This window comes from Podarcis raffonei, chromosome 9 (genome assembly GCF_027172205.1).
Source record: "Podarcis raffonei isolate rPodRaf1 chromosome 9, rPodRaf1.pri, whole genome shotgun sequence".
In the NCBI taxonomy this organism is placed as follows: Eukaryota; Metazoa; Chordata; class Lepidosauria; order Squamata; family Lacertidae; genus Podarcis; species Podarcis raffonei.
Genome location: NC_070610.1, coordinates 50,987,954 through 51,060,042, shown reverse-complemented (window position 1 = coordinate 51,060,042; position 72,089 = coordinate 50,987,954). Strand labels below are relative to the sequence as shown.

The 72,089-nt window shown below is 42.6% G+C and overlaps 1 protein-coding gene across 7 annotated transcripts; it reads right to left on the bottom strand.

Annotated features, from left to right (window-relative positions):
* Positions 1–26,644: 26,644 nt before the first annotated feature.
* On the bottom strand, positions 26,645–70,512 carry ANKRD50 (ankyrin repeat domain containing 50). 7 transcript variants are annotated; one of them, XM_053403451.1, is made up of 6 exons: positions 70,284–70,512; positions 67,142–68,411; positions 65,639–65,749; positions 47,667–47,896; positions 30,309–33,859; positions 26,645–29,554 (listed from the first exon to the last, which is right to left on the bottom strand). In XM_053403451.1, exons 2-5 carry the CDS (start codon positions 67,618–67,620, stop codon positions 30,312–30,314), a joined length of 4,368 nt encoding a protein of 1,455 aa, XP_053259426.1. In that variant the 5' UTR covers positions 67,621–68,411; positions 70,284–70,512; the 3' UTR covers positions 26,645–29,554; positions 30,309–30,311. The 7 variants fall into 7 exon arrangements, with proteins under 7 accessions (XP_053259426.1, XP_053259429.1, XP_053259430.1 ...); XM_053403454.1 differs by lacking the exon at positions 70,284–70,512 and adding an exon at positions 69,921–70,178; XM_053403455.1 differs by lacking the exon at positions 70,284–70,512 and adding an exon at positions 69,240–69,287.
* Positions 70,513–72,089: the final 1,577 nt, after the last annotated feature.

Genomic DNA, 72,089 nt, shown 5'->3' with positions numbered 1-72,089 from the left:
GCAACTAAAAAGCAGCTTTGGATGTGTGATCTGCCAAACGCTGATTGTGCATGCATAGAATCCCATTTCACATATCAAACCAGAGAAAGAGCTCTTTGGGAAATGGTGCTTGACTCCTAATATAGTAAATTATTAAAAGCTGGACAAATTGCATACCAAACCAGGAGTTAATAGTAATTACAAACGTCAACAATGTCACTATGTATAAATGCTGCGTATTGCCCATTATCATCCTGTGCTGGCCCAGCGTCAGCACCAGAACCCCGGACAGCTAGCTGCCAGAGCCACCTGCCTGTAAACTGGTTACCAGTATCTGTTCACAGATTGCCAGTGTTGCAGATATGCTTTCAAAGCTGTGAGCACAAACCTCTAGTTTGTTGGCCAAACTAGGCCCTGAATGGGTCTAAATCTCCCCCAAACGACATCCACTTGCCTCACACTGGATATCAGGAGCAATAGGGAATTTACAATGTTCCTTATGGTTCATTGCAGTGGTGGCTGGCACCCACTGGGATTGGCAGGTGTCAGGGAGCCAGCCAGCAATAAATTACATGGAGTACATGAACGTAACTCTTTGTTAGAAGAAATTAGTCCTGCTCAGAGGAGCCAGGCTTACTGAGCACAGTAGGTCTTGCCCCCGTGAGGCAGTTGTGGAGGCTGAAGATCCCTGCTCCCCACAGCTGCCTAAATCTGGCATTCTGCTGAACTCACAAACATGAGGAAGGAGGGATAATATCTAATAAACACATCCTCTCCTAGTATCTAGTCACATGGCAACATTCATTTGGGTCACCTGTCATGGCAGTGGCATTGGGTGACTTGTTATGTATTCAGTGGTCTGTGTTTTCCTGAGCTTAAGTCTGGACTAAGGGTTCTGAGCCCCTGTGATTTGATACATGATATCCAATCACAGAACATGTCAGGATTTGGGCCTCAGCCATTGGCCCTTAAACTCTGAGTCATGATTCGCAGCTTGGAAGTTTAGACAGCCAATCACTTTGGGAGTTGGAGTGGCCCAGGCCTTCAGAAATGTACATAAGCAGTTGCTTTGCCCCTGTTGCCCAGTTCTGTTAGTTCAATCAAGGTTCTTGCTGTTATTACTGTGTCTTGCCTCATGGGAACCCACCTACACTTCATGACTGATAGGTGAGAAGCCCCACCCACCTGTCAAACTGGCCCACATGAGTGGAGGAATTCCCTCCACCCACCTCTGCTTCCAGAAATGGGATCTATGTAAGAGGATGATGGTGCAATGCATTTGCTGGTAGACGGTGCTCTTTGTTGGTTTCCAATACAGAAGTAATGCAGGCAAGCTTCACTCTGCAGCCAGCTTCAATTTTCTGTTAATCAAGGAGATTCATGGGAAGCTCTGCCATCCAAATGGAATCCAAGTTTCATGTCATTTCAATCTGGAAGCAATCCATGGAAAGAATAGTCTGTCTGCTGAAACCTCTGCTTCAGACAGGTCAAGAGGAATTACATCACATTAACACCTTCAAGCGGAGACAGATCGGAAATGCCTTTTCTGCCTCAGAATCAGCTGCAATGAGATTCAAAGTTAAGAAAGCACTGACAGCATTTCACCCACTGTCAGTGGGAGAAGCCAGTGGCCAATACACCAGATGGGTGAGGCTTAAATGCTGCTCAGTTTCTCTGCAAACATCAGTACCTTGTGCTTAGGTACTCTGTCTAGCTTTATTCTTCCATACTGAACTACCAGGCCTCACAAGGAGCAAAGTGGGTGTGAGCTCCTTTTAAAATGCCAGAATGTTTGCCTGGTCCTGGTAAGGCACACTTTAGCTTACCATGATGTGCAAACCAGGACTGTGTGTTGGATTAAAGTCTAAGGTAAGGGGTTTTTTTTTTGGGGGGGGAATATTTATCTACTAATATCAACATTTAATTATTTACTTCTAACCCCAAACTGAACAGTATTCAATGAAGCTCTCCCTCCTCATCCCCGCTCTCCATATAATTTAGTTATTATTTTCTGAAGATAAATAATGAAGATAATAAGCTAAGACAAAACCAGAAAATAATCACAGTATGCACAGGCAGAAAAAAAATATATATATAAGGGTGTTGAAAACCAAGATATAATAAGCAGCAAAATAACCTGTTACAATAGCAAAGAATAAAAGCACTTTTAAAAGCAGCAGTGGCAGGTAATTTAAAATAGCAAAGTTTTAAAGCAACAATTTAAAGGCGAACAAAAAGAATTTGAGTGGGTGCCAAAAAAATAATCAAATTTTATGCCAGTCAGGCATCTCTGAGGAAGGCATTCCATAGATGAGGGACCACTACTGTGAAACATCCATTAAAATAGTACAGCATCTCTTTAAGGATAACTCGTATCTGTGCTGAGTGCGCCGAGGAGCAATGAACCCATAGTATTCTGAAGAGAAAAACTCTTATTTTAAAGATAGAATTGTAAGGATTTTGATGCACCAAAGAGTTGTGATCAGGATAAGAATCTGCCAGGTGCAACTATAGTACTTGACATTCTTTCCTAACTTTATCTGATCTGCAACAGCTATTGCTGAGGTGGTGTGGTGGAACCTAAAAAGGTAGAGGTAAAGGGACCCCTGACCATTAGGTCCAGTCGTGGCTGACTCTGGGGTTGCGGCGCTCATCTCACTTTATTGGCCGAGGGAGCCGGCGTACAGCTTCCGGGTCATGTGGCCAGCATGACTAAGCCGCTTTTGGCGAACCAGAGCAGTGCACGGAAACGGCGTTTACCTTCCCGCCAGAGCGGTACCTATTTATCTACTTGCACTTTGACGTGCTTTTGAACTGCTAGGTTGGCAGGAGCAGGGACCGAGCAACGGGAGCTCATCCCGTTACGGGGATTCGAACTGCCAACCTTCTGATCGGCAAGTCCTAGGCTCTGTGGTTTAACCCACAGTGCCATCCACATCCCGTGTGGTGGAACCTACCTCCTGATAAATGAATTGCTGCTGCGTACCAAGAATGAGAAGGCAAGGAGCAATGCAGAGCCAATCTTTCCACCTTGCCTTCTCCTTCCTGGTCTCCAGCAGCAACTCAGCTGTTGGGAGATCAGGTGGGCGCTTCTGCCCCACCATACTTCCTACTGCTATTTATGGACTCAGCTACATTAGTAAAGAAAAAGCATTTTATATGCGTTATAACAGTGTGACACCAGGTGGCGCTGTGGCATTCCGTCTTTTGCCAACGTGATTTCCCACTCTGAGGTTTGCAATGTGTTTTCCTGAAACATTTTTTTGATGTGTCTAGATTCAGCCTAAATGTCATGGTGTCACAAGATGTCTCAGGAATAACCAAGGGAAGCTCAGCTTTGTGTTCATTTTCACACTCTTCTCTTTCTTGAATTGGTTCAAATAAAATGTGTCTCTTTTCAACTTTCCTTTCCCTCTGTTATTTGCTGGAATTTTGCCTTCTTAAGGAACAGTGCCAGTTATATACTATTTTTTATTATCTCTTTGGAGATGAGTTTTATCACAGGACTGCTGGATCAGCAGTTCCTATCCCTTGTGACTGATTGTAGAGTGTGCATTTCCTGCTGTGGCTTGTGTGTAACACAACTGTAACGTTTCATCTTAAATGTGTGCATATATTTTTTTTAAAGAAAAAATCGTTTTGAAATCTCAAAGCCTTTGAAAATGGATTTTGCGGCGGAGGGCTTTAGGCAAGCCAGTTGTGTGAAACTCAGCAGCAAAACAGTCTTGCCTTTGTACTGAAATATAACTGAGAAATTTCACACTGTCAAATGTGGTTTGCATTTCATTTTCTACCCAGTTCTAGAGTAAGATGTTTTATTTGCAGCTTCAGTTACAGCATGTTGGACCGAGTTACTATTCTCAGGTTTTCTGGCTTAGACACTGCACTCTTGCCACTGCGATATACTCACAGCTATGTCAAAGTGTGAAGTAAACATAATTCAACCTCTGACCTCAGCCTTCCCACCTAATGAGATTGTTCAGTTTTTCCCCAGCGAAAGATGCTCTGGGGTGTTTAGATCAGATGACTTGGCCTGCTGCAGCTACGTTAAGCTGTACATCTATGTGTATAAATGCCTATTCCTACTTACGGAGGGGTAAATCTGAAAATGTTTGTTTCCTCTCAGTTTCTTATTTTTCCAGTCTTAACTTCAGTTCTCCACATTGCCACATAAGTATGCATTTTTAACATTAAAAAAAAGTCCTAGAGAAAATATTTTAGTGCCATTCTCTCCTAATATGCATATTATTGTATATAATTATGCCTAGTATACTTTTTAAAAAATCCTAACATTGTATGATATTTCCACCAATAAATACATTTTAATGCACCCTTTAATCTAGCATACGAATTTTTATACCCATTACCGTGGCTGGGTTGCAGATGTGGAGAAATGTGAATTTTGAAGGATGTCTGCATTTTATGTATGGTGGTGAGGATAACGCAAATCAGGCAGAAGTGTGTTGATGTGGCTCGCCACTGGTTCCCCCTTTCTGCCCCTTCAGCCTCAAGAGCAATAGCAACAACATCTCTCCACATCTTCTGCCTCCCCAGCCTCTGAGGCAGGAGCCATAGAAGCAGTGGGCATGTTTAAGGGAGGGCAATTCAATGCAGGAGAGGCCAAGCTAGTGAAAACAGGAACTGAGCAGAACAACTAACCGTCTCTGAAGTGTTGGTGCATTTTTGAGGGGATATTTATTGAGAACATTTGAGAGCACCATAGGAAGTACGGGCAAGCACATGGTGCCCACAGGTGCTGCATTGATGACCTCTGCTCTGAGGCTTACATTCTGGTTCAGAAGGAACATAACACCCTACCACACAATGCATAAGAACATAGGAATGGAGGAAGTTTCTCCATAAAGAGTTCAGTATTGTCATCATTTCCTAATACGAGTTCTCCAGTTCTCTTATCCCTGCCTTGAGATGGTGGGGATTCAACTTTCCAAGATGTCTGGCCCACCTTCCTGGTTAACTTTCCTGGAACACAAAGATTATGCAAGCCTCAGCCATGCCCAGACCTTCACATTGTCATATGCTTATTCTAGAGTACTTAGACCAGGGGTCAGCAAACTATTTCAGCAGAGGCCTGGTCCACTGTCCCTCAGACCTTGTGGGGGGCCGGACTATATTTTGGGGGAAATGATGAACAAATTCCTATGCCCCACAAATAAACCAGAGATGCATTTTAAATAAAAGCACACATTCTACTCATGTGAAAATACCAGTCAGGCCCCACAAATAACCCAGAGATGCATTTTAAATAAAAGGACACATTATACTCCTGTAAAAACACGCTGATTCCCAGACTGTCTGCAGGTCAGATTTAGAAGGTGATTGGGCTGGATCCAGCCCCCAGGCCTTAGTTTGCCTACCCATGATTTAGACACAGGGCATTTAACTTACCTGCACAGCATTTGCTTCCTAACACAGTTGATTTGATGAAGGGCCAAGGGCCATTATTGGTTTCTGGTCCAGAGGTTGCTAGATTTGTACTGGACCTGAAAATGGAAATAATAAATTTTCAAGTGCCCAATGCAATAGGATTTGAGCATCAGAGAACCTGCATTTACGACTTTAATCTACTTTCGTAAATGTACCATCAAATCAGGTTGTAGTTCAAACATGGATTCTTCTTGACACAAAAACCACACTAGCTCTTCTGCGACATTTGGACAAAACCAGTGTGGTTCAAATTTATGGCTTCAGACAGCAAAGCCATAATTGATCAAACATTCTCGGGCGCAAGTGGGTGGTCTGAGGAAATGTGATCAATCATAAAATCGGGTGAAAATGTAATAAGCACCCTGTGACTCAAGCTGCAAATGTAATTTGACTCTCCATCTTTAAATACAAAACTGCAGAAGTGACCAGTAATTGGAATTGTGTGATAAATGGTGTATGGTGGAAAGGAAAATGTTAGCGCTTCTAGTGTCAAAATGTCCCAATGCACTTTTTCCCCATGGAGTCACTCAAGCCCTAAATAGGTCAACAGAGCACAGCTGAGAAACTGAAAGGTCAGAACAGTAAAGGAGCTTGTATCAATTTGATTCCCATCTGAATGATCAGCTTGACCTACAGAATTGGATTTGGGGATTGCACAGCAACTTGTTAAGTTGCAAATAGTGTCTGTGTAATGATTTCCGGATTGTACAAATCACTGGTTATATGCCACACCGATACTTCTGCTGTTCTGAAGTTGCTTTGGAATTCTTCGTGTATATATCATCTAGCTGGCCTTTAATGACCATCGACACTTTTCAAAATAAATGACAATGAACTTTTCCTTGATTTGTTAGCCCCGTAAAGTTGGAGCTAAAGGGATTTTGCTCCCGAGAACAGTGGTGCAGTTGGGTAATTTTAGATGCTGGGATTAATGGTTTTAGAGAGGGCCATCTTTAGAAGGCAAAGTGTGTATTGCTTTTCTTGCTTCAAAATGAGAAAAAGCAGCTCATTCTGCCTAGTTGGATCCTGGATCTCTGCATATCTGCAGTGCATGGGACTGGGAGACTAGAAAAAGTTACCTTCTTTCATAACTAAACAATCTCCCCTTGCAAATCAGATTTCCATGCCTTTCTTTGTGGCACCTCCTAGTTTCTGATACACTGACTGGTTTCAGTTCTAAATGTGGTCTGTAAAATCAATGGTCAGATCCATTGTTCCTCCCTCTCTTCCCATCTTGCATGCCTGATCTTGGCAATTCAGCTTGACTTGGAAATATTTTTTGCTTCAAACAAAAATTAGATAGATAGATAGATGATAGATAGATAGATAGATAGATGATAGATAGATAGATATAGATAGATAGATAGATAGATAGATAGATAGATAGATAGATAGATAGTGTTGCATGCCCCCCCAATGTCTGAGTGGTGCAAGAAGATTCCAGGGGTTCCTGGAGCTTATCCAGGGTTTGTGATTCCTTTTGGAAATGAGGCACAGTGGAGACTGTAGTGTCTTAATGATATATGGTTTATTTATACATATATACAACCTGAGCCGACAATGGAGGGGTTCACAGTGTCAGCACCTCAAATATGTCTTGTTTCTCCCATAGCCTCAGCCTTGGATTCAAACAGAAATTAAACATGGCTCTCAAACATTGCTCTGACTCTCTCTTGAGCTTGCTCCTTTATTTCTAGGTCATATCACTATAGTCTCAGCTCCCAACACCGGCTTTGTCCTTCTAACTAACTATAAGCAGCCCTACTCATTTGCCATCTCACACAGAGCCCCTTTCCTTTGTTTTCCTTAATGGCCCTTCACCCAGGCTATCACCTCAACACAGGAAGCTAGCTTGACATATATTTTAACACTTACTGAATCCATGGGTTAGAAGGATCTCACATACAGCCTACTTCCTTCCCCGCCCAACTCATAACTCTCTCTCTCTCTGTATTTCTCCTGGCTCTGGCAATTAATTAATCCTGTAAGATGTATTACTAACATTTCGTGATGTTACGCCAGGAAAAACAGCCATATTTTGGTGTCTTTCTACTGGGTTCAGATATGAGTTCATAGTTGGAATCTATTCTTTAAGCCAATACAAATTCTGTTGTTATTAATCTGACTCCAAACTCTAAGTCATTGCTGACATACAAGCTTCTTGATAAGTGGTTGATTAATTTTGAACTTGCCTAAAATAGAAATTGAAACCATGTATGTCTGAGTGAGTGAGAGTGTGTGTTTGCACGCGTGCATGCAAACCTAGCATGATCTAACCTAAGACTGCATAACAACACATCTAATCTATTGGTTTATTACAAGCTGCAGACTGGGCTTTTTCCCCCAGCACTCGCAGCAAAATCTTTTTCTCTTTCCCCTCTCTGCCTTCTTACTTAAGTTAGCCTAATGGTTTGATGAACTCAAAAGATTTCTTACTACTTTAAGTTATTTTGGTTGGACCTATTGAAAATATTAGAGGTATTCAAACACTGAATCCATGAAGGAAAACAGAATTGCATCTTCTGATCATGATGCAGTCCCAAACAATGATATGTCCGCTGGTGATGTCTCCAGATGCCAATGTTTTTATATTATTATTATTATTATTATTATTATTATTCACCTTTCCTTCCACTCTCTGGTCTGCTGCTATGGCCTTTATCAGCTTTAGTCCCTAGCCTGTCAATTACCCTACTTCCATCCCTTCCCTTCCCTTTTGGCAGTAACCAGATCTATCCTTCCCCATGAAGGTAGGTGTAGACTTTCATGGTGGCAGAAAGACCCTGGTGGAATCTACACACACTTTAAAAAAAAGCTGTTAAAATGCTTTTTTAAAAAACGTTTTGAAAATACATTGAATTTGGCACAGCTCACTGTCTCCATCTAGTATACATCTATTTGTATATTGCACTTTACAACACATTTAAAATGTTTTATATGCAGCTGTGTAGCTGAGTCCCCTGTCTTCCAGGGTCTGTGAATGAACAGAATAGAGGGAGGAGGAGAGAAAGAAAGAGAGCAGTGGAAGTTTATCTCAGTGGGGAGACGCAATCTACATACAACACCAGGTTTCCTCAAACTCGGCCCTCCAGATGTTTTTGGCCTACAACTCCCATGATCTCTAGCTAGCAGGACCAGTGGTCAGGGATGATGGGAATTGCAGTCTCAAAACATCTGGAGGGCGAGTTTGAAGAAGCCTGCACTACACCACTGCTATGGAGAACAGGATGATGGAGTGAAAGAAAGAGGTGCCAGCAATTCAACATGTTAGCAAGCATGAATTGCTGCCTTAGTTTTTCTTGTAAATAGCTCCCCGGAGGATAAAAGAGGCACACACCAAAATATTATTCAGTCCGCCACCACACCTGTAATAAGTTCAATATTTCAACAGTACAAAAGTCTACTAAGAGATGAAACCAAAAAGTTCCCTTTAAATTTTAATCTCCCGTATGTGCTGTAGCTGTGAATCAAAGGCTGGACAGGGAAAGGAATCCTGTTAGAGGAAAGTGCCAGTGAAAACAGCTGAGCACTAGAGCCATTTCATTATAGGGCAGCTCTTGGCTTCTGCCTCTGTTGCTTTGTGGGCAATTTGGTTAGGGCAAATAAACAAATCACACTTAAGCCATGGCTAGGGAAGTGCCTGTGTTTGCATAGCATCTGACTAAGGCATAAGCTAAGAGCATTAAGCCAACAACAGCTTATTTTCACTAACAAGCCATAGTTAAAACAACATAGCCAAGGCACTGGGTTGGGTGTCATACCTAACACTAAACCATGGTTTATTAACCAAGATTTATTGGAACCATTATTTAAACTGATGGGTAAACCAGTTCAGTGGCTGTGTCATTCAAGACTTTTTAAACATGAGGTCATTTTGCTTATTTTATCTCTTGCACATCATATGGAAAAAACAAACAAAACGGGGGGGGGGGGGAGCATGTTATTTTAACTATAGCATCATATGTCATTTAGAATTGGGCTTAGTGTCATGAACTAGGAGGAAGAGGATTCTAGTGATACTGGGCTAGGTTGTGGATGGGGAAGGAGATAATAGTTCAGGAAGTACTCATGGAGTGATGGAGAATGGTAAGAGGATAGGGGTCAGTGCATGAGAACCAGAGCTGCAGGACTCATCACCACGAACACGGCAGGCTCTGAGACGTAGAGAGCTGTGGGTAGGGTGCTTTAGGAGGCTGAGACAGGCAAGGGCCCACTGCCCAGCTCCCTAGCTGGCCAGGTGGGGCTTGCTGCATCTGGGAGGAGGTGTATGATTCCTCAGCTGGAGTAAGCTTAGAACAGGTGAGGGTCACCTGCCTCATCAAGCCCAGATGCTGCAACCAGCAGGCAAGGGATACAAGGGAAGCAGAGCTGAGGTGCTGGGTTTCTTGGATGTTCCAGGGACTGTGCTTCAGGATTAAACTCGTGCAAGGCTGACCTCCAGGTGTCCTGACCCCTGGATTGGCTGTAGAGGTGGGAACCTGGCCTGACTGGACTTTGGACTCATTTGCTGTGTACTAGCATCTGCCTTGGCATTGCACACTCCAGCAGATACCAAACAGGTACCCAGTGGCTCAGAACCCCTAGCTTTCTTTTCTCATTCAAAAGATAAGACTTCCAACTTAAGTTTCCATTCAGGTAGCTGATCGGGTCTGAGATATGAACAGTGCAGACTACCTAATAGATTTATTAGGAAGTGGTATCGTAACGCAATCGTTTTGGAAAAGTTCAGCACGGATGAGCTCTTGAGGAAATCAAGCTCCATCTCAGTTGATACATAAATACATCAGCGGTGCATGTTGGTAAATTCTCTTATTTGAGTTACGGCCATAAAGGGCCACATCACCTTCTAACAGCCATTCTAGGAATGGGAATATAGAGCATAAGTTACTGCTCTGTGTCAAATCTAAGTCTCAGAATGGTTTATCCAGGAAGTGGGGAGATGCTAAGGAGCCTTTATAAATAACAATATAAGAATGCCTCACATCCCAAGAGCAGCTGAAATGCAACATTTTTGCTGAGTTACTTGCGGTGCAGTAAAAGTGGTGTAATTTATGATAATCTGAACATTTTATTCCCCCCTGCAGTGCCACCTAAGGTTATGACAACCTTATATATTATACTAGGTTAGGTGTTGCTTTCATCTTTGGCAAGGCAAGATCTGCCCTGATCTTAAGGTGTCCTGTTTTACAGATGGCAGTCCCCTCTTTGAAAGAGTCCTCTCTTTGAAGGGCTGTCTAATATAAGCACAGTTTTGAGATAGGACCATAGGAATGGGAGATTGGAGGCTTTGATGGTTGCCTATCAAAAGTTAGTCCCTGGACAACAGATAGAGCAGGCAGACAGGTCACCTGGTCGCAGTCTCCTCTATGAAGGTGAAGCACATCATATTTCTATTTAAATCCTATTTCTATATTGCCCTTCATCTGAAGATCACAGATGGTTTACAATACAAAAACACAAAACGATAAATACAGAAGTGAATATAGAAAAGCTTTTCTCATTTGCTTGTGTGTTCATCAGCCTGTATGTGTGTACGTATGACTTTTCATGGCAGAACATTTGAACTTATGAAAAGCATTATTATCAGAGCTCAACAAACCTGGATGAAAGCAACATCCTCAGGCCAGAAAAGTCCTGTGTATTAACCCTATACGTGTGAAATAGTCTGTGACTACCTGGTGGAATAAGAAATGTAGATTCAATGAAGTCTTTCACTAAACTTATTGTGGAATAGTCGCCATGGCTAACCAAATGTACAAATGAGTACATATAAGCCTATAATTAGGATTATACACATACTTGCAGTATCTGGGTCCGTGTATTATATACAGTATAGGAAAAATATTTTTAACAAAAAAAGTTATTTAAAAGCTCACAACAATAGCGGCTGTCTCCAGAGCTTTGTTTACTGCATACAGGCCAACTTCTAGCTATTCAACATTCCCATCATGAGGATGACGCTTTATTCAGCGCCATCACTACTTTACTGAGTATTACAGACAAAAGATAAGGTTTTTGCTGAAAAAGGCAGGAAGGGAAGCAATGAGGAAGGAAAAGTTAAGAATGAATTTCAGTAACCTAGGCTGCATTCAGATGTAGGGATTATTGTGTTCCTTTTGCTGGTCATAATACTAGCAGTTCTGCCCCAATTTCTAGAAGAAGAAGAAGAAGGAGAAGAAGAGTTTGGATTTGATATCCCGCCTTTCACTCCCTTTAAGGAGTCTCAAAGCGGCTAACATTATCCTTCCCCTTCCTCCCCCACAACAAACACTCTGTGAGGAGAGTGAGGCTGAGAGACTTCAGAGAAGTGTGACTGGCCCAAGATCACCCAGCAGCTGCATGTGGAGGAGCGGAGACGCGAACCCGGTTCCCCAGATTACGAGACTGCTGCTCTTAACCACTACACCACACTGGCTCTCATTGTTCTTTTTACACAGCAATGTTCCACAATGGTGGCTTTTTGATCAATATGCTACCATGTCGCACTAAATTTCCTTCCCACCCGTGGCTGTCGTGTGACCCAACAAGAAAGAGCTCTGTACACGTCACCGCTCAACCCACCTTACCACACATGAGTCACTGCTTGTTATACCAAAATAGGGTTTAAATTACCTTGATAATTATTCTAGCTGGCACAGGAACCATCTGTGTCAAGTATGTCTTGTTTATACAGCAGAATAAGATTTGGAAAGATGTTCTGAATCCTTAAACCAAAAGCCTTGCCAAATGCTGAGCCTAGTCTGTTTATCGCAGACTTTCAAAACATTTGCAGCAAGAAAAGAAAGTAATCGCTGTCGGGAAGCAGTGCTTATTTAAAAGACACCATTAAAAACTGTTCAGTGAAAGGTGAAAGGAAATTAATTATAGCAGTGGCTTATCTCACAGTGACTGCAAGCCTGGAGAATTTTCTCTAGGAGTGACATTTTAAATCCAGGACATTTGATAAAACAAGAGAATCCTATGCCCTTCCTCTGTTCCCTCTCCTACAGATAGTTCTTCTTTCCCCTAAGGATTATGGGATGACTTGTGTGAACTGTTAAAGGAGTTAATTAAAGACAGTTGGATGAACTGCAGTTTTTTTAAAAAAAACCTTTTGTAAAAACAACACACACACAACCCCCAACCCCAACCCATTAAAAGTAATTTAGCACAGGAAACCAATTCCTGCCGCTGGGATTCCATCTTAATCATTAACATGGCACCCTTATAAAAGCTACAGGATAACAAGAGTCTTCAGAGACATATACCATAGTTAAAATCCTGCAGATGGTTGAAGGGCAGAAAATCCAAAGCAATCCCAACCCCTGAGCAAGAATTAACCTTACCCTCACCTGTGTGAGCTTTAATTTTTTTTTGCACATTCCTGATAGCTAGTACAGGTAACACATTGCAGAAAAGCCTTAAAGGATAATTATACAATTATACATTCATAAGTAGCATCATCAAACAGGTTTCTACTTCACTCTTTTACTGGCTCCCCTGGCTCTCCCATTTGTAAAAAAAAGGACAATTTCTAAAAGCTGAATGTTTTGCTTATTAACTTCCCATAATCACTTCCTTGGCAGCAAAAAAACTAATTTCTACAGGACGTTCATTTCCTGAATCCATCTCTACCGCTCTCTAGAAAACCACTTGTCACAAATTGGGGGGTTAATCATTGTGCACATCATGTATATATGCCATGTGTCCATTCTCCAATGATTGTAATGACTAATGATGAGATTCAGTACAGTTTCCATTTTGCAAACAGAAAATCAACATTGAATTCAAACTTAGGAAACCCCCCCCAATCCAAACCCCAACACTGATCCCATGAGTCTTTCAGATCGTTTTATACATGAAGCAGCACCTCTGAAGTTTATTGCTTGGAGAGTCATTAGAGGCACTTGTTTTATTTGCTCTGTCTCTGTATTAACAGCTGATGTCTGCATCTGAAATCACAGCCAGGATGCTAAAATAGAAAGAGCAGAGTAAGATGCAATGTATCTGGAGCACCGGGGCTGCTACAAAGGCAAGATGGCATGAGCAGAGGAGGTGTGTTCCTTGGTCTCATTGCTTCCCCTCTCTACCTCCAAAAGCATTCAACGGCCATGGGGGTTGAAGAGTGAAGATCTTTTCAAGATTTTGAGTGCCAAAAATCCACAGACCTTCAGCATAGTAACTGAGCATGGGAATACTGTATCAAATTGATATATAAAAAAACACAGAACCCTCTTTATGTGCGCAACCACAGTGGCAAGGATTTTAATAGCAAAAAAGTTGGAAAGGTGATGTAATCCCCACAAAAACTGATTGGCAAGCAAAGATGATAGAATATTCAGAACTTGCAAGGGTAACTGGGAGAATAAGAGGAAATACTAACCAGAAATTTAGTAAAGATTGGACAACGTTCAAAGAGTATCTTAAAAAGTACTGTACTAACAAATCTCCTGACAGATTTGGATTGAATATTGAAGTTTAAGGAAATTATAAAGAATCTGCCTCCCCGTAATTAACTGAAAAGAATAATAAAAATGAAGTGCATTTAGACTAGTAAGGTACAAAAAGCACAATGAGGTGAAATGGAAGTTAAAGAGTATGTAATGTCAAATGAGGTGTTGTTAGTCAGTGTTTATGGTCTGTTTATGTTGTTTTTTGTTTTGTTTACATTCTATGTAAATTGCTTTGTATTAAAGAATCTTTTTTTAAAAAACAACAACAACTGGGCACCTGAAACCTCCCTGAGCATGCAATGGCACATGTGAGAAGGGGAAACAGGGAGACTTGCTCTTAATTCCAGAGCTCTCAGTTGAGAAATATGTTTGAGAATGCTATAAAGGTTTCCATCTAAGCAGTACTGGGGTGGGGGGAGACATTGTTTATCTTGTGCCCTCTTATCTCTGCAGACACTCATATAATTCTATTGCTATCACCAAGACTCTTTATCAAGAAAAAGATGAAGGCAACAGACAACAGAAACTGGTTAGTATGGTCTGTTTTCAGAAAAGCTTCTGGTTGGCTGCAGGCTACATTAAGCTGTTGAGTTTTTCTCCCCTTATGGCACCCTTCAGCCCATGTGGAGACAGTAGAGAGAAATGTGGTAGCATCTCATTTTTACATTTAGATGCAAAAATCATCCCCTCCACTGAACATGGCCCAAAGAACACACAGCTGCAGTGCGGGAAACACAGATCCGGAGCAGGAAATGTAGAAAAACCTAACTTTAATCTCTATACTAGATCATAACTGTAATTCAGGGTCACAAGGCTGAAATATAGTCGACATAGTCTGCTAAAACTTCAGGGGCAATGCAGAGTGTTCCACTAAGTGTTTTGCAAACTGCCTGCCTGTGTGTCCAAACCTGTGCATAGGAAGGGGAGATGAGGAAATAGAAGGAAACCACACATGGGTGCTGTGCTTGAGGTTGAGGTAGAACTGGACTGATCCCTTAGAATTTAAGGGTCTATTCCATGTGGTTGCCATCCAATGTCTCCTGCTTTGACGACTCAACAGTATTTCACCCAGCTGATTTGATGAATCACAGCAAGCCACTGGGACGGAAACAAAGATTCAAATTTCACCAGCAATCTCACCACTCAAATTGTGAATGTGACGCTTTGAATTTCAAACTTAAATTTACATTCAGAATGTGAAATGCCTCCAAATAACGGAGTTCTGTGCATGCTAGTTATCAAATACAGTGGTACCTTGGGTTAAGAACTTCATTCATTCTGGAGGTCCGTTTTTAACCTGAAACTGTTCTTAACCTGAGGTACCACTTTAGCTAATGGGGCCTCCCACTGCCACCGTGCCGCCGGAGCACGATTTCTGTTCTCATCCTGAAGCAAAGTTCTTAACCCAAGGTACTATGTCTGGGTTAGCAGAGTCTGTAACCTGAAGCTTATGTAACCTGAAGCATCTGTAACCCGGGGTACCACAGTACAGTGAAACACTGGATACTATTGCATTCCAACAACCATGTTAATGCCATTGCATGTCAACTAGCAGTGGCTTGTGATGGGGATGGAAGAGTAGGAGCCGTGGCATCCTCCTGGAAGTGATCAGAATTATCAGGATGAGGTCAGGCAATGATAGCAAGGTCAGAGTAGCTTTGGGATGGCAGTGGTAACCAACCTAGAACTCCTCAGACAGACCTCACCAACCTTGTACTGCTTCACACTGTCCCATCTCTTTCCTGACGAACACACCTAAATAAAACTTCAACCAGCAAAGATGATTGAAGGTTTACCTAACAAGTAAACTAAACTACAACTCTCGTTTAGTGCTGAACCAAAGTAGCCATACAAAGTGCATGAAAAGCTTTCCTTTTCTGAGAACTCCTCCCCTCCTCCACACACAGACTGTAACAGCTGCTTACTATTCTAAGCAGCAATCAATAGTATTACCCGGGGTTTGTTTTCAAGAAAAATAATCTCTGCCTTTACTGCAAACATGACTTTGAGCAGATCTCTCAGGATTAAACTGGCATTTTGAAAGGTGTGCATGCATTGGTTTGGCTCCTCCAAAACAACATAATCACAGGGGGAATGTTGCCAAAAGTTGATAACTAGCTATCCTCCAAAAGAACACAGAGAGAACCATAGTACACACCTGTCTTCAGAGATACAGTAAAAAAGAGCTAGTTCAAAGTCACTCTTTCTCAGTGCTTGCTGTGTTATTTGATCATGTGACTAAGTATTTTTGCCCAAGGCCAAGTACATGATTGAACCCTGCTGGATCAGAGCAAAAGCCCAGCTAGTCTGGCATCCTGTTTTCACCCTGGTCGATGACATGCCTATGAAAATCTCCTAAGCACAAGAACACTCATCTCACACCTGGACCCAGTAATTAGTTCAATTTTCATTTGTCACTAAGGCCTAGAACTTCATCTCTTGCAACCACTGTTTCCTCCAATTCTTCAGACTCTCTTCCTGAGAAACTTAATTCAGGTGCAGGGATCTGTCTTACGCAGCAGAAAAATAGATGCAAAGAATGAACACAAATGTATGAAGTTACTTTACCCTGAGTCAGAACATGGGAACATTAACTCTTACTGGCAACAACTCCCCAAGTTGTTCTTTCCCCAACAAGCAGGGTTCTTTCCCATCACCTGCTACTTGTGATTTTTAACTGGAAATGCTAAGGGTTCAATCCAAGACATACTACATGAAAAACACGTGCAGCTGTGCTAATGAGCTGTTGCTTTTCTGGGATTCTTCATGAGGTTGTTGTGAGGATGAAATGGGGGGACGGACGGACAGCAACAACCATGTATGCCACCTTCAGCTCCTTGAAGGAAAGGTGGGCTATGAATGCAATAAATAAAGGTAAAGGTAGAAGTATGTTGTATTCCAGGCTTTGTCAGCTTGGTCTCTTCAGATATACCCAACCAGGTATTGGGGAACCTGTGGCCCTCCTGATGATGTTGGACTTCAACTCTTATCAGCCTAAGCTAGCATGGCCAAGGGCCAGAAACTATGAGAGTTGTAGGGCATCAGTATCAGGAAAGGCCACAGGTTCCCTGCCCTAGTTCTAGACAAGGGGTCCCCAACCTGTGGCCCATGGGCCGGAATCATCCCATGGAGGCTGTTTAACCGGCCCACGAGCTGCCCCCGAACTAAGCTGCCCCCTCGGCGAGTCCCCACGCGCTGCGCTAAACCGACACAGCGTGGCGCATGGACTCTCTTCTGTGGCTCCGGAAATTGCTTCTGCACAGGCACGATTTTCAGCGTCTGGCATTCACAGAAGCGATTTCTGGCGCTGCAGACATACACAGATGCGATTTCCGGTATCGCACTGCACCGGTCTGGCCCACGGAGGATCTCCGTGGGAGTGATCCAGCCCATGCCGGGTTGGTGACCCCTGTTCTAGACTATTCCAATTACAGCACAGGTGCAACATGATAGACTAGGCAGGGTGATCAGAGCTTTCTTTTTCTGCTATTTCATGGATCAAATGCCCCCATCCCATTAGATTTTTTTTTGTTGGGGAGCAGGAATATGAAAGAAAAAAGAAATACCTGTTGCACTGGTTTGTTTCCCTCATGGAGCTAACGGCAACTTTGTCAGGGAAACTCCATAACTATTATCAGGAAAATGGTGTGGGGGAAAAGTTCAGTGCTTCCGTTGTAACATGTAGTTTGGCCCTATCATCCTGTAGTTCAAAATCATGGCCTCTTATCCAGTCTTGCCCTTATGATACCTTTCGTAATCCTTCAATGCACCCTACTTCACAGGGCTACCCTATTCAGGAAATAAGGCCCACTGACTTCCTCATAGGAAAGTGAGTATATGATTGCAGCCTAAATCTTTTCCATTTCTGACTTGGTGGATGATTTCTTATATGAAAGAACTAAATTGTGTCACAAGAACATCAAGGGGCTCACATCATCTGGCAAGTTCTGTGCCCCATAATCATTTCCAAAGCTCAGGCAGCTTGGAATAAAATGGAAACATTAAAAGCGATCAAAGGAGATTATGTGGACTAGAGAGAGCTTTTGTGGCAAAATGGGAGCTCAGAAAATGAAGAATATCATAAATCTTGCAGACAATCCCCCCTCCATCCTGTATGTATGGTGGAAAGAACTCCCTTGTTCCATTTGCATCTGCACACCGGTTTCCATTTAGAATTGTACCTAGAAGTCAATTTCCCACACTGTGAAGGCTGGTGTTGCATATCAGGTAATTGAAAATAAACATGAAGTGAATGAAGCAGAACTTACATTTACCCCAATTTGTCCCTCCACACTATCATTGCTTGGCTCCGTTGAAAGGGAATGATAGCTATGGAACATGCAAGCAGCAAATAACAGTTAAGGAATGTTTAGAAACAGTATATGAAACAAAGCAGAAAACACCCTGATGCAGCCACAGCCAGGGTGGCCACTTGTGCAGCACCAAAAAGGAAGAGAGGCATCACCCCGAAAGGGACAAAAAGGGCACATATCTGTAGAAGATCCTATATGATGAATATACAGATCCTATATAATGAGTATGGGACGCGGGTGGCGCTGTGGGTTAAACCACAGAGCCTAGGACTTGCCAATCAGAGGGTTGGCGGTTTGAATCCCTGCTACGGGGTAAGCTCCCGTTGCTCGGTCCCTGCTCCTGCCAACCTAGCAGTTCAAAAGCATGTCAAAGTGCAAGTAGATAAATAGATACCGCTCTGGCGGGAAGGTAAACGGCGTTTCCATGCGCTGGTCTGGTTCGCCAGAAGCGGCTTAGTCATGCTGGCCACATGACCCGGAAGCTGTACGCCGGCTCCCTCGGCCACTGAAGCGAGATGAGCACCTCAACCCCAGAGTCGGCCACGACTGAACCTAATGGTCAGGGGTCCCTTTATCTTTACCTATATGGTGAGTATAGCTGCAGATTTAAGGGGAAGGAATGGGCACCATTGAAATATAAATTATACAGTATTGTTTTATTGGTTGTTGTTAAGTTTTAATATTGTGGGCACCACTTTGGTATTCGTTTTTGTACATGAAAAGCAGTACATAAATATTTTAATGAAATAGTGGTAATTAATCAATTAATTTGTATTGCCATCATAAAGAAGGCTAATCAGTCTCCTCTCCAGATGTGAGCTTTGGATGAGTAGCATCAAGACTCCTGCTCTCTCTTTTAAGGATTATTTAAGCCAGACTTGGAGCAGACAGCTCTTCAAATTGAGGATGAAAAATAGGGCAGTGCATGCTGCCTCTGATCCGATTTGGTGGCCTTGTATCATGATGCAATTGTGGGGTGGGGGAAGACATGCATATTTTTCTTCGCCCTCCTGGCTGCATGTTTAAAGCAGGAAAGGGGGAATGAGGGGGCACACACAGGCACATCTTCTCCCCTCTCTCCCTGCCACCAAACTGCCCTTGGGGTAGGTAGCCCAGTTTTGACTCAGGAATGGCTCAACCCAATCTGGCCGAATCCTGGGTCAATGCGAATTCACCTGATTCAGATTTGGCTGGATCTGCTGCACAGCTCTTGTAGAACCCATTGACCATCCTACTCACAGATGGAATATTATGCACACTTCAGGTTATTTATGGGGAAAGGGCCAATATATGCTTCACCTTTCAACAGCCATTAGCTGCCTGAATCCTTCCCATTATCTTCCCATAATTAAGCTTCCTTGTTGCAATGATACAAGCATTGATTGCTAGTGGTACTCAGATTGTATGGTTAGTTTTCATGCCAGCACTGCACTGGCACTGAAGTCACTGTGATGAAATGTAAAACACATCATCTGGGTGGCCCATACCACGGAGGGTGATTGGTTAGGGTGAATGGAACACTGCCCCACTAACTTCAGTCAGCTGATCTGCCTGCCTTCTCACATGCTACCAGTTCAGTGGATGGCACTTACTGACAGCTGCTTCCTCTTTAGTCTCAGTGTTGCCTTTGTCAAACTCAGCAGGGAGCAGCAGACCAAGTGGGTTCTGCCTGTCATTGTCTCTGGCTCCACTTCCTGTTGGCCATCCTTCCTTCTACCCTGTCAGTTTCTGCTGGGCCCTTGCCGTTGGTATTTCTAAGCGCATGATGAATGTCACTGTCTGGTTCATGGGCGATCGAAGTCCCAGCAAGGGACGTCAGGACCAGGGACAAGATGGCAGGGTGGGAGCAGGAATGGGAGTCCAGAAGCCGGGAGTCAGGAAGCCAAGAGTCCGAGGGTCAGAGAGCTGGGAGTCAGAAGCCAAGGGTCCGAGGGTCAGGAAGCAAGGAGTCACAAAGTCAAGGGTCGAAGGAGCAAGGCAGGGAACGTGTTGCTGTGGCAAAGAGCTGAAGGGAAATGCTGACCTTATATCCCTTCCCAGCTCTTGCCACCAGGTGCTGTGAGTTACCAATTCGCCTCACCTGTGAGGCCCCGCCTTGCCTCTTCAGAACAAACTTAGGAAGGCCCCATTCCTGGTCACAGGGCCTGGCTCCTGCATGCACACATGACAATGAAAATGAGGAGCCTAAACACAGTAAAGTGCGGTATCTCCCACTAGCCCCATGCAGCAAAGGTAGTAAATTACGCCAAGAAGGAAATAGTATTTGGGTGTGGGGATGAACCTCAATAATATGTATTGTAACTCTTTGCAGCAACGCCTTCCATCTCTACTTGATGAGTAGTGTATAGAATTATTTTTCCTTTAGTTGGGGAATATCTTTGCTGCGAGTTAATAAGGTAGAAAGCCAGTGCGGTATAGTTGTTAGAGCTTTAGACTAGGGCCTAGAGATAGCCTCAGCCATCTATAAAACTCACTAGGTGACCTTGGGACAGTCACTGTCTGATCTACCTCATAGGGTTGGTGTGGGAATTAAACAAGAAGGGGGAGAACCATGTATGCCACCTCTCCTTGGAGGAAAAGTTGGGCTATCAATGCAGTTTCATGGAAATATTATTTGGTGCTACCATTACAACTAAAACAATCCTGTTCTCTTAGGAACCTAATAAACTGCACTTCTAAAGAAGTTCAGGTGGACAAGTGAGGAGGAGAAGAAGAAAGCAGTGTAAGTGCAGTGCAAAGGTTAAAAAAAAATCCAATTACTGCAGGAATAAAGAGGCAGTAGAGAAGAAGCAATGTGATCCAGTCATTAAAGATCTAAAAGGCTGCATAGTAAAAAAGAAAGAAAGAAAGAAAAGTAAATTGGATTTGGATGCACTTTTTATTGATTTTGTTTTGCTGAAGTCATCCTGCAGAGCTTGGCTTCAGTTGGGGAAGAAAAGCAGAAAACAAAACATTTTTACTGGTTTTACTTGGGCAAGTACTTACCTGGAAGAGTGTTATGCTCTGAAAGCAGCCTGACCAGCCATTTCTTGAACATGTGAGGGAATTATTTACCTTTAGATGCAGTTGCAGCTGAAGTACACAAAGAAAAAGAAAGGTCAAGCCTATGTGGTAATAAAGTGTGAAATACTAGCAAATTGCAGAACATATTGCAAGATATTAAAATCCATTGACAAACTTGGATCTCGCATACATCTGAGACATATGCGTCCGTTACCTGCCTTTTACCTATACTTACAAAAGAATTTTACATATGGAATTCAAGAGTTTGTCACTCCTTTTTACGGCACTACAATGATATGTTCCACGTGTTTATTTATTGATACAATTCGTATCCTCCTCATCTTTCAAATATTGGTGACCACTGACCTGCATTATCCCATTTTAGTTTCATTAAGACAGTTAAGGCTGAGAGTGTGTGACTGACAGAATATCACCCAACAGGCTTCATGGTTGAGTTGAGATTTGAGCTCTGATTTCCCCAGCCAGGTCCATCACATGAGTCATTCTATCACACTGACTCTTGGTGTCCAAGTTTTAGTCTCAATCTGTGGTTTCTACTTTTCATTTGTATATCAGAACTATGATTTAACCACACACAGCCTCATTAGCCCCACTGAAATCAGGTACTATTACTACTGCTATTAAGAATGATGTATTTCAAGTATAGATCACCCTTTATTTAAAATCACAGAACAGCTTACAGGCATATGTCAATATTTGGGTCATTTCCCACTTGGACTTATGGGATATGGTTCTTGTTTGGATAAATTTATATCCATTTTAAAACACAAGACTCCAAAAATACCTTTTCCCATGCAGGTCATAACGGCTGTGAACTATCTCCAGTATCAGAAGTTGTATGGCTCTGAATACCAGTTACTGAGAAGCATGAGTGGAGTGACAGCTCATATATATTCTCTTAAATTGTCAGCAAAATCGGAAGATGTGAGTGAGGAGACATCTGTTGGTAGAAACATTAAGAGGTCCTATTTCCCTCCATGGTAGCTCCAAAGAGTTCTTGAGATTAGTTATATTGGTATAAATCATAAAGTCCCACCACACATTGTGAAAAAGTTCTGGATCTTCTAAACCTCTGGAAACTTTTGTGGGCAGTCCTTCTTGAAATTTGAAACAAAAAAAAAGAACAAGTTAAAGAATGAATAAATGGGCAAAAAAACCACGCCCATCCCAATTGCTTATAATATGCGGATGGAACAGTGGGAACATTTCTAAGAAAAGGGTTAAAATACACATTGTACTATGATTTAAAATAGAATTTTTACAAAATGATTTCTCTTTGATACCTAACTCCTGAGAAGATATTTAGAATGTACAAAAATGTTCCAAATGCTTTGTTGGAAGTGTCAGGAGCATGAAGGAACATTTTATCATGTCTGGTGGATGTGTAAAAAAGCTAAAAGATTGGCTACAAATACATCCTCAGATACAGAGGATTTTGAAAGTTAATGTTCAACTGAAACCAGAACTGTTCCTGCTGAGACTTATGGATATACAGTTTAAAAGATTATGGGACTTTTTCAATATATGATTACAGCACAAAGATGAAAAGATTCATCATTACCTACCATGGACGGTTGTTAAAATTATTCGACTTAGCTGAGATGGTGAAGTTGATGTGTTTAATCAGAGAAAAATCATTGTCAACTTTTACTAAAGATTGGAGGCTGCTTAGAGACCTTTTGTATGAAAAAGAAAATGAACATAATATTTGGGTTTGAGGACTGAAGATAATATTGGTTTATAGAAAGTGGACTTGTGGGTGTTATCCTGGAGTGGATGTGTTGAATAAATTTTTACATATGGCTGACAGATGAAGAATGGGAAGTTCTCCTCCTTCTTTTGTCTTCATCTGCTCCCCTCTTTCTGCTCTGTGTTATTATTTAGTTTTTTGGCCTTGATAAAAAAGATATCTGATAATTATTATTATTATTATTATTATTATTATTATTATTATTATTTATTTTTTAACCAGCCCATCTGGCTGGCTTCCAACAAGGATTAAAAATACATCAAAATATCACACATTAAAAACTTCCCTGAACAGGGCTGCCTTCATTTGTCTTCTAAATGTCAGGTAGTTGTTTATCTCTTTGACATCTGATGGGAGGGTGTTCTACAGAGCGGGCGCCACTACTGAGAAGGCCCTCTGCCTGGTTCCCTGTAGCTTTTCTTCTCGCAGTGAGGGAACCGCCAGAAGGCCCTTGGCATTGGACCTCAGTGTCCCGGCAGAACGATGGGGAATCTTTGCATTCCCCCCAAACTTTAGTAACATTGACTTTGAACATTTCCCAACTACAGTTCTGCTGTAATATGTCTTCCAGAGGAATTCATAACTATGCAAGGCAGGTTAATGCAACCATTTCTCCACCACTTTTCACCTTTTGCTATCACATTATGTATTTGTCATCTACAGCAATTTCCATTTTTAATGAGTACCACTTCTGGAAAGGGCAGATAGTGAACTGAATTTTAAAATATTGTGACTATGACAAGGAGTGAACCTTCCAGGCTACCTGGATTAGCCTGGATTTCTTGGTGGTGGTAGTTTTCAATAACCCTCACAACAGATCACTGGATTAGCTATTTAATTTTCTTCTCTCCATATATAAGCAAAACATTTTAAGGGCACACACCATTTCCCAGCAAATTGTTCTGTTCTGCCAAGTCTCTGCAAGATTGAGTATGCATTTAGATGAATAATTTACAAGTCACCTCAATCAATATAAAAAAATTAAGTGCAGAGTACTCAAGTCCCCACAAGCAAAACTACCTCATCAAGGAAAATTATTAGCACACCTCTAGAGTCTACCATATATATATTGATTATTTAATTATGTAAATAAGGCACAGCACACAAGTGAAGTTTAAAAATTAATCAGAGCTGGAAGGAAATCCAACCCAATCTAATTTGGCTCCTTATCCCAGAACATCACACATCACACATCAACCAATGTGCATTTCATAGAATGACATAACCCTTCACAGGTAAGTGCAAATATGGTAGCTCACAGAGCTGCACATTTAAATGTGTCATGGTACAACAAAAATCATGTAGCTAGGGCTAGCTAGTTACTCAAAAGGATTTGTGCAGCACCTTGGACAACAGGCTAGTTACGTTACCCGCTGCCATTTAGGATATACAGTCGTACCTTGGTTTTCGAACAGCTTAGTTTTGAAACGTTTTGGCTCCCGAATGCTGCAAACCCATAAGTGACTGTTTCGATTGGTGAACTATTTTTGGAAGCTGAACATCCGACGGGGTTTCCAATTGGCTGCAGGAGCTTCCTGCAGCCAATCAGAAGCTGAGCTTTGGTTTCCAAACATTTGGAAGTTGAATGGACTTCTAGAATGGATTCCGTTCGACCTCCAAGATACGACTGTAGAAGTCTGACTGTGCTTTCTTGTGATTCAAAATCAGAAACTACTGATACTCAAAACATCTGTATGAACAACTGTGGGTTGTTTGGCATTTTTGCTTAAACATTCCATTTGAAATCAGCTCCATTTTCAAACCCATCAACACTTTCCTCCTTAGATGCCATTTGCCTTTGCTTAGATTGGGCTCCTACCAATAACTCATTTTCAGGTTTTTGTTTTTTGTTTTGTTAACTCTGGGCAGGGGGAACTGAGGATGAAAGCCATATTTGGTATAAAAACCCCCAGATTTTGTATCATGCATCTGACACATATTAATTCAATACAATTTTACTTCAGTTTTGGAGCACACTTGTAAACATATTGGGACTTGTGTTTGGTAAATGTGCTGAAATCTCTGCCTTAAGGCAAGTTCTCTATGAATCCAGCACAGAGTTAGTTCAGTAATTTTTAATAATCACTTTTGGTCTTATAACTCATTTTGGATACTGACAGGCCCTTGGGTCGTTAGAGGAATCTCCATAACACAACAATCATGCAAAATAAACTATGGAATTTCTCTTGAAACATGCAAAATAATTCAATGCAAGTCCTGAAAATAACTATACAATATTACACTATACAATCTCTATCACATATATACCCAAAAACCTATTATCATCTCAGATGACAATAGATATATAAATATGCTATCAATGGGCACCAGCTTTGATTTGAACCAGTGCAATGCAGATCATTATAACATGTTTATAATGACAGATAAAATCTTCACAGAATTTCTATAAAACTTCTCAGAAGATAATAAAAACATTGGCAGACGTGTAGGATTTTTCTACTGTGTATCCAGTTTCTGGCATTGGAACTCTCTCCAGCATTGCAAAGTTGGAATCTGTAACCATTTCAAGCTTTCACTACTGTTGTTCATAAGGACTTTGAAAAGCTTCGCATAATTCACTCTCCCAACTAGTCCCAAATGCAATTCACAAGTCAAGCTGTCCTAATACACATAATAAAAGATGCTTATAAGAGACAAAGAGATATTTACAAGGTTTGAGCATACTACACTAATATGGGCCCGACTGCACTGGCTGCCAATTAGCTTGTGGGCCCAATTCAAAGTGCTGGTTTTGACCTATAAAGCCTTAAATGGCTCAGGATTGCAATACCTCAAGAACTGCCTCTCTCCATATGAGCAAACCCAGACCTTGTGATCACCACCCAAGGTCTTTCTTCATGTGCCTCCTTCACTTGAGTCCCTGAGGGTGGCAACACAACAACGGGCCTTGTCTGTAGTGGCTTTCCATTTGTGGAATGCTCTCCTCAGGGAGGTTGGCCTGGGGCCTTCAATATATATTTTTAGGCACCAAGCAAAAACAGTCCCCTTCAACCAGATCTTGGGCTGATTAATATTCTAGGTAAAGGTAAAGGGGACCCCTGACCATTAGGTCCAGTCGTGACCAACTCTAGGGTTGCACCGCTCATCTCGCTTTATTGGCCGAGGGAGCCGGCGTACAGCTTCCGGGTCATGTGGCCAGCATGACTAAGGCGCTTCTGGCGAACTAGAGCAGCACACGGAAACGGCGTTTACTTTCCCGTCGGAGCAGTACCTATTTATCTACTTGCACTTTGACATGCTTTCGAACTGCTGGGTTGGCAGGAGCAGGGACCGAGCAACGTGAGCCCACCCAGTCGCGGGGATTCGAACCGCCGACCTTCTGATTGGCAAGTCCTAGGCTCTGTGGTTTAACCCACAGCGCCACCCGCATCCCTTCGATTAATATTCTATTAATATTATAGAATAGAATAAATATAGAATATTAATATTCTACAGCTTTTTAAATGTGTCTGCAGAAAGGGGGAGTTATTGTTTTACTGTTTTAATTATTTACTTTTATCCTGTATTTTGTTCTGTGAACCACCCTGAGATCTTGTGATGAAGGGCTGCATATAAATCTAATAAATTGTAACAAGATACCACATTGTGTGTCCACATCCCTAACAGAATCCTATTTCCAAGCATGTTGGTACCTTTGTACCTAATATCGTTTTGCAGAGGATGAAAAAGGAGCAAGCAAATTGAAAACAAATGTCTGCTTGAAAAGCAAATATATTTATTATGCACTTTCATATACATAAGGATTTTTGCTTAATATAATACAAGAAATAAAATAAAAATTTTACAATGTGAAATTCAATGTACATTATAGGCTATTTACAATCCAATCCAGAAAAAAGTCTTAACTGTGCACCATGTTATTTGAAGAGTTTCAATGGAGGATAACGAGCATGAACAGACATTTGCATAGCAGCATAGTTGACAAGAGAAAATGATGCTTTAAGTAAAAACAAAGCCATTTCCCAATACTGATCATGACAAGGGTATCACTATAGTGTAAGATGCTAAGGTTTCAACAGGTAAATTTGCCATTCAATTCCCTTTTCAGGTGACTTCCCTGGCACACATATGGTTCAGATATTAATGCTCATCAGTCTTTTCCCTAGTCTCCAATTATGAATTGTGACACTTTCTTTAGTTTCCTCTAGGGATGATTTTGGATAATATAGGGAAAAGAAAGGTGAAAGCAGAACCAGAGATACAGAGATTTGTGAAACGAGAGAAAAAGTAAGAAGTCTTGAATTCTGCTGCATTATAGCTGATCAGCCCTGCCAAGTCATGGCTTAGCAGAACTGAGCCACACACATCAATTCACAATTGCAAAGAAGACAGACCTGCCAATAATTCAGGGTGATTAATTTTACCTTTTTTTGAGAGAGAGGCCACAAAAGCCAATATATTTTTTAAAAATCATACATTAAAGCAATGCGGAACAATCTCACACTCTTGTCAAATGGATATTTTTAAACAGAGAAACACATGCTGCATTCCTAAGCGTTTCTGAAAATGTGCAGGAACTTTTATTTTAATTATCTGAAAGGTAGCACTTTTCAGCTGACCTTCCTATAGCTGGTGTCTGTGTTTGGGCATGTTACCACCACCAGCTCTTTTAGAGACATTAAGATTATAGTCTGCTGAAAATCATGAAGACTTCTGCAATGCGTAGCCTTCTTGTGAAAATGGCCAGAAATATCACCATCTAGTCACAAGGTACATACTGTAATTTAAAAACACACAAATAAACAAATAAATATAATCTCAGCGACAGCCGAGATCCAGAGAGAAAGGCAGCCTTTAGGGATGTCTTTCTACAGATCAATACATCTAACATGAAAGAAGAGCTATATTCTTGTGCAGTGTTGAAAATATCCAGTACTTAAGTTCAGAGCAAGTTGGGAAGTAATGATTTGACACTCTTACCCAGCAACATTTTTACCTCCGTACTTAGGTCAAGAATGGGGAACCTTTGGCTCTCCAGATATTAAGACTGCAGCTCCCATCATTCCTGATCAAGATAGGCCTGATGGAGTGGGAGAGATAAAAATCTGGCCTGCCAGACGCTAACGATTCCCCACTCCTGTTTTACATGTAGAAGGGTCCATATCGAATCCCTTGCACTTTTAGATAACGCAGGGATAGAGAAACTGGGCTCCCCTTTGTTCTTGGACTACCACACCATTGGCCATGCTGACTGGGAATGATGGGAACGGGATGTCTGAAGGACCAGAGGCTCCTCACCCCTGAGTTAAAGGATCTCTGTTACAGGGCTGGGAACATACAGTGCTGGACTTAAGGGACCTAAGACCTGACTCCACCTGGAGCTATTTCATATGCTCATAAGCAAAACCAGATAAGTCACTTTGGGTTGCCCTGGGCAAGAGAAAGCAGCTAACGAATTTAAATAGTTACCATCATTTAAGTGGGTAGTATGAAAACTGGCCTTGATGCTGAAGAACTGTTCCTTCATAAACCACCTTCAAAACAAGTAGCAGAGAAAGGACCCAATAAATTGCACTGTCGTACTCCACCCCAGGCTGAAGGTAAGTACTGAAGTTAGCCAATACCATCACAAGAGTTGCTTTCCTTATGAGAAACATCTGAACAACACAGAAAACCAACTGTACATTACAGCAATGCAAATGTGATTTTACGTGTACAGAAGAGTAGCTTGTGTTTTGAGCCAGTTTACATATTCAAAATCTGCCCCACGTTACATGTTTGCTGTGGCTTCTGTTGCTTTACGCTCCCACGAGCAGATACAGAATGCAATGCATAAACCAGATTCTCCACAGCCTCAGACACTGATGTCTGAGACTGCAGTTGTGATTTCTGAGCTACCACAGGTGGTGTCGCCTGCTGCTGTGGCTGTTATCTGGGGATGGGCCAATTCACATTACCTATTCTCCATGCAAAGAGTACTCTCTGAGGACAGATGAGGTCTTTTATGTGGATTTTGATCATGGTGGACCCTGCAGCAAAACAACAAAAAGTCTAATGGCACCTAAAGTCCTACACCAAAAGTACGCCGCAACACTTCTAGAAGTGGGTTCAAATAATTAACGGGAACTCTAGCTTGGGTCAATGGAGGAGGGGTTCCCTTAGTCTTTGAGGTGACATTGAACATTCATTGTCTGTTTGACTGTGTGCAGAGTTTCTTTTGCACATGAATGTAAAATAAATACAGAAAGCATTGCTGTTTGTCACAAAGTCCACTGTGGCACATTTACACTGATAAAGCCTTCTGGAACAGAGAACTCAAATTTCTAGCTCTTAACAACTTTTCAGCTGTGTGAGTGGAAATACAACGTATCTTGTTCTGCTACTGAGGAAGAAAAGAAAGTGCTTATTCTGTGTAGTAAGTACAAAGTACACAAAATAATTTTTTTCTGAAGCACAGAAGGTTACATTTAAGAAGGCAGCCTTATTTTTTTCTTTAGGCACATTACAGTAATCAAGGTAACTGTACTGCAGTGATCACATTCGTAATTTTCAATGTGGTTCGACAAGCAAGACATGCTTTGATTCCAGCCCGGGTGACAAAACATTCCAGGCAGAAACTCTTCATTTTATTCATGGTGTCATGGAGCTGCCTTGAAAACAAAAAGAAAACAAAACATAAAATTGTTGCATTCTAAGTAGATCATCTCAAAACTATGAATAAGCTGCTGTATGTGGCAATCTATCTGATGCAGTCGTGATCACTGAAAATCTTGTACCTTAAATTTGCTTATGCATTTTCTTTTGCAGGGACCAAGTTTGAAATGATAACACACACAGGGTCAGATAGCATGTTATTATGCTGCTTCCATAAACAGCACCATGCCAAGCAGTACAGCTTCAATAACAATGGTAGCTTGGCCATTCAATATGAGAGAAAATTCATTTTCTTAAAATATATGTGAAGCATATGCATCAAATAACTCATGTTGTTGTTGTTGTTGCTAATAATAATAATAATAATAATAATAATAATAATAATAATAATAATTTAAATGCACACATAGCATCCAGAAATTGGTCAGAGGTGGCTGACAGATTGGTGTGCCAGACAGTTATCAGTCAGTGCTTTTGAGCAGAAACTGAGCTACACGACCCCACACTCTTATTGGTGGGAGTTGTGCAGAGGCATTGGAGAGAAGACTATTGTTATCAATGTGGATGCAATATGATGAGACTTACATGGGACGCCTCTGGCCTGTTAACACCATGAGCATGTAAGGTACTGATCTGGCTGCCCCCTGCCTCCAATCCTCTTGCACAATGGTCATTGGTAAGGACATGAAGTCTTCTCCCCCTTAGCTTCTGATGCCTATTTGCATTGCCACCCTGCTGAAAGTGCCTCACCTCTTACAATGGTGTTTCCTTCTTATAGTTGAAGCTTGGGTCATTCCCCTCAATTTGAAGTTTTAAGGCTTGCTTAAGGCTCAGCTCCGTCTCTGCAGAAGGATAGCCTTCCAAAACCTCCTGATGCCCTCGGTCCTGTACTGTTCGTGGGACAGAAACTCTGCCAAGAAAAACCTGATTGCTCTGAAGGTGGTAGTTTGGATTAGTCATTATTCCATTTCTCTTTTTCTGCTCCCCACTTTGTTGGTGGATCAGGAACTGCTGTTGAGACCGGCAAACTTCCTGATGGGCTGGAGGGACTAAAATTTTACACTGAGTGTCACTAGGCATTGATTTAAGGGGCACGCCGGCCCCACATTTGGCAACAGGTATCCTTTTATCAAACTGAGTCATTTCATATTCAAGGACTTTTGGTTGAGAGGAGGTGCTCTGTTTCACCTTTTTCCCAGCAGACCCGGATTTGTTGGAATTCTCAGTTTTCCCCGTTTTGCTGGCTTTTGTGGATTTCAAGCTGGGCTTCACCTGGCTCCATTCAAATTCGCTGTTTGGCGAACTATGATTCTGACTTAAGGAATGAGTTGTAGAGGAAGGAGAAACAATAGACTGCCTACTTCTACTGCGGGGTAACGAATGCTGCTGTATTTGTTCCGTAAAGGACATACTGTGGAAGCTGTCGATCGGTACTGTCTGGGCAGTTGCTGTAGATGAAGTTGTGCGTAGAGAAGAGTTTTTTGAGCTTTTTAATGAATTATTGGATAAGGAGGACTTCTGCCGATCAACTGTCGAATCGGGAGATTCAGAAGGAGAACTAAAGGCATGAGCTGGCCCATTAGACAAGCCACGCAAAGCAGGCTGCGTATCTCCCCCACCAGTGCTCCCCGAACTATTGGATTTTATGGTTAAGGATTGCATCTTTGAAGATGCCGACTGCAAAGGTTTTTGTTCCATTGTATGGACCGGAGAAGGAGTGCAGCCATTTAGAGTAGAAGCACCATATTTTTCCAGTAATTTAATTATCTGCGTGTGTCCATTTTTTGCAGCTACGCGCATAGCTGTGCGCCCAAATTGATCCGCATGATTTGGATCAGCACCGTGCTCCAGTAATATCTGCACAACATCGATGTGCCCTTCTTGGGCTGCAATGCAGAGTGCAGTAGCACCCTGATTGCACGTATGGTCCACTAGGGCCCCACGCTCTATCAAAAGCTGAACTACTTTGACATGGCCCTGCCATGCTGCAGACTGCAAAGCTGAGCGTTTCTCATTGTCTGCGGCATTCACATCAGCATGGTACGTTATCAGCATCTGTACCATCTCCACATGGCCCTGCCAGCAGGAAACATGGAGCGCTGTCCTTCCTTCAGCATCACTGGCTTCGACATTTGCACCATTTTCTAAAAAATACTCAGCCATTGTTAGCTGGTTTTCTAGAGCCAAGATATAAAGCGTTGGCCGGCCATCAGCATCTTTGTAATTCACATCAGCTCCGTGACTGAAAAGTAGCTCAACAATGTCTCTATGGCCTTCTAAAGCAGCAACACGGAGAGCGTTTCTCCCATCATAGCCCCTGTGATCAATGTTAGATTTGTTCTCCAGCAAGGTCTGCACACAATCATAGTGACCTTCCTGGGCAGCCAATATGAAGGCTATGCGCCCGTCATTATCAATTTCATTTGTTCGAGCACCTTGTTCTATAAGTGCTTCACATATCAACCTGTGTCCTTCAAAAGCTGCCATGTGCAAAGGTGTCCATCCTGCATCATCCCTATGATTCTCATCCAGCCCTCTATCCAGCAGAGTCCGTACTACTTCAACATTGCCTTGTGCAGAGGCTATACTAAGAACCGTCCGTCCTTCACTATCAATGCTATCCACAGCTGCCCCCCAAAACAAAAGAGTATTTACAACTGATGCATGGCCCATGGAAGCTGCAGCAAGAAGAGGAGTGCGGCCATTGTTGTCCGTATGGTCTACATCTGCTCCACCTTCCAGAAGCAAGTCCACAACATCTACATGTCCTTCGTAGGCTGCCACTAGCAGTGGGGTCATGCCATCTTTGTCACAATGGTCCACCTCAGCACCCCGGTCAATTAAAAGGCTCACAACTGAAGCATGTCCTTTACTGGCAGGTACACAAAGAGCAGCAACAGAGAGGGCAGTCCTTCCATCCACATCCTCATGGTTTACTTCTGCTCCGTGGTCCAACAGATGCTCCACAATCTCTTTATGCCCCATGTATGCTGCTGCAATTAAAGCAGTTCTACCTTCATTATCCGCTTTGTTGACCTCAGCCCCATGTTGCAACAGATTCAGCACGATATCTTCATGGCCTCCCCAAGCTGCTGCTCTCAAGGCTGTCCGACTGTCAGCGTCTGCACAGTCTACTTTTACTCCAGCATAGAGGAGTGCAGAAACCACCTCGGTATGCCCGCCCCAAGCTGCCGATCGCAGGGCTGTCCACCCATCATGGTCCGTGTGATTTATGTTAGCACCGCACCCAATCAAACAGTTGACAACTTTGGTGTGGCCCTGCCGAGCAGCTAGAGTAAGTGCGGTCTGCCCATGCGTGTCTTCAATCTCTAAATCTGCTCCTCTGGAAACTAGCAGATTGACTACATCAAGATTGCCACTATATGCAGCGTTAGCCAAGAGTGTTCTACCATTCGAGTCACACTGGTTTACCGAAGCACCATTATCCAATAGAGTCCGAATAGAATCTTCTCTTTCCAAAGCCTGCCGTACAATGCAAGATGTCCGATCGTCCTCACTGTTGACATGAGCACCAGCTTTTACCAGCAACTGTAAAACTTCTTGTTCTTTGGGGATCAACGTTGACAAAGAGTCTTTGACAGGCGTACCATTCCAGATCATCCACAAAGCCAGTTCAGAGGTTTCCAGTTGCAAGTTGGAATCAATTAGGTGCAAAGCAAATTCTTGAGCCTCCAGAGGTGATAAATCCTTGGCTCGACAGGTGTAACTCATTGCAAGCATTCTGTGCCCTTCTGCTGCGTTGCACAAATATTTTTGTGTACAGTGCTTTACATCCAACAGCCATTCTGCAAAGCTGTAGTGAAAAAGAATCTTTGTGTTTCCGAGACCATCGACAAGAACTTTCGACAGAACATCTAGCTTACGCTGGAAGTCCTCCATAGATAATGCCATGTTTTTGGTCCATACTGCATGGAACAATTCAACTGTAGTTAGTGGCCTGCAAGCAGCAAGGATTACATTCAGAATAGGTTGGACCTTTGCAAACTGTTTTCTCACAAAAAGTCTTTGACAAAGCCAAAGATAGAGGCCGTTGAGTGTCCCAGGGATATCGCGGATTTCTCGTAACATGATAAAGTTTTCCACTACTCCATCTAGGACACGCTCAAGATACAGAAAACATCCACTGCTCTTAATGTGAAGCTGATTCAACATTTCTGCAGTTTCTTTTGTGAGATGTTGTCTCAGTGCTTCTTCTTGATCTAAGCGATGAAGAATATACTGTTGGACATCTTTCACGATGTAAGCCTTTCGGAGATCATCAAGGCTTATCTTTCGAAAGCCTATAAGAAAAAAGGAAAGAGGGGAGGAAAGTAAGTTTTTCTGAAATTTAGTTGCAAACAAGCTTATAATCGCTCATTGTATTTTTGTTGTTCTCAAGACGGTAGAAATGCTATTCTCCTTAAAAAGTGAAAGGGAGATGCCATTGAAAAGGTCTACCTAGTCACAATAATGTAGTACACATATGTGCCACCTACATGTTGCTGAACCATCACTCCCATCAGCCTCTACAAGCATGGACAATGACCAGGAAATGATGCGAATTGTAGTTCACCAATATCTGGAGGGCAAAAGATTTCCCGTATCTGATGTAGCAGAAGGACAGAATATGGTGTTTGATTTGAAGATATGAGCTCAGTGTTGCTGTTTGCCCTTGGAAATAGTGTCTGGTTTTGGCATTCCTCCAAGAACCTTTTTTTCCCCCCAGACTTAGAAAACATTACACAGTCTGCACGTACTTTTCTGGAACCAGTTCCAGAATGAAAGTAACAGCAAAGTTTCAAGTGGATGAATTTAAGACTGCTTTTATATAGCTATTGCAACCTCAGCTCTCTTTTTGCAATCAACTAACTTCAGCTGTTCTGGTTAGTAATTTGCATACTGTTCCTGAGAGTCACCTAATCGTTAACGATCTGTGGGTTTCAACTTACGATGGTCAATAAGGCCAAATTATATTGTGGGTGAAAGCTGTTAAATGATCAACAGTCCACCCCAGTTTAAACCATGTATCCAGGGGGCTATAATAGTTAGGTTGCAATTGTTTTGAGTCATGTTTATTGTGTTTACAGCACTCTGGGATCAAAGTGCTCCACTTTCCAATAAACCTTCTTTTGGGGTATAATGGGATGAAGGAATCCAGCTGGAATGCTCAAGTCCTATGGGCAAGAGTGCTGCAGTAATACTAAGGGACACGAGAGATTTTTACAGCTGTTGTGCTGACTGCTGGAATTTACAGTGTCCAAACACAGCAGAGGTCCAAGGCTGGGTGGATTCACAAACATGCAGCAAACAAGTTATGAAAGGATAATTTGATTCTGGATAGAAACAGGCAATCACTCCAAAATTTTGGGAGAGATTATCAGCCACATGTGTCCACTGTCAGCTGCTTTCTGATAAGCACTTGCTACCTGATAACCACAGTTTGTGCATTTGGTCAAAGGTTGGGGAATGTCTGGAGCACAGGCCAATATGGGCCTGGCAGCCTCCCCAGTTTGGGTAAGCCATGACCATCTACCCTACATGTGACTTCACACATTCACACAAGTAAGAGAGGGGCTTGCCCAAAGCCTAAATCTGTAGCCTAATCTTCCCCTGACTGTGCAACACAAACAGACTCCAGCTTTTATTCTGTTAACTGTGATCATGCCAGAAGTGAAATGCAATTAAGCATTTGATTTTGAAAATGAAGATGCACAACACAGGCTACTTATGCAATTTTAATGGAACTAAAGTAGCACTTCGGCATAGCAGAACCATGCTATCACGACAACATTCCAGGAGAAGTCACCGAATCTAGGAGTTGAAAGGGTGTCCTCTGAAGATTTATCATTTCTCCCAAGCCCTTTAGTGTTCAATACTCCAAGGACAAGATCATAAATCTAATACCTTACATTAATCATCTAAAGACAAGATAATTTGCTAACCTATTTTATGTTGTTGGCTACTGGAAATCCTTAACAATGTGTGAACAAGCAAAGTGACAGAATGGGCACGTACGATTCATAAGACATTTTTCACGGCATGGAATAGCAAACAGCCGCTCCATCACTAAATACTTCTGGGGAAGCATGAGAACTCTCTAAGATAAATATTCACCAACTGTTTGCCAAGGCCTAATCTGTATACAGGGACGCGGGTGGCGCTGTAGGTAAAACCTCAGCGCCTAGGACCTGCCGATCGCATGGTCGGCGGTTCGAATCCCCGCGGCGGGGTGCGCTCCCGTCGTTCGGTCCCAGCGCCTGCCAACCTAGCAGTTTGAAAGCACCTCCGGGTGCAAGTAGATAAATAGGGACCGCTTACCAGCGGGAAGGTAAATGGCGTTCCGTGTGCTGCGCTGGCTCGCCAGATGCAGCTTGTCACACTGTCCACGTGACCCGGAAGTGTCTGCAGACAGCGCTGGCTCTCGGCCTATAGAGTGAGATGAGCGCACAACCCTAGAGTCTGGCAAGACTGGCCCGTACGGGCAGGGGTACCTTTACCTTTACCTAATCTGTATACAGCAGGGATGGAGATGCAGGTCTCAGACTCCTGGGATACTCCTGAGGCCACATCCCTCTTCTAGGCTACACACCCCTAACCAGCCTTCTCCACACTCTCCTCCAGAGTTTCTGCCTGTCTAGAAAATGTCACTGAACTGTGAAAACACTTCTTGCTTGGCAGGAATGTAGTTTATTGTACAAAGTTAAGAGTCACAACTTTTGTTTCTTTTTCTTTTCAGTAATACAGTCGTACCTTGGAAATTGAGCAGAATCCGTTCCAGAAGTCTTTTCGACTTCCAAAACATTCGAAAACCAAAGAGCGGCCTCCTGAAGCTGCGGAAGCCCTGTTGAATCTTCAGCTTCCAAAAATAGTTTGCAGACCAGATCAGTCACTTCTGGGTTTGCAACGTTCGGGAGCCAAAACGTTCGGGAACTAAGCTGTTCAACTTTCAAGGTACAACTGTACATACATGTCACTTTGTTTATGACAGCTAACGGACAGCAAAACCAGAAGACAATAAGGTAACAAGCAGGAGTTGCTGGATGTGTGTGTGTGTATATATTCCAATCCCTTATTTGAACTTCACCATCCACGCTAAACTAGCTAGCCACCAGTTTTCCACTGTGATTCAGCAACAGTCAGCACTGGCATTATCCCTATATGGTTTGGCACTCAGATCTAGTATACCTGGAAGACGGAAAATGTGTCCACCTGGAAGCATCCTGAAAATGTATCTTAACATATTGAAATAAAATTGCCTGGTATACACATGCAAAGGCTCACAGTCTCTCTACTACGCCCAGCCACACCTAGCTGTTCTCATGTCACTCAACCCAGTTGATAGCCAGGCAGATTTGAACTCTGAATCAATCTTGCATTTTGTTGAATGTATCTAGACGCTAAACAAGTCTAAACAAAATTATGTAAGATTCCTTGCCAACTGCTTCTGACTAACTCATAAAACACACACACTTATATTAGGCTTGCATGGACAATAAAGATAAAATATTATAGGAAAACTCATTATGTTGCAAAGCCTGTCTCACGAATTCTTGAACTCAGCAAGTCAGGAACAGCAGAGACAACTTACAATCTCACGACAGAACTTCTGCATTGTTTAGATTTTTCCTACAGCACATCATCTTTTCCCCAACAGGAGCTCAAAAATCCATTTCCTTGATTTATTAAATTTGCTTCCAGCTCTGTAAACAAATCCATACCAAATTTAGCTTCTGGCATCTCACAGGGGTCTTGGGTCATTTTAAGAAGTATATGGGCAGTATGCATTCTATGAAGAACAAAATACCTCCTTTGGTCTTTAATCTAACAAAAATGCTTTACCAGTGAAAACAAAACAGGAGCCTTGTGGCACCTTGAAGGCACACAAATTTATAGCAGCATAAGCTTTTGAGGACATGATAAATCTGTGTGTCTTCAATGCGCCACAAAGCTGTTTTCCTTTTTACAACAGACTAACAAGGCTGCTTTTGGGAACTACAATGCTGAATTTTATTATCTTGGATCTGTTTGCCTCTTAATCCTATGCATTATGGAAAATTCCAAACAACCCTTGTTCATATTTCTTCTTCACTCAATGCATCTTAAATATGTAATCTAAATGATGAGGCAATATTCCAGTGCCTTAAGTATGAATAATTTACATTGCCAAGCTAAGCTGATCTAAGTAGAATTAGACATTTATAATAACATTTTATGCATACCTACTCATAAGGAACTAATCTCTCAGCAGTGAAATATTAATCAGAAAACCAAAGCCCCTCCTTACACAAGGCCATTTGAGTGAGGACTGAAGTTAAAACAGCCTGTGCACAGAGGACATTCACAGAAGCAGAATACGAGAGAAGTTGCCAGAACAGGGTTAACTAAGTTTTTGAATTGTGTACAGAGGCTGACATTTATACCTGGCACAAAACAATTAGAATGCAATTCCTTTGAAATATAGTGAACTTCCCAGCCTGCTATAACTTCTAAAAACCCATTCAAATGCATTTTTTGAATACAGTGGTACCTCTGGATATGAATGGGATCCGTTCTGGAGCCCAGTTCGCACCCAGAAGCAAACGTAACTAGCAAGGCACATCTGCGTGTGCATGCGTGTGCCACTTTTCACCGCTTCTGCGCATGATGTCATTTTGAGCGTCTGCGCATGCGCAAGCGGCGAAACCCGGAAGTAATGCGCTCCATTACTTCCGGGTTGCCGCGGAGCGCAACGCAAACGCACTCAACCCGAAGCGCATTCAACCCGAGGTATGACTGTATAGAAAATGGCTGCTTGGAATGCATTTATTTGTAAAGTTTCATCGGAGGCAACATTTCATTGGATGAGGCATCCATGCAGCTTGTTCACCAGAGAAGATTGACGTTCTATCTGTTTGGAGGGTGCTAAAGGGACTTATCATAGACCAGTGTTATATTTTATATACACTGGTTGGAGAATTTGTCATTTAAGGTATTATGAGTGAGCTTCACAACTCAAAGCAGCCAGGCTGCCACTTTCAAAAACAAGCATCCTGTTTTAAAGCCCTTGTTACTAAAATCTTCATGTGTTCTTCATGTGAAACAGAGTTTATCCAACTGGAGCTTGCATTTCAGCAAAACATTGTAAATCCAAGTATCTCTATCTATATATTTACAATACATGCCTACTCTGAAAAAAAGGTCCATGGGCAGAGCAATGCAAAGAGCATAAACCTCTTCCTCTGCACATCAATACTTCGATTCTAGAGGTAGAATGCAGAAGCCTATGGAAGTAAGTTTCGGGAACTCTCTTCCCTCCACCAACCTGAGTACACAAGGAACCTGGTGGACCAGACTAAAAGCCCATCAAACCAGCAACCTGTTCTCACAGTGGTCAGCCAGATTCCTGCAAGCAGGACATGAGTGCAACAGCACTCCCCCAATTTGTGATTCCCATAAGCTGGCATTTAAAAGCATATCAACTGACACAGCAGGTAATACATAGCTGTTATGGCTAGTAGCCACTGATAGCCTGACCCACTGAGGGTTCTCTATATGTACATTTAGTGGCATTCTGATCAAAACAGCTGCAAACAGAATGAAGGCTACTCCAGTACACAAATGCTCAGTGCAACTTAAGGCCACACAGTTTAAGATATCAGTGACCCACAACTAATATACCTCTAAAATAGATACTATGCAAGGAGAACAGAGTGCGGTGCCATCGTTCAATGGCGGAGCATGTGTGCTTTGTGTAAAATGTCCCAGGATCCATGTCTGGCACTTCCAGGTAATGTGAAAAGTTTCAGCCTACAAGCTTGGAGAGCCACTGTCAATCAGAGCAGACCAACACTTTGAACAAACAGTCTGGGTTGATATAAGGCCCTTTTGCTTTGTGCTTTGGAAACAAAGTGAGCCAATATGATATAATGCAGGATGTTGTTTCTATGATCCTTATTAATGGTAGCACTTGATTCACCTATCAATAGTTAATCTTTCCAATGAAAAGAAAAGGGATGTATGGAAGGATTTGCACCGTCTTAAAACATTCCACTGGTGAGAAACTAGATTTGCCCTTCAGCCCTGGAGATGTGCCAGTTAGATTAGATACACATTAGTGAGGAAATTGCTGCCGTTTTAATGTTACAGCCAGAATAATATTAAACACTTCAGGCAATGGTGCTGTTTTCAAAGTTTGTCATTGTCATAATTGAATTGCAAAATTTTAGCCTTCTCCTACAGTAAGCTTTAACTTGGAAAATCTCCTCTTGGCTTCCGTAACCATTCTGTTTAATGCATCACAAAACCTCTAAGAACTATCTGTCTACATTTGCAATTTTCATTTGTGTTCTTTTCTGGGTAGATTAGATATGTTGCTCTTCAAGCAATGTTGCTACCATGCTTTCTTGTGTCTTTGTTTTCATCTTCCAGTTTATCTACTTATCTCCTGCCATTGTCTGAACCAAACAATGAAGCTGTCTGGAACAGATTTCTATGTTATGACTTTTGTGTAGACAAATCACATTTAACTGGTGATCAGCTACCCACGTCTACTATTGCTCTCTGTAATTAAGAGAAGCATATATGTAGTGCTTGAACATATGTGCTTTATTATGTATACTCCAATGACAAACCTTTCCCCTTCCTACAGAAAAAGCATTGGGGTTGTATCCAATTGTGTGTGGCCTTCCCTTTGAAGAAAGCAAAGGTTGGACATTTTACAAGAACTCTGGGGAGGGAGGGGAATCACATGGGGGAGCATGGTTCTATTATCTGTAAAGGTCATCCACCAGGGCAACCAAAGCTGGCTAAGTCCCATGGCCAGGTCTGAACCCAGATAATAACAGATCTAAATAATTATTTTCAAATAATTAAAAAACTTTGACATTAAACACAACAGCATATTTAATGCATCACCTAGTCCGGCTCTACAGGAGAAAAATATGCAGCACCACACCGTTTCCCCACAAAGGTGCCAGAAAGTCAACCACAGCAGCAATCCTACGAATCTGAGGTTTAAGTTTATCTCATATAATTCGGCTGCAGTGAGCCAAGGCATAGTCCTAGTTCCTGCAACAATTCCACATTTGTGCTTTGCACTTATCCTTTTTGAAATCCATCTGTTTCGAATGCCTGAACACAAAACCTGAACACAGTCATCTTAAAAATGACCATGCAAATGCATGGTGCTAGCATCAATATTTCCTATCGCTAAGGGACTCTATCGACATAATTTCATGAGATCATCCTACTTGTTGCATGCAGCTGGCCTGATCCTTCTGCACTGATACTGCAATGCAACTTTGATGGATAACATATTCCTCCCTGCCTCCCTCCCAAAACAGTAATGAAAATTTTGAGCGAAAGAGTTTTGAAGAGCCTGTGGGACCCTATTAATAACTTCTCTCAAATGTGAATGTTTGCCTTTTAGCAACATTCTTTGTCCTTCCTGCTTTGTTTACATGAGATCTTATCTTGGGATAACAGCCTCTGACCTTGCTTCAAGTCAGCCTAACTTGATTAGGAGATGCAGACACCATCCTGAAGCCAAGAATTCAAAGCAAAAAGATCAACTTGGAAATAATCAAAGACTTTTGATTGGCCTTGCTGTTCATCTCAAGATAAGTGAGTATGTAAACAACAGCAGAGTTTATCTCTGGTGGAGGGAGCCCGCATTTCCACAGGGATCTGTGAATGGCCCAAGAGAGTCTGCAAACAGCACACAGTAATGTTTTGTTTGCATAACTGCCTTAAATTCTGTATGTGTGCCATGCTTGCCCTGGAGACTTGCTCACAAATCTTACCTCCATCCTAAGTGCAATTGTGTAGCAAAGGGCAGCTGTATGTGAAGGATGGAACACCTTCCTGGCTCAATACAGTTTTTACACCAGTGTTGGCAGATCATCATTTGTCACTTACAAAGAAAAAAGTAACTTACTAAGGATTAAGAGCCACAGGCATAGTATAAAATCAAGAAAACCCATGATAATGGCCCATAAACATACTGAGCAAAAACAATGGACAGAAAATAATATTTCTCATATAATATGTTAAATGCCTGGGAAACTTTTAGTGTTTTAGCTTGGCACCAAATTGTGAACATTTCACAAATGGGGAGCCACAACAGAAAAGTCTCTCACCCTGCTCTCCTGCTCTCAGGTGGGGCACCCAAAGGACAGCTTCATATGAAGACCAAACAGTTCATATCTGAAGTTCTCCCAATATACTAGAAACTTCTACCACACCACCATTCTAAAAACAGTCAACCCTGAAGTAAGTGCCCCATTAAAACAACCAGGATTTCTGGTATATAGGCAAAGGAATGAAAAATGTCTTATAAGTCATGTAAAGTGGAACCCTTTGATACATGTACACATAAGAAAATGCTCACTTCAAATGAGGAAATTCCTCTCTTCTACACAGCTTTGACAAACACCCTACCCACTCGAACTCAGGATGCAAGGGAGAAATGTGCTAAGAGGAAGGCATGCTTGGCATATCCACACCGTGATCAACTCCTGCCTGGAAACCAATGTCTCCCCACTGTGGAAGGACGTGTGGATCCAAAATTGGCCTCCACAGTCACCTATGGACTCATTGTTAAAACGGTGTTTATGGAAAACAATCTTACTCGGCTACGAGTGACAGAAGAAGAAGAAGAAGAAGAAGAAGAAGAAGAAGAAGAAGAAGAAGAAGAAGACCCATATGATGGTTTTGTAGGTTAGCTAATTTGGTCCAGTGAAGCTCCTGTAGATCAGCTGAATGAATTACACAGGGGACCACATGACTGCATCACACTGAACAAGCCCCTGAAAAATACCTGTATTGCTGTCTCTTCTCCCCATTCTGGAATTTAATTAGCAGTTACCAACATGGTGGAACTGTACCAAAGCTTTAATAAAACGTTTTGTCTCGCTTCCCAATACAGTGCTAGCTAGTTTCAACTGTTAAATCTTTTTACTTATCAGGAAAGTTGTTAAGCATCATTTGTTGCCACTGCTAAGAAAGATTTATTTTAAGTAGCTAACATGCAGCATATTTTATGATGTCCCTATTAGTAGGACTGAAATGTGAAAATAACAATAGTTTTTAAAAATGCATCTGGACAGCTTAGAAATAGTCTAGATGCAACTTTGATTATTTTTCCAAAATAAAAGGCAGGCTAATAACAGAAATATTGTAAAAATGAATTTGCCTGCTAAAAATGTGTTGGATGAACATCTAAAAATAACTTCCTTTGAGAAACTTGACACTTGGCAAGCAAGCAAGTATACCATGATAAATTAATAGCTTCAGGTATTTTAGAATCAGACGCTTATTGAAGCTACTTGGCTTTGAGGCACAGGTGGTATTTTAATGCCTTCTTTTTAAAAATGCAACTGTTTATAAACACTTACAGTCAAGTACAAAATGCTTTTTCTAGCATTCATTTCAATGGACATATTTTGAACTTAATCATTTTTTATTCATAATGATCACAAATTGGAACAAAATTGTTACCAAGGGTTACAGACGTTAATTGCATAATCTCAAACTTAATTTACTGCATTCATAGTACAGTAAGTAATTTTTCAATAAGAAGGCAAAATCAAGGAAAGATTAAACACTTAAGCCTCACTGATATCAACTGGACAGTGCAAATCCATCAATATGACTTCTAAAATGTTTTGACATTGGCTACAGCTGATGTTATTAATAATTTCCATAATAATTTTAATGTAGGAAGTGTCTTCACTCAGAATCCCATGCATTGTCATAAAACTCAGGGGGGGAATTGTGCTTCTCAGTCCATCCATAGTGGTAGTTCATGTGCTTTCTGTACTTGAGACACTGAATAACACTTGTCAGTCAGAGCAGATGATACTATGCTCAGTGGGCGGATGTTCCAATTTGATATGACAGCTTTTTATATGTTCACATCATAGGTACTTGGGTTTACATCCCAAATATTGAGAATGTGTTGTCTAAAACTGTCACTTCTTGTACATAGCTATCTTCCTATTTGTAGGTGACTTTTCAGCCCACAGGTTGTTTTGATTTTTCTTTGTCTGTATATTTCCAATATTTAGGCAGTGTTTTATGGTGGTGACAAGAATCTGGGAAATCTAGAGGTAAAGTAAGTGGGGCTGTACAGGCCACTCTGTTCCATTTGGTCTCACTGGCACTCAATTGTAGCTTCATTGCGTTCTGTTTTGTGTGCATTTCTTTTTTCAGAATCCACAAAACATTTAAATGGCATGCATTTTGTAAGCAATTTTTTTTTTACAGAAAATATGCACCTTTCAATGCTTTGAAAATAAATAAAATGCATCTACAGTGGTACCTTGGGATGAGAACAGGATCCGTTCCGGAGCCCCGTTTGCATCCTGAATGTAACGTAAGATGTGACGGCGCGTCTGTGAATGCCGCGTTTTGCCGCTTCCGCGCATGACGTCATTTTGAGCGTCTGCGCATGCAGCGAAACCTGGAAGTAACGCGCTCTGTTACTTCCAGGTTGTCGCGGAGCGCAACCCGAAAGCGCTCAACCTGAAGCAAATTCAACCCGAGGTATGCATTGCAAAAATGACAGAAAGAAGAGAGCAATGTGAATAGGAGTTGCATTCCGACCCACAAGCAAATTCGGCATCATCATATCAGACTGGTCTTCTGAGAAAAACAGACCAAATGAATTCCTCCCTCCTCCTCCTCTGTTGTTTAGCTATGATCCTTTCCTCTTGCAAGGTACAAAAATGCATGCATGCTGTGAAATACATGCTATGAAAACTATGCAAAAGTTATATTTCAAATTGCCTTAGCTCTGCAATTTGCTCACTACTCAAAATTATGAGTGTGTTTGCCTATAAAGAAGGGGAACCTTCCCTTTTCATCTTCTGAAAATAAACTGCTCCACCCAGTAACCAACTACATACTAACATACTTCTGGAAAGTTCTCGACCTTCAGTCGTCTTAAACAAAGACACATGTGTACACATTGGATGGAAGAAGCAACATATCTGAAATGGATCGAGGGAAGGCAGGAGAATTATGCAATACGGGAGCAGCAGCAGGAGGAACAAAAAAGAAAACACTGAAAAGAGGAGAGGACAATGCTGCTCACAGTGCAAATGCACGTATTTATTCTCAGGCTACAGAGGAAAGCAATCATGGCTGCTGCAACTACTTTTAAGAAAAAGCCTATTGTGCATGTATAAAATTACCGTATTTTTTTGCTCTATAAGACGCACCAGACCATAAGATGCACCTAGTTTTTAGAGGAGGAAAACAAGAATAAAAATATTCTGAATCCCAGAAGCCAGAACAGCAAGAGGGATCACTGCACAGCAAAAGCAGCGATCCCTCTTGTTGTTCTTGCTTCTGGGATAGCTGCGCAGTCTGCATTCGCTCCATAAGAAGCACACACATTTCCCCCTACTTTTTAGGAAGGAAAAAGTGAGTCTTATAGAGCAAAAAATATGGTATATACAAGACACTACACACGCTCCATTAACTTGTGAATTAAATTAAGTGAATCACCCAAATTTGCATGCCTCATTTTTTAAGAAATATATGAAATAGTGAAGGGGAAAAGGATTTAAATCAATTATGAAACAAGACCTTTTTATCAGAGACTGAAAGATCAGCTCCAACCCTGAATGATGCGCCTATAGCAAGTATCAGGAGCAACCAGATTCAGTGGGTGAGGCTGTTATACGAAGGTTGAAGAAATGAAAGATGCGCCCCTGAAGCATAATTCATTCATTTTTCCCTGTAACCTTTCATACCTTTGGGGGCAGGGGGAGTTGGAGGGAAAAGAATACTTCAAAGATGAAAAAGTGAAATGAGATGCAAAGCAAAAATGCAGTAGCTGTACGCTTTCAAGTTCTTTTAAAACATCCACATGGGCTAATAAAATATTCCATTCAAGGAAGCTGTTATCAGATGGATTGTGGGCCCTGCAGAAGCTACTATGCTTATCAACAAGGTACAATTGTATGCCTAAACAGCAAAGGGAACCTGTCACTTTTCACTGAAAGGATCTGAAACTGCTCAAGAAATTCACTCAAACACGGTGCCGTTCAAAAGCTCTTGCCATACAGGAAATGATAGCTCAAGTTAAGTTTGACAAAAGTCCTTCATAGATCCAGAACTCCTGTTATAGTAGGTCAAGTCCAACTCACCACTCAGACGCCTTGCCCAAGACTCCTGCATTGCTGCCAACCAAGTTGGCATTGACCCGGAACCAGGCCTTCCATGTGGTGGTTCGTTTGTGGAATTGCTCTCCCTGGTGAGGTGTGCCTGTCTCTCTCATAACTGATTTTTTGGAAATACGTGAAAATATTCCCGTTTACGCAGGTATGAGATGGCCTAGATATACTGGTTATGGCAACCGTGAAGTAAATAACTGTCAGGGTATGTGATTGTGTTTAAATGTTTTTATTTGATTTGAAATTGCACTGTTTAAATATTTTGCTGGGCTCCCATGGGAGGAAGGGTGGCATATAACAAATGATGATAATAATGACTGCCCAGAACTCTTTATGATAGCAAATCAACTTAAGTCATTGATAGTCAAAGCACCATTGCACCCTCTTTCCTGCAGCATCCCGTGGTGACAGAACAAAATCAGCCAGTGACATCCATGGAGGACAGGCTGGCAAGGCACACAGAGGCCAAAGAGGAGATTTTAGGGTCGAACTAGACAATATGGCTGAAACCAATGACGCCACTGCAAGAACAGAACCAATTTCTCCTAACACAACGAACTTCCTCTCACCATAGGCACTGCAGGTTGGGAGGGGAGAAAGGAGAAGTTCACTCACACAACATGAGACTTCACCATATCTAACGCCAAGGCTTTTTTCAGCCAGCACTCACTGCAACTCAGGTGGGCGCCACTGCCATTATAAGAGAACAAGGTTGGCATTTGTGGTGAGTTCCAGCACCTCTTTTTCTACAAAAATAGCACTGTCTAACACCATATGTTAACTGTGCGATTGCACAATTAAATGCACCTCAGTTTTTAAATCTCCTCTAAAGAGACATAGGGAGGCATTCTTGATTTTGACTATGGTGCATTCAGACTCTTTCAACCCTTCTCCTCTCTCCCACTTTAGACACAGCACCCCTGAAGTTCCTGCTTGCCCCAGGAGTAAAGTTGCCAGTGGCATTACTAATGCCTTTAAGAAATTAATAATACAGTGGTACCTCGGGTTACAGACGCTTCATGTTACAGACTCCGCTAACCCAGAAATAGTACCTCAGGTTAAGAACTTTGCTTCAGGATGAGAACAGAAATCGTGCTCTGGCGGCGTGGCGGCAGCAGGAGGCCCCATTAGCTAAAGTGGTGCTTCAGGTTAAGAACAGTTTCAGGTTAAGAATGGACCTCCAGAATGAATTAAGTTCTTAACCCGAGGTAACACTGTAATAATCTTTATCAATTTTTAAAATCAAATTATCATAACCAAATGCATCATCTAGTTTTGCTGTAAGGGTGAAGAGACAAGGGATTTTTAATCTATTTATTCTTACTGTTAAAGCTTTATTATAACCGCAGTTTTATTCCACTCATTGCCTGGTTTCAAGCTGGTTTCACATGAAGGCTGGGAATCCAGTGTTTATGCTTCTCTACGTTTAAGAAAAATCCCATAAACAATAGCAGCGGAGTGATGAAATGAGCTCACAATTCAGCAAAGACTGGAACAACAAGTTGTAGAAGATTCCCAATAGTCTGCCAACAGCATACTCCCAGGATCAAATACAGCTACACCCATACAGTGAGCTTGCAAAAGGTAATCCTCGACTCCCAGAAAAGAAGATGACAAATCTAGATTTTTAGACAGAGAAAAAAATTTGCTGCACACACACTAGACTAGTGGATTCAAGTCTTCAATGCTGTCATGCTTCATGCACTCTTTTACTGGGGAAGAACGGCACAATAAATCCCTTACAATATATCAGCATCCATGTAGATACACCCATGCAGCACTATGTACAATAACCACTGTCAACTGGGTAAAGGCTCCAAGAAAATGGAGATTCCAGAAAGTTGATTGCTGAAATTTAGTGATGAGTAAAACATTTCAGAAACGGATTTGACACATGAGGATCGAAAAGTGAAGGAGCAGCTAAGTTTTCATTGGTATTTGTACTCACCGGTAAACATTTTTGTAACAGCTTTGCTCTGCTTCCGGGCAGAGCACAGCAGCAGCAACCATGGAGGGAAAAACTCATAGTGACTAGCTAGAAGCTCAGCTATAGTTCCAGATAAGCCCATAGATGTCTGGTCGCCTTCTGCAATGTTACATCCCTCATCCACAGAATCTACAAGGAGGAAGAGACTTTGTTGAGGGGGCTTGGCTCCGAGAAGAGGCAGCAAAATGCACCTGCAAGGAGAAAAAGAAAGGAGAATTATAACACACACACACATAAAATCCAGAAATATATTCTATATGGGTAGTTTTGTTTTTCAGCAAAGGAACGTGTGTGTGTTTGTTTGAGAACAAAGAGGTGCTCACAGTATGTACTAAAACGAGGTCGCTAGGGAATTCTTTTTCCAGTGTTGTCATGGAGTGCAGAGTCACTTGCAGCCACTTTAATATTTGATTAAGCCTTTTAACATGTAAACAAATGCAGCAGTTCAAGTGCTGAGGCCAACAAAAAGCACGTCTGGATTACGCTTGTGCAGCTACCCAACACGGCCATAAACAGGGAATTTCAGGTTTAACAGGAGTTGGATATGCCCAGCAGAATGTATGTGAAATCTGAATAGAGGCTTTATTAGTACCAAGCGCAATCCCAGCTAAACTTCTAGTAACAACTATTCGCAGCAATGCTCCTGGTCTGTACAAGCCCTATTGGAAGGTAGTGCAGATACACAGACCAGCATTGCTCTCTTGTGCGAATGCCATTCATTTCCATGGCTGAGTGCGCAACAAGTGGATGCTCTCATTATGAGACGGTACACAATCACAAAACCACCCAGTAAGAGCCTCTTTGCATGATCTCTGAAATAACATTCCTGAATTCAAGTCAGTATCCAGTTTGTTTACTCTAGCAAGCAGCTAAGTCCAAAGCTAAAGTGAACTGAAAGTGAACCAGCAACTCTTGGCAAGATCAGAGGTGCTTGCTCACCCCTCGTTCCTCGGAGGCTACATGATTATTCACTGTATGAATACAAGATACTGCAGGACCATCTACCCAAACCAAACCAGACTGTCTACCTCGTTTGCCCCCACGCGAAATGTCATGGTGGTAGATGTCTAAGTCCTTGCATCAGTGCTAGAAAGCAGGCCATCACCTCCCCACCCAAACCGGTTGTGGGGTGAGAGCATATACTAACAGTAAGGACAGCATCAGAGCTATGAAAGCTTCAGAAATAAAGAAATAGCCCTTCAGGGAAGGCAGCTCCCCCCTCCAACAGGATGGTTCTCTCTGATCACAAGATTTGCAATTCTTAGGGGGTGGGGGTGGGAAGGAACAGGCAAAACCTAGAATCACTTAAATAACTCAAGGGTGTGTTCATGCTCCGGAATTCTTTATGACAGCATTTTATCAAAAGATGTGTCATGATAACAACCTGGATAATCCCCTTGGAATATAATTATAATTATAAATCCCCAATACATGGGATTTAAGTAAAGTGCGAAGTAAAAAAAGTGCATGCCATATAAGAAAAAAAATTACAAATAGCTCAAAGTCTGTACAGTGGTACCTCGGGTTACAAACACCTTGGATTACAGACTCCGCTAACCCAGAAATAGGACTTCGGGTTAAGAACTTTACCCCAGGATGAGAACAGCAATTGTGTGGCAGTGGTAGGAGGCCCCATTAGCTAAAGTGGTACCTCAGGTTAAGAACGGTTTCAGGTTAAGAACGGACCTCCGGAACGAATTAAGTTCGTAACCAGAGGTACCACTGTACAGCCAATGAATAATTAGATATTAGAGTTGCAATCCTGATACATTTGCATTCTAGTTAGTCTCACTGAACTCTATGGGACTTGCTTCTGCTTGAATAAGCCTAGGACTTCACAGCAAACCTCTGAAACACACGTTTTCTTCATTATCCAAAGACCTTACTCATCTAATTGCACTTTCTGCCACCATGAAATGCGAGAAAGTCTTGGTAAACCAGTGAAAAAAGCATGTTCAATTATCCAGACTTCTGATTACTCAACACAGCTATTGGGATGAATAAGGCTGTAGTACTATTTTATCAACCAGCAGGGATGGGGGTGGGTAGAGCCTTCAACGCAACTTGAATTTTTGCCATACCAAGGAAGTGATTCACCAACCGCTTCCAGTAATGTAGCCCCACTGACTTGACCAGATGAGTGAAAGGCCTGACACACTCCCGAAGTGTCATTTTGTATTACTAACCATTTGCCTTTTTGTGTGTGTTTTTGGACTGGAATTCTCCCATCACCTCCGAGAATCCATAATTTCCATCATACTTTTTCTGTGTGCAGTTCTTTATGTCCCTATTTAAGACCAATTTTATCATAGAGGTGATTCCTAATTTATTTGAAATGGTTAAAAAAACAACATCGGTGCTTATTTAAATGGAATAGATGACCATCACTTTCTAATAATTGTAAAGAGCTAGGCATTCCATATGTAAGGTAAAACACATTCCATGGAAACTCACCACAGTTCACATTTAGAACAGTTTGGCTATTCCCCATTTCCACCAGTGCATTCTGACTAAGATTTTTAAACACAAATTTAATTCTAGCGGGGGGGGGGGGGGGGAGAATGCATTACAACGCATTACAGCTACCAGTAACTCCCTAAGGCTAGAGCATCATTACAACAGGAGATATCACACAAAAAAGCGGACTCTTTTAAGTGTCTGCTTCAGCGCATCCAGAATTTTCTAACTTCCAACTGCATCCTGACCTCAGGCCTATTCAGCAGATTCTTCAATAAGGCAACTGTTCCTGCCATGAAATAGTCTTCACTAGAAAATAATCCCTTTATTTTCAAAAATGCCATCTTGGTTTCAAAGCAGAATGAACTGCAGCAATTCGCCCCCTTCTCACGCCAGCCAAATGTTTCATTATCTCTAGAGAAGGTTAGCAGCCATCTTGAAGACCGTTTGAAAATAATCATGAGCTCTGTAAAATAAGATGTAAGCAATATGCCATCAAACCTAATTATATGTTTTGAGTGAGAAATTGATCTTCAGAGTGACAATGAGTGGAACAAAGGGCTGGGAGCATCTGAAACTTCTGCATCTCCACTAACATTGGCTTTACTTCCAAACTCAGATGTGTAGCTGCGCTGTTAACCCCTCTTTATTCACTTGTTTCTACTCTTTCCCTAGATATTTACCTTAGGTAATCACTCCTACCTTTCACTCCTCCCTTCAATAGCAAAAACACCTTTATGAGAAAGGCTCTTCATGTTAATCAGACGCTCTTTAAAAATATGTCACAAAGAGCCTTCCTTTCAAATCCACAGCACTAAACTTTTCCAACTTTTGCATCTGTGGGAATCCGCTATCCATGCCATGTAGGAAAAAGATCTCCACAGAACACCATCAAACACCAGCCAGTCATGTGGCTTTGGTTGGGAGATGCAACCAAGCCATGCCTTTTATTTTACTCTCCCCTCCCTCCCAACTACATTCACGCTTGTGTAGTGATTTGTGATAAAATGTTCATAGCAGCAGCAGCAGCAGCAGCAGCAGCAGCAAATGCCTTTCATCTTAGAAGCTCACACTAAACACGTTTCCCTAGAATGGCTCGTTTTGGGATGATCAGCGCCAACTCTTCCAAGAGAGTGCTTTTCAAAAATGTCTCCTGCAACCTTTGCCAACACTCCTGCAAGTGGTAAAAACCTGCACTGCTACACCAAGAAATGGGAATCTGTGGCCTTCTGAATTTTGGCTGCCCTAGTCGGTATGGCCAACAGTGAGAGGTGATGGCAGTGGGGTCCAGCAACACCCGAAGGTCTCTGTACTACATATTTTACACATGATTTTCTTTATTTTATGTAAATCGGGTTAGCCATGCAGGCATCAAAATTGGATGACACATTCAGTTCCTAAGAAACAGCTCAAATTGGTTTATGTGTTCATTGATTATTTGGATATAATTTCAGCCTCATCTCACCAGAATAGGTCTATAAATCCGGAAGACTCTTTATCAGGGGAGCCTCTTTATCTTGGTCCCACCACCCTCAAAGGCATGTTTGGTAGAGACGCAGGACAGGGCCTACTCAGTGGCTGCTCCCAGAGTTTGGCTGCTCCCTTCCTAGAGAATTAGATTGGCTCCCTCCTTGTTGACTTGAAAGGGCTAGTTCTGTCTTGTTTTTACTGTAGTGATCTATATGTTTGTGTGTGTATACACGTTTAAATGTTGTTTTTTAAATGAAAGATTTCCCCTCTATGTTTCTATTTTAGCTGTAAGTTGCTTTGGGTTCCTGTCAGGGTGAAAGGCAGGATATCAATAATGATATAAATTAAGAAATAAATGAAGATCACCCACAGGAAATCTCAATACACTTTCCCAGCAGCACTTCTCCTTTTGTGACATTTGGTGCCATTTTTGAACTGCTCAACTGCACCAATTCTATACAGCTTCTGAATTCACCTGAATTGCCAATTCATTTCAGCGCTAAGAGAAGTATCTTGCCAGAGTTATCCGCTGAATGTTCGGACTTACAAGATTTACAGTTGCCTCTGGATTTCTCATTTCCTTTCCTGAATCTGTATCATACAAACAAGGAAGAGGCTTGACAAATCTGAAAAGAATTTAATACGATAAAAAGAGGATGCACTTCTGCAGCAATCAAAGGATTTCCCTGGATAGATATGAAAAGGAAGCTACAGACAATGGAAGAGTAGAGACTTCTACTCACAAAGGCTTCCTCAAAGGACACAATAATTCTTTATAAGAAGTTTAAAGTAACAATACTGCATTTTATTTTATTTTTGTTCCAGTAAAGCCACTGGTACCTCTCCCCACTTCCTCCATATATTTCAACTTTCACCTTAATAAATTTAACATAACTTTCATTGATCTAAGTACTTGAGGGGAAGTGTAAAACCACAGAGGAACTGCACAATGTCTGGATAGTTCAGTGCAAGACTTTGTAGTCATTCTTCAGAATTAGCAGACTGTGAATGCATCCTTTTTAACACAGATGACCAGAACTGGTTGTAGCTTTCAAAAGGAACCAGTGCCATCTACGATGCTATCAGAACTTCCTTATCCCTGAAAAAACACACACCCCTACCTAACATTCAAGAATTTCCCTCATCTCCTTTTCAGCCACACAAAACTGCTGGTTCAGTAACCCTGAAATGCACCAGGATCCCTAGATCCTTTCTTATTTTTCCACTGATACAAAATATGCTTTAGCCCCCAAAGCATATGACACAACACTGGGTGCTACTAGACTGCATTCCATTTCTTTTATTCATTTTATTATTTTGCATTCCATTTCGTTTATTCATCTTCATGACATCATTCCATGCGTCCTGCATAATTCCTCAATGTCCATTTAAGTTAGCTACTTCATTGGCAACCCCCCCCCCCACTTTCCTTCCTAAAGTTACCAGCGAAAAGAATGAATAAAACAGGTTTAAGGACTATGGCTGCAACACTAACTTTGTCTGCTGAAGTTCTGTTGAATCCAGTGGGACTTATTCTCTAATACTTGAAGGAAGGACACTAATTCCTACTTGATCCTTTATTTATCTCCTTATCTATTTCATACACTTCTTGATTGCAACAAACAAACCTCAAAGTGGTTTACAAAGGGATTTTACCATGTAGTATTTCCCCATCTTCGCTTTGTTTAGTTCTTCATTTGCCTTGCACTATTCTGCATTACTAAACTCCAAATGGATTACTCTACACTATCTGTTCAAGAAAATGCAACTTTGCTCAAAATAAGTAATCATAAACATGTGTGGCAGGTGTTAATATTCTTGGTGGAAATCTTTCTGCCAAAAACACACCAAATATTATTATTAATAATAATATATTATTTATACCCCGCCCATCTGGCTGGATTTCCCCAGGTGAATCAAATAAGATCAGGGCCTGATATCCTATGGTCACATGCTTGGCCTTTTGGGGGTGAAATTGAAAACATTATTATCTGGGAGCAAGTCCCAATGAATTCAGCAGGACTTACTCCTGAGTAGATGTGCACAGGATTGCACTTTTAGCCTGCCTTTTCTAGTTGCATTATAATTTATGAGCAGGCAAGCAGAGTGCACTGTAGATCATCTTTCCATAACCGCTGACCTTCTTCATAGTCTTTTTGACAGCAGAAGTGCCCTGAATGGTAACGACGAATTCAGCACTTTAAAGGTTGCAAAGGGAAGGTCTCACACATACCACCATGTAACGCCCCGCATTTATCTGTACTGACTTTCATCTTCCTTTTTCAATTCCCTTAGTTAATCCAGCCAAGCAGTGAGTTCAAATGGATCACTGTATCATAGCTTACACTTGGACACCAACACAGCAACCTTAATTATGAAATTTCAGTGTCTCCTCTTTCACTGTCACTGAATCCTTATATAAATCTGCTTTAGCCACAGTCTGCTTTAGACATAGATATCTTTGTTTCATCATTTTACAGATCATTAATATGTTAAGCTCATGTCCTCCAGGTTTATTAAATGGCTGCAATCTATACTGTAACAGTCAGTACTAATACAGAAACAGACTATTTTGACATGCACTTAAAATGGTAAAATTACAGCAAAGGTAGTGCCTCTCTATTTTTGGTAACATGCTCTGTAAAATCAAGCTTTCCCCCTTATTTGTTCTCTTCTACTCACAAGCTAGTTCTCTAGGTCATAACATACGCTAAATCAAGCAGAATTCCTTCTCTACACCATCTTGATTTATAACTAAAGCAGTTTGTGGCACGACCATGTATGGTGGTTTGTTCCATCTCTCCTAAAGAGTCCGTTAGAAAGGAGAGAGAGAGAGCATTATGTAAAAAAGATTCACTTTTTGAACTGACTCATACATAATAGAACCAGTAACAAAAACTTAGAGTAAAACTCTGCAACCAGCAGAGCTGAGGGGAATTAAGAGTCCAGCAACATTTGAAGAATCACAGGTTCCCCACCCTTGGTGTCAGTTTTTAAGGACACTCAGTGATTTCAAAGAAAACAACTATATTCCCACAATCCCTTCTATACCCTGATAATCAATTTTCTACCTCTTTCCCTTAACTTCTGGTATTATGCATTGCCTATTTGTCAACAACAACTGGAACACAGCAAAATTAACCTATGCTCACTGTATGTTTGCCATGACTGTATCTTGCTGTAGTCATTTTTGCTTTTCTAAAGTTAATTTCTTAAGGTTCTGCAGGTTTCAAAAATTATGTGCAAGTACAATTCAGCCTTCCAACTTTGCCCCTGGACAAGTTGCTTCTTTCTGGCATTCATCCTTCCTCCTCCGATTCCTTTCCCATCTCCTTTGAAGTAGTGGGTTGTCACAAAGTGACTCACCTCAGCACCAAAAGCTGAGGCATAAATCACACTAACGCTGTTAACAAAATCTATCCCACAATTTATGTCTTCAGCCTCTTAGATATAGCATGATTGCAAGAGGAAAAGGAAGACTTTTAAATAGCACTGTTCCACCTGTGCTACCACCACCGCATATTTTATATGGCAATTTCCCCCAAAAGTCCTACTAGTGATTTAATGCAAAAAGTTCTCGGAAGTCCCAGAAGTCTGGGTTTGGAGATTTAGTAAAAATGACAGACAAAGCAAGTTAAGAACACCAAAATGAATTGAAAGAAAGATTGTTCAATTTTCTCTGCACTGCGTTTTAAGCTGTTTATATCTATCCAAGCAATGGATGTTGGGGAGGGGCGAATTCTCATGACATTAAGTCATACTGCAAGCAGTTGTGTCCAGCTGGATACAGTGCTGGCCTTGGATGGCAAGGGCTCAAATCCCAACTCAGCAATGGGTCACTTGAGGTCTGGGGTAAGTGACTACTGGCAAGCAACACAGAGTTGCTCATGAATAAACACAATAGGGACAAAAAAGCCCATTACTGACATAGGAGTCATAGCGAGTCAACAAAAAACTGCAATCTAAAACATATGTAAATTGTGAATGCTTATGACTTAGTTATTTTCTTTGTTGCTTCAAAACAACAGAATTCTTGTTAAAGTGTGGATTATGAAGTAATCTAGTTCACTCCTACTTGTTCAAGTTATTCCTTGTGCCAAATACACAGACCATGTAGTTTAGTGGGGAAATGTTGCAACCTAGAAAAATGAAAGAAAACTGTCACTTGGTACAACTAGAATCTCCAAAATGAGGCTGGCTCATTTTCAAAAGGCAATAAATGCACTGATGAATTAGGAACAGAAACGTGTAGCTGAATTGAAAGGCAAGGATGAAAAGCACAATAGCAGGAATGGCAAACAGGTCAGAACAAGGTTGATAATCATGATTTTATTTATACACTCATGCATTTTGATCAAATGATCTTCAAGGTGGCTTACAATCTAGGTAGTGGGATAGGAAAACTGAAAAAAAAAAATCACATCTGGCTATCAATGTGCCCTATTCGTTTCAGATAGCACAAGGGTAGCAGAGTCTACAAAGCCCAGGACACAAATTTTCATAGCCCTCTAGCAGCTATGGTGGCTCATTTACTAGAAGTTATGTGTTTAGTGTTAATTCTGAAAGTGTGTACTAGATTCTGACCAAACTAAGTCTCCTAGAGCACAATATATATCAGGAGGCTTAGTTTGGTCAGAATACACTACGTTGCCAGACACCAAATATATTGGCCTTATTTTCAGCTGTCCGAAGGAGACCTGGTTTGTCTGGCTGGTGGCAGAGGGCAAAAGATCCCCAACCCCTTGCTTCTGCAATCCCAGGGCAACTGGGGCACTGGTTTTTGGGGGGCTGGAGTGGAGTCTGCAGCTCTTCATTCACTGTTCAATGGCTGGTGAATGGTTAGTTCTTCCAGGACTTAGAACAGCTGGTGCACAGTTTGATGACATACTCATCCTATTCTGTGTTCACATCTGCATTGGCATGAACAAAGGGAAAAAGCATTAGATATGGACTCTGTACAGTTTGCATACCTTGTTTGGTGCAGAGATATATTTCCTGGTGATGTTAGGTAACAATACCCCAAGGCTACCATCTGCTTAATTTTGGTCTCTAATGGGCACCTATAACGGAGATCCCTGAGAAAGGGACATGTCTAGTCAGGCAAGGTTGGGATTAACTTTAACCTGGATACAAATCGCCCAGACAAACCTGCAGAGATTGCGTTGCTTCATGTTCATCTGTCTACAGTCTACTTCCATTAAGAAAGACAGCTTTTCTCAGCCAGGGAAAATATAGTAAGCCCAATTCCTAGCACTCAGAAAACTGTCGCTTAATCCTGGGTGGCTCATGTAAGTTTATCAGAACCAAAGCTGGTTCTGAACAGTGCATAGTTAAACTATGGAATTTGTTTCCACAAGAAACCAGGATGGCTTTAAAAGAATTTAGCAAATTCAAGAAGGATAAGACTCTCAAAGGCTACTAGCCACAATGGCTATATTTTCCCTCCACTGATTGGGGTAGTATGCTCTGAAATACCAGCTTCTGTGGGCCAAGAGGGAGTCTGTGCAGCACATTTCTGTGGTAAACTATGTAGATTTTGCATTAATCTAAGTCTCACTCTCCCAATCAAATGGAGTGGACTATTCTCTGTTTATTCCCATGAATATCCAGCAAATATGAAGCACAAAGAGTTGAAACAAGGGAAACATTTGCTTGAAAACAGCCTTTTTGTGTGAGCATGCTGGTAATGCTTCAGAAACCCAGTGACAGAGTAATAGCATCTCATTTCTCTAGAACGATTGTTCAACAAGACAGAAAGCGTATCCTGGTAGGAAAGCCAACATCCTCCCACTGCTCTAACGCCTCAGGCTTCTCTACTGGGATTTCTTCCAGTGAGTTATCCCTCCCCCCCACACCAACAGCTTTCAATTATTTTGAAATAGCAAAAGTCATCCTAAAGGAATTAGGCTATTGCCTCAGATCTAGTGCAGCATATTTAAAGGAGGGAAATCTAGCCGTGAGTAAGAATGCTATCGCTTATGCAAAGGAGATACTATAAAATTCAAACAAAAACAAAAACAAACCACATGTGCCCCAACCATTAAAGCAAGGGCAAGAATAAAACAAGCAACTGGCCAACATCCTTGTTACATTCTCGACAAATAATTTCCAAACTTTATTTTAATCATATTCATTCCCTCTAATAGTAAACTTTGTGTTGATCAGAAGCGGAGCCGAAGTCAAACTGGGACAGAGACAAGGCAGAGAGGGCTCTGTATACCTTGGAGCTTTGCCAAGTATGCATTTCCTTTCTGGTTCTGGGTGTTTTGTTTTTTGTTTTTCTTAGAAAAGCAAAAACAACAACCAAGTCCTCCTACAGGAAAAGAATGACGTAAGGAACAGTTAAGAAGTCTGAGAGTGACAGAAACAATCACCTCCATCAACAAAGACAGGAGGCGGGTGGGTAGACATAAGATGAAATAGGAAATACAAGCCCTCGGTGGGTTAAATGACCATTAGTTCCAAGGGATGACACTCGCTTCCCTTCAACCTGAGGCCTGATGGGAGGGGAGAGAATTAGGGCTGAGGCCTGCACACCGGCTGGAGCCTATTTGCTGACCCACTCTTCTCCATCCTTCAAGTTCAATCCCAATATGGGTGTGCCCTCCTTGCAACATAAATGGTCCTTTGGGAGCGATTAATAAGAAGGCGAGGATAGAAGAGAAATCACTTTCTCCAACCCAAATGCATTGGTTCAATAGAACAATTTACACTCTAGGGGAAAGATTCTCAAATGGGGAGCAGAAGAAAAATTGGGAATTCACTCTCAGCACTCTCCCATACAGCACCAGCAGAGAGACATAAAACTACTCTGCCCAACACTGTATCACTCAGGAATGCTGCATGGGGAACCTCAGTACTAACTCTATTACCACATGATTTAGCCAGCAGGCAAGCATAACATTTTCTTCTTTCCCACCCTCTCAAAATGTCCTACCTCCAATCCTGTCATACCACACCTAGCTCTGGAATGGACTATGGCAAAATACTTGTGTGTGTACCCACTTATAATTCTCTGTCTCTCTCTCTCTCTCTCTCTCTCTCTCTCTCTCTCTCTCTCTCACACACACACACACACACACACACACAGCAGGATGGAAACTTAAGTAGCTGTTACTGTCATAAACTGTCCATGCCATAAACTGCCCATACCTGAAAGCACAAAGTCATTCACTGATTGAATGTCAAGCTACTACAAGATTAGCATTGCAATGCTTGATCTCTTAAAAAAGAACACTTGAATTCTTTGCGAAAGCCAAGTAACTGCTTTGTGACAGACAAGGCCTGCTTTGTCAGTAGAAGCTTCCTTCTGCTTCCCACATCACTGATTTTCTATATGGTCCAGGTATATACCAGTCTGGCGGTACTTGTGTTTTCTGGAGCCAATATATTTGCAACACATTTCACTTAAGACAGTAAACCTCTCTCCGAGGTTATATTGCTTTCTGTCATACTGGTCTCTCTAACCAGATAATATACAGAGAGCATTAATATTTAGCACCTCTATAGCACATTCAGGTGTTCAGTGCCAACATATATTTTCTCAGTTATCCTTGCAAGCCTGTTTTATCAAGACTGGAGAACCTCCAGACCAAACTAGACCCAATAGGAATCCTAATTTGGCCCATGAGATCACCCTACACCTGATGTCATCTATGATGGCCATTGTGTGGCAGGTTGCAATGAAATGAGCAGTGTGGAAATAATCACATCATTAATTGTCTTAAATTTGAAAAATACATAAAATAGACAATGAAACTTTGTCGTTGGCAGAAATCAAATTGCAGGAGAATGGAAACAGCACTGGTTGTGACAGAGACAGATTGGAACAGAAATTCCTAGTTACCACTGACTTCTAGGACTACATACCGCAGATAAATTCTTTAGCACTGTTATGATGGAGAGGAGAGGTGCAACTATGCCAAAGGAGAAGGGGATCTAGACTGAGCTGGCCACTTCTGATTCTTCCTCACTGCACCCACAACTCCATTGTTTCTCTCTTCTTTCCCCATCATCATAGCTACTGCCGCTACACCACTTTAAACTTGCTCCAGTGTATCATCATCATAATACTTCTTCCTGCTAGAAACTTGAGATACATTAGCACTGCCATAGGGGATTTAGCTGCAGTCCCACCCTCAACCAGGTAGCATAATGGTACGAGTCACATAAGCATTGGTAAAGTGAGTCATGAAATTAGCCATCTAGGGCTTGCCGATCAGAAGGTCAGCAGTTCGAATCCCCACGACGGGGTGAGCTCCCATTGCTCAGTCCCTGCTCCTGCCAACCTAGCAGTTCGAAAGCACGTCAAAGTGCAAGTAGATAAATAGGTACTGCTCCAGCGGGAAGGCAAATGGAGTTTCCATGCACTGCTCTTGTTCGCCAGAAGTGGCTTAGTCATGCTGGCCACATGACCTGGAAGCTATCTGCGGACAAACGCCGGCTCCCTCGGCCAGTAAAACGAGATGAGCACCCAGTGTCGTCTGCAACTGGACTTAACCATCAGGGGTCTTTTACCTTTTTCAAAGCAGCTTAGAACTAAGAGTTATAACAAACTAACACTCACTCCCTTCCATCACCTACACAAAGCAAAAGCTTTGCAATAACCATTTAGCTAAAACTTTGGCCGCAATGCTTAAATCACAAGACAATCAAAAACTGTCAGCAACATATATATTGGGATCACCAGGTCAACGGATAATAAAAAATCGCACAGGTACATAGAGGACTGTAAAGACATTAACAGCACCTGCTGTTATGGCAAATCAACTTTTATGTTTTAATCTGGACCACAGTGTGCGGATGTATTTTGATCAATTTGTTCATATCAAAAGTTTCCTATTCAACTCTATTCCTACCAAGCAAATGCTGGTCTGATACCTGAGCAGGTCACCTACAAATATAACACAGGCAGGCGGAGCTCCAGGTTTTTCCAGTGATGCACAAATTGTATAAAGCCCAAAGAGACCAATGGCCACAAAAATTCTCTACCATAAATATTTAAATCCATACTATAAGGCATATAGTTCAACTATTTAACCCCCTTTTTTCAACAGATATTGTGCTGGCTTCAAGGTTGTCTTTTATCTCAAGGCTTAGTCCAAGAGTAGCCTATTGTACTCCACATCAAGCTGCTCTTGAAAAGAAAGGGGGATCGCAGGACTTAAGTACCAACAAATGATAAGGATAGAAGTTGGAAGGTGTGAGAGACAGGAAGACTGGACAGAAATGGAAGATATGTACTGCACACCTGAGGGTGATAAAGCAAGTTGCTTAGGATCTCTCTCTGGGAGCAGAGAATAAAGTTCTTGGACTAAATTAAGGACTAAAAAGAAAAAGGGACAAAATTCCTTGATTGTTTAAGAGCAGCGTGTTACATGGTATCTTGTAACATTTGTTTGTAACTATTTTAGGAATGCTTCCAGTAAAGCTCTGAAATTCATTCTTGTGGTGGAGAGCTTATTCATTTCTGTTCTGCGCAAGGTCCAGATCATGGGTTCTGTTGCAACATCATACTAGCCATGATGACTATGATTTGCTTCCACAGTCAGAGGCAGTAAAGTTGCTGAATACCGGTTGCTGGAAACCACTGGGGAGGAGAGGAATGTTCTTGTGCTCAGGTCCTGTTGGCAGGTTTCCTATGGGCATCTAGTTGGCCACTGTGAGAACAGTATGCTGCACTAGATGGTACTTTGATCTGAACCAGTGGACTCTTCTTATTGCCCTTAAGAACATATGTTTGCAATCCTAAAAACATTTACTTGCAAGTTCCATTCAATCAATAGGATTCACCTTACGGCTAAACTGCTAGTTATAAACTCTTGCTCCAACCATCTTGAATTACAATCTTGGGAGCAACCACCACTAAAATGGTCCCAAGGAAACATGCATAGGAGTAGGGTGCATGGCATGCCTAATTTTCTCTGATGTGTACCTGCTTGAAGAGGCTTGCATTTTCTGGAAACTCCTATGAACAGCTGTTAGGGATGGTACAATCTGATGCACTTTTGCAGCTGTGTTCAAGTCTATTAAAATTTAATTTTCATGGCCTTTGAAGCTTAGAGGCTTGAAAGGGAGGCAAAGGGAAACACACAAAACAAAGACTGGGAAAGGACAACATGAGATGTTTCATGCAAATAAAACCTCTGTGCACTGCAAACAGGCAATTATTTGCCTGGACTTTCATCAGATACCTTTGCTAGAGAAGTAGCTCCCTTCTCTGCTACAGATGGAGAGGGAGCAGATAATAGACAAGAAGTTCCAGACAGCATTTCCTCCCCTTTCTGTTACCTCTCTCCTTGCATATACCTCAGGCAGAATGTAACAGACATTTCTCTTTTGTACCACGAACAAAGGCAGTATGATTACCAAAGGATTTGCCTGCTTTACACCAAAGGTGAATCCGTATATAAGGCTTTTGATATGATAACATTTGTAGAGTTATAACGCATAGGCACAATTACAGCCAGATGCCTAACTTGTAGACATGTGGCAGAATTCTGAGATTCGGCCTCCCCATGTTTCTGGGCTCCCAACTCCCCTTAACCCCAGTAAACATCGATTATGGGAATTGTAGTTCAAAACATGTGCCGAGAACCACATTTGCTACCTTTGAGCTATAGAATTCCATGGCTTGTGCCACCAATCTTGATGTGTTTCAGAGCACAGAGATGCACCAAACCACATTTTTCTTTGGCATGAGTCCAGGGATACACAATAATGTTTTTCTTGAGTCAAGATTGTCCAAGGGAGCTTGTGTTTCCTCCTTCGCATGCAGCAGGTGGATTAGCTCACCTGTACAAATCTGGAGATCTACCCTATCAGCATGTTTCTTCAACACTGTTTAGAAAAATCTATAAACCTAATAATAATAATAATAATAATACCTATGTGGTATACATAAAATATACATACTGCCATCCTCAGGATATATATTGCAATCTGGACTACAGATCTGCAGGAAAGGTGAATTGCTAAAAAGTAATGTACCACAACAGGAGTTGGGACACTCATTTTCCAATCCCACAACCACCAGCAGCAACTTTAGGCAAATATTGCAGGTAAAATGAAAAAATAAAATAAGAATACTTTGATTCTTTATGTGCACAGGAGATAGAAGATGCTGTTTGTGTGCAATGTCGAGGCAAAAGGTGCTCTTCTTGTCCCCAGGTTCATTGCTTTTCAGGCTGATGACCAGAAAAGCAAAGCCTAGACTATTTGCTCACCTTAAGACCCATATCATATAATTGGCATATGCTCTCTATATGTTAAAGACCACTGAGAACACAAAACACATTTCAGAAGTATATTTATGGAGGTATTGGGTGTGCAGATGAAGCATCCTGTCACAGCTGTGGGTAAATTCATTTATAATGCACATGCATCTCGAGGACAGCACAAGTCTTTCGGGTTCCTTCCAAGAGTGTTTGGTTTTTTCTAGGCAAATTACATCTCAGTACACAACAGTCATGATACTTAACTACCCACTTTTTCCGGCTGGCCCTAAACAGGTTCATAATCTAAGCTGTTACAGTATTATTATGCATACAGTCTCTCCAAATGTCCTAAGCACATACAGTATTTAAAGTAGTGTGTATCCTTTCAGAGTCACATAACTTCAATTAGCAATACACAGGCTCAATCCTGCATCTGCATGTAGCCTTATTCATTCTGCCTGTGGGCCTAACACTGGTGTCCATTTCAAAAGAAACCTCTTTACATCCTAGTTTAATAGCAGTTTCTTTTTTTAAAAAAAAGAGAGAGAGCTACAAGTTAAGAGTTGAGGCTACAATATTTTCTCAAAAGGCAGAATGGCTCTCAATGACTTCCATCATTTTTTTTTAAAAAGTGAGAAAGGACACTGAACTCATGTAAACACAGTTTATTCTCCACAGTACAAGGCCTGCTTTTGAAACATGAACATCATGTGGTGGTCCTCCACACACAAAACAGTTGGAAGTCTTACGCTAGGTGAATTAGACCTATCAAACAGGATCTCCAAACATTCAGGTATGAAGTCTCTCCATATGATTAAGAGATGCTTACAAACATTAGCACTGTCATGCACAAGTACTGTTAAGAGCCATAACAAAATCCCTAGAACTTTCTCTCAAAAGGGCCGAGTCCAAAGTTATGTCTCTTATCAAGAAAGCTGCAGTAAATCCTGTCTTTCCACATGGCTGAAAACCAGCCCGGAGAGTTGGGCTATCAAAGTCAACTATTGTAAAACATTTGACAGTCAGTCCCCATTATGGTGCAAACATCCATTGCCTCCTTCATATACTTCCATACTTTGAGATCTCCTAACAAATGCTGTTTGTGACATTATTCATATTTAGACTTTAAAGCACACAAGTTTCAGGTTTCTAACAAGTCTGTGCAAAACACATACTATTCCTGTTTTCAATGTAACCAGATTCAAATCTTCATTTTTAGTATGTGCTTCCCCCACCCCCGCCCCCCTGAAAGAACTTTTACAGGCATTCCAACAGAGCTTCAAGCTGCAGCTTTGTTTACAGGTATTTAAAAATGCAGTTATAGCACTTATACTTGAGTAATAGTTGCAGCCAACAGATACTTCTCTTAGCTTTTAGAGAGACTGTAGCCCTTGAAATTCCAGCATTTCAAACAATGATAACCTCCATCTCATGTTTTATTAGGCATTGATGCTCTCAAATTAGCTTCCTCATCATTACTTACCAATGCTATTAAGCTGCTGCAATGACTGCTACTTTCATCCCACTGTGGCTTGCAGCCGTTTTATCCAAATATTAAAGAGCAGAGTTGAAAACTTGCATAATTCCTTTGCAGAATGGACAAGGTTCCACTTCCAATTCAGTTTAGCCAAAGCAACAGAACAGAAGAATGTACTGCTGTTGTTTGACATTCATTTAGCACCAGCGTGCTAGGTGCTGCATAAACATAAGTAGCAAGTCACTTTCCAAGAGAACTGTTGAAGAACAGTAATGTGATTCTACAATGGTTCAGAAAAGGGTTACAGAGGGAAAATGCCTAGCAGATGAAGAGTGGAAGATACTTCTAGACATAGGAATGCGAGATAGCAGGCACTTGAACAGGAGGAACTAGGAGGAGGACTAAGAAGGTAAACAGGAGAGTTGGAGCCAGCTGCTCCCTGGCGACTCTGCACAGCGGTTCTCTCTATTTCTGTGGTACAGCTCCCAACAACTTGGCAGATGTTTCCACCCAAAAGTGATACTGCCCCTCACCCCATCCAAAACTGAACCAGTTTTCTGGAGACTAGGTAAAGGTACCCCTGCCCGTACGGGCCAGTCTTGACAGACTCTGGGGTTGTGCGCCCATCTCACTTAAGAGGCCAGGGGCCAGACTTCTGGAGACTACAGGTGGATAATTACAGGTGGGAAACCATTAATAGCCCAAGCTGAGCAACTCACATGAAACCACTGGAATCAACCACATAAGAGATTTCTAAGTGTAAGGTTGAGGCTGGATATGACATAGAACCAATATAAACAATTACTGAGAATAGTATAAAATGGGATAGATGGGGGAAGAGTTTGATTTACCTTTATATTCCACCACCTCAGTCTACTGAACTACCTCCTATCAGTGTCTTAAAATACTATGGTAATATACCCTTTTGCCTCCATTTTAACAGTGGATGCTAGTATCCCCCTTGGCCTTTCCTATTCAAGTGAAGTGTTCTTTTTTTTATAGCACTAAATTAGGATCCCTCAAGAAGCCTAAAAATGCAGACAAAGGTAATAGGCTTTTAACACCATTAGTAACTTCCAATGCAGCATATGAACACTGGAAAATTACAAGCCAGCAGTAGAGTACCACCACATTTGTTTATACCAGCCTTTGCCAAACAGATGTTTTGGATGACAACTCCCATCAACTCCAGGTAGCATGACCAATAGTCAGGAGTGGTGGGAATTGTAGCCCAAAGTGACCCAGTTGGTATGAAAAGTTGGACCACCCTGAGTTAGATGATTACCCACAAGCCACAGAAGGGAACCTCTTACCACAATAACTCAGTGACAGCAATACCAGCCAACATGGTGCTCTCCAATGCTGCTGGCACACATCTCCCATCATCTCTCAACACTGGCCATGCTGCCTGGAGCTGATGGCAGCTATAATAGAAAACATCTGAAGAGTACCATGTTTGTGACCATTGGCTTATACCACCTTTGTAAACCAACCATCAGTAACACGACCTGCAGTAAGGAGGATACTACTTTTCCTGGATTTCTGATCTGGTGTTGATGCAAAGTAAAGTTCTCTTTCATCAGAGTGACATTTTAGACATTTGATACATACCATGCTAAGGTGCCACTTGGTGAATAATGACTTGCATTCACCCACTATTAAAACAGCTTTTATGAAATTATGAGTGCTGGGCCTCAAATCAAGAATGCATTTCTTTGTGTGGTTATTTACACAGCCACCTATTTCACAGAAACAGTTTAATGAAATAAGTGTAACTGGACAACCGCTGGAACTTTAAAAAAAAAACCATTGAAACTTTCAGCTTTCATAAAATACTCTTGAGAAACTAACCCCTAAAAAAACACCTATTAGGTCAGTCTTGCTTATTTAACAGACAGCATACTAAATTAACTCTAATTAGATGAGCTTGGCAAGTTCATGAGCAGCATTTATTCTTTTCACACATTCCCAAGGCATTGCTTCTTGTGTCTTCTCTCCCCCTGCAGGTTTCTCTGTTCCTATATTCCCAAAGGAATGATTTCAGGTTTTAGACACAAGGTAAGGCTTCACACATGGGAAAATGAAACCCTTGTTAAACTCTCATGTCAGCTCTTCAACCTCCTTCAAAATCCTAGTTCAATTATTGTTTCCCAGGTACAAGACCTGGAAGGTACCACAGTAAAGGACCAAAAAAACAACAACAGTGAGCTCAATCTTTTTTTATGCTGACCAATATTGGATCTCCCATGTTGCATAATTAGCCTAATGTTTTCAGAGGCATCAAGTTATAGTTGGAAGTAATTTATGGCATCACCAAGATGAAACTAAATTGATTAAACCCCTCAATAACCACAGCCTCACACATTTTGTTTTGTTTTTGATACGCTTGTTTCTAGACTTCCCCAAAAGTTCCAAGTCAGAAGTAGTTCACAACACCAGCAAGAAAACCTGTGTCTTTAAAATCAGGGCCTCTTGTCAATACAACCATGGAATCAGTTTCCTTTTTGTTATATGAAAAAGAAAAAAAACCTCTTCCACTTTATTCCCCTCCTCCTGCCCCTTCTAAGGCCTCTGTTTCCAATTACTATGCAATCTTTGGAAGATGCCAACCTGGAATGTGTTTCCAAGTGTATCTTGTCTGGCAGCATCTGCTATAAATGGGTATTTTCCATACGGGCCATTGGAACAATTCATGCAGGGAGACAATACCATGTGAGAGATAGGTTTTACCTGTTTTTATGGCGGGCTGTGTTTTTATCTGATCAGGAGATATGAAGGAAGCAGATACAGAGTGGGTGTTTTTTTGTTTGATTTACCTTTTAAATGCTTCAGCTGGGTTTCTCTCGCACTCCCCAGGCTGCAAGAGACTTTGAACAGCAGGATCTCTCAGTTTGTCCTCGAATCCCTGAATCAGTCCACTGCGACAGATTTGGGCCACTAACCCTCTGATAAAGCCTCCCACACAGAGAGTGTCCGAGTCCTGAGCCCTGCAGAAGTGGAAAGCCAGGGCTTGGTGATGTAAACCCCTTTGCAGACTGGCAGGTGAGCTGGGCCACAGTAATTCAGTACAGAGGGCTGTTTTGCCACTACCAGGCCCTCCTACCAGCAACACACCCCAGGCAGCTCCCTTGCCAGGGACGACGCAAGTATTAGTCCCAGAGTTCAGCACAACGGATGGTTTGTTGGCAGTGCTGTTGCTGCAGTTCGTCTTTTCCTGCAGGCAGTGCTGAAGCTTGTGAAAAACCCACTCTCTACAATAAAACTGTTTCCCCTGCAGCAAGCTGGTCTGAGCCATTTTACAGACTTTCTTCTCTGGGATAGGTCAGAAACAACAGCACATCTTTAAAAGTTGCACTCAAGGCAGGTCCTTAAATTCAAGACGACAAATGCGCAGCATGGAGCTTGGTCACTGGGCAATGCAATCCGCGAACCTTTCATCCCCTCACATAATGGTCAGTAGCAGCATCTTTGCAAAGCCGAAGAGGCATCTTTCCATCCAAATGCTCTCCTGATTAGCACATGGTGTATTGGCGATCATCCGATTTAGAAATAAAGCTACGTTTGATACCAAGGCTCAGAAATACTTCTCATATGGCTTAAAAGGTCATGCAATGCCATGGCTACAGCTGCAGCTTATAGTGCTGCATTTCCCTCTAATACAGATGATACATCTAAAAAAGCTGAGTTGCTAACACGCACGGTTCCTGCATGTTCTCTGTGCCTCTCTAGGTTTCCAGTCATTCCAAAATATGCGGCTTTTATAACCCCCTTCAAAACGCCGCCCACATCAAGATGTGACTCTTGTAAAAAAAAAGGCTTCTTTTCTGTTCCGTGAATGTTTACTGAAAATGTATGGATCTGCCTTGTATATCGAGAAGTGGTTCACTGGAGTCTGTGCAAGCTTCTGTGGTCCAAGGAAGCCCTTCAAATTATGACGCACCGTGTCTCCAGTGAGATGGAAACACTCAAACTTCTTGCGCAGAAGGAGACATTCAGCAAGTGCTTTCTTTGCAGTCTCATGGTCTACTCTCACACTCCAGGTGTCTCAACTGCAGATGTCAAAACACTCCCATTTCTGCCCCAGACCTGAAATTAAGGACCACAAACACTTGTTAGCTGACATGCACCAGGGTATTCCACTCTTAAGTAAATCAACTGAAGCCAGTGGCTTATTAGGGCACAAAAATAAGAAAGAACCTAAGAAAGAATTCACTTTATACACACTACATCCTGCTTTTTTTAGTATCGGAGGAGCACAAAAAGCACAAAAACCCCAACAAAGCCCTACTAGCACTGCCTAGATTCACATTTGTGCCCTTTTCGTGCAAGATATGTGACCTTGAAGCCACAAAAGAGCCCCCTATCCCATTCTGAAAACTGATATTCATCCAAGGACTCTCCTATCTCCTTCTTCCTCCCCCCCCCCCAAAAAAAAACTTGGTCATCTGAACCTCCCTTGTACCTGCTTCCTATTATGCCTACTGGTCCTGCCGCCCTCCAGCTTTTTCACAGCCGCCTTTGTTCAGGGCTCTGGAGCATCAGGAGCAAGACAGGAGCCACGTTTCCACTTACCGTCTTCTCTCTCTCTCTCTCTCCCCGCCCCCCTCCACCCCAAAAGTCCCCCGGCATTGTTGCTGGGCAGCGTGCTGCCGCTGTCATCGGCTCGGCTCCCCGCGGTTGGATCCAGCAGCCAGCGACGCGCTCGTTGCATTTGTCCTCGGCTTTGTCTCTCCCCCGACCCCCCCCCGGGCGTCCCGCACGGCTGGGCTTCCCGTTTCAGCCGATAGCCGAAAGAGAGGAGAAGATTCAGCAGGATGCAACGATCCCTTTCCTAGGGAAGCCTCCCCGGTTGCAGAGCCTTGAAGTCTTTAAGCTTAGGGGGAAAGAATGGGAAACAAGGAAAAGCGGACTCACTCGAGCCAGCGAGCGCTTGGCCCGCCTGCTCGCTTCCCAGATCCTCCGCTCCAGAGAGACACACACACGCCCGCCCTCCCTCCCTCCTCCGCCCACCCCACCGCAACGGAGGGGACACGCACGCAGCAGCGTCCCACGGCACAAAGATCCCCGCCCGCCACTCCGATCGCTTCAGCCCCCACCCTCCATCGCTGCACGGGAGTTGCATGCTCCGGGAGGAGGGCGTCCCGCCGCGGCCTCGCTCCTCTCCGCCCGCCGGTCAGGCTCCCAACTCGGATCGCACGCCTCCCCACCCCCACTCCCACGTTCGCGGGGTTCAGATTTCAAACACTCGCAGACCCAAAGAGAGAGAGTTCGGGCAATCCCCGCCCGGGTTTCCGACGACGCTGCGCGCTGGCCCCTTCTTCACCTTTGCCACTCATACAGCCTTCCACGAATCGGGAGGGGAAAGTTGGGGAGGGGGCAGGCGGGCAGACGTGCGCGCGCCCCGACCAAAACAAACAGAAACCCCGAGAGAGAGAGAGAGCGCTCCCACGTTCCCAAAGCCGCACCAGCGCCTCGCACAAGTTCGGGGCGCTTGGCGATCGCAAGAAGGCAAGCAAGGATTTGTGGCGGATTGAGACGGGGACACCCCCCTCCCATTCACACACACACACACACACACACACACAAAACAAAGACCTTTGCACGGGGCGCGGCAAGCGTGCAGAGCAGACCCGCGCGCGAGCCCACCCGCTGCACACGGAGCTTTTTGCACAAGGCAGGCGCTCATCCACACGGGACGAGGAGGCGATTCGCCGGGCAAGAGAGTCGTGTAGACCCGGGCGCAGCCCCAGCAAAGCTGAGACAGCTGCCCGGCCGCGGAGACTGCCTAGCCCCTGGCAGAAAAGAGGGTCTTCTTCGCCGGGGTTGACACCACCCCAAGGGAGGGAGGTGGACGCGTGAGTGGCTGCACCCCCTTCCCCAGCCCTCCACCCACCCTCTCACTCGGCGAGAGAGAAAACCTCCCTTCCCCGGCGGCTGCTGCTGCTGCTGCTCAGTTACCTCCCCTGCTTCCTCTCCTGTGGACAAGGAGGCGGCAGCTGCTGCTGCTGCTGGTTGGCTCGTTCCCCTCCCGCCGCTGCCGCCGAAGCCGCTTTCCCCAAGGCGGGCGAAAGCCCAGACAGGCGTGTCCGCGGAGCTTCCCTTCGCCTCGTCCCTCTTCACTCCCCGCAGGGCCGGCCTTCCGGCCTCGCTCTCCCTGTCCGGCGCAGCCGAAGCGCGGCCGCCGCCACCACCACAGCTGCCCCCGCCCCTTTCCCCCTCTCCCCGGCCTGATTGGGCGGCCTCGCTCCGGCTCCTCCTCGGCGCTCGCCTCCTTAGGCCCCGCCCGCCGCCTGCTGGTTTGGTGCTTCGGCCGTGGGCGTGGAAGGGGCGTGGCCAGACGCCGCTCGGCATTCCCCGGAGCGGAGGGAAGGCTCGGTACGCTGAGCTCGATCCTCGCAGCTGGCCGGGGACTCTTGAGTCGCTCCTTTGTTTTCAGGAGCAACAGGCTTTGCCCTTCACCTGCCTCTCGAGTAGGTTTACTGTGCTGGTTTCTATGAGGCTCATAGGAGAGCCAGCTCCTTGTTGCCGTGGTCCCTTCATAAATATCCCAAAGTTAATGGGCATTGTCATTCAAATATAGTAGCTTAATGGTCAGGGGTCCCTTTACCTTTACAGTAGCTTAACCCCCAACTCCCCAATATTTTATTCAAATTGGCACCTCGGATAAGGCAAGATACAGGATCTCAGCCCTGGTCACTTGCTATATTTAATAGAATTGTAAGGTTGGAAGGGATCACGAGGGTCCAACCCGCTGAGATGTAGGAATCTTTTGCCCAACATAGGACTTGAATCCACGACCCTGGATTAAGTCTCATGACCTACCAGCAGCGATTTAGACCCTCAAGCTCAACCAAGAGGCTTTAAAAGAAACACACGCACACCCCTAACAAAATAATACTACTTCCCACGGAGAAGCCCATCCAGTTTCACTTCCTGAGGCCAATGGTGCCAACTTGGAATAAAATAGGGAGGGGGAATAAGACCCACCCTGCATAATCGATCACAAGACACACACACACTATTTGAATGGCAATGTCCATCAACTTGGGGGGGGATGGCCCCCTAAAATATTTTATGGGGGGAGGGCAAAGAGCCTTTATTCCCAAGGAGTTGGCTTCTATGCTCCTCATCAACCAAAACTGGGAAACTGCTGCCACCACCTCTTCTTGCTTCTTCGATGGCAGTGGCAGCAGTGGGTGGGCTCTACAGCACTCAGGCACAGCAGTGGGATCTGTTGCCTCTGGATCCCTGCAGGAACCCGCCACCTGAGGCAGTCGCCTCAGTGTGCTGCCTTATGGTAATGGCTCTGCCCCCTCCCTACAACAGCATCCTCAGGGCAGAGCTTTTCCTCTGAGAATAGAGGCCTGATTGTTAGCATGAATAAGGGCAAGGCTTTTGCACATTTCCTCATGTTTTCCATGTTATCCATGGCCCTTAACTCCCAGGAAAGTGGGTGTGGAATTGCACAGGGCTGGCACAGTAATCACTCAGTGTGAGCAGGAGCAGCATGCCCTGTTTTGAGGCAAAATAGGAAGTGCCCAGCCCCTGCTGCTGCTCCTGCTGCCGCCACCTGCACCCTGCCACATCCGCCACTGGCAGAGAAGCACTGCCATCATCATCACCAAATTTGGATGAGATCTGGTGTGCTTCAGGCGAGGTACTGCTTCACCACTGATGGAGGTGACAGGGCAGGCTGCTGCCTCAGACGGCAAAAACCCCAGAGGCAGTACTCCCCGTCATCTCTTCCAGTGGCAAAGCAATGCA

Bases quoted from the DNA above. Each gene is read 5' to 3' on its own strand.
- ANKRD50 (XM_053403451.1), bottom strand. From the start codon at position 67,620: ATGGCTCAGACCAGCTTGCTGCAGGGGAAACAGTTTTATTGTAGAGAG. The intron at 65,750-67,141 runs GTAAATCAAACA...TTTCTATTATAG, and splicing joins CCAGCTGAAGCATTTAAAAG to CTGCCATCAGCTCCAGGCAG. The intron at 33,860-47,666 runs GTGAGTACAAAT...TTTTTCTTATAG, and splicing joins TGTTACAAAAATGTTTACCG to GCTTTCGAAAGATAAGCCTT.